This window comes from Oncorhynchus gorbuscha, linkage group LG17, assembly GCF_021184085.1.
Source record: "Oncorhynchus gorbuscha isolate QuinsamMale2020 ecotype Even-year linkage group LG17, OgorEven_v1.0, whole genome shotgun sequence".
In the NCBI taxonomy this organism is placed as follows: domain Eukaryota; kingdom Metazoa; phylum Chordata; class Actinopteri; order Salmoniformes; family Salmonidae; genus Oncorhynchus; species Oncorhynchus gorbuscha.
In genome coordinates, this window is record NC_060189.1 from 13,931,654 (window position 1) to 13,998,375 (window position 66,722).

Here is a 66,722-nt window from a genome sequence, read left to right on the forward strand (position 1 = left end):
GACCTAGAAGCACCAAAACATCACATTCATCAGTAGTAAGGTCCTCAGTCAGCTGTCTGAATTGACCTAGAAGCACCATAACATCACATTCATCAGTAGTAAGGTCCTCAGTCAGCTGTCTGAATTGACCACATAGAAGCCCATTGAACATCACATTCATCAGTAGTAATCCTCAGTCAGCTGTCTGAATTGACCTAGAAGCACCATAACCAATTGTAGTGAACAGCTTCTGAAATCACATTCATCAGTAGTAAGGTAATTATGCATCACAATAGTTGTTATATTTATTTCTCATGGTGAAGGGCCTTCACATTCATCAGTAGTCCTCAGTCAGCTGTCTGACCTAGAAGCCAAAACATCACATTCATCAGTCCTCAGTCAGCTTTTTCCTCAGCAACACAAAACATCACATTCATTGTACTGTCAGCCTGAATTGACCTAGAAGCACCAAAACATGGTCACATTCATCAGTAGTAAGGTCCTCAGTCAGCTGTCTGAATTGACCTAGAAGCACCAAAACATCACATTTAACATTTAAGAACATTTTGGAGATTGTTCCACAAATAAGGTGCAGGAAAACTCAAAACTGATTTACCTAACTCCGTAGAGAAATGTTCCCTGAGACCGGGTGTGGTAACCCGTATGTCTTTTAGGTACAATGGGACTTTTTGTAAAAAAGGCTTAATACATGAAAACATATGGCAATTTAGCAACCTAGTAACATGAAAGAGGGCCAACTAACTTTCTGCTAGAGAACGCAGTGATGAGTTTTAGAATCAAAAGAAGGGCATCGCCCTCTTACATGCCGCTGCCCACTTTATATTCTGCTGTGTTTTGTATATTTGTTCATTTTCCCAGTTTTTGTTTTTGGAATGGCACGTTTACTGTGGCAAATTCAGCTGTCTTAATGCAAACGTATATAGGCCCATTTTGAATCTGTAGAATGACTGCTACCATAACCAATTGACTGAACCTTCCAAATTACCATGGTAATTATGCATCACAATAGTTGTTATATTTATTTCTATGGTGAAATCAATCATTTTTGCATAACTGTGCCTGGTCACACACAGACTTGTATGGTCACACAAAGTGCAACAGGTGTATTCAAAATGAGTAGCCTAAATATTATTTACATTTTGCATTTGCAAACAAATATTTTTACTGTGCCTGGTCGCACAAAGACTTGTATGGTCACACAAAGTGCAACAGGTGTATTCAAAATGAGTAGCCTAATTATTATTTCATGGTCCCAGTTGCATTTGCAAAAAAAATGTTTCTGTATGAAATCAATAATAAGCCTATAGTGTGACAGTGAGCAAAATAACCATAGATAACCATAGATAACCATAGATAACCATAGATAACCATAGATAACCATAGATAACCATAGTTGGCAATGGCTTTTACTAGGCAAAAATACATTGTATTTCTATGGTTGCAGTCCTCAAAGATGGTATTGCATTGAATCAAATTAATCAGATCCAATGATTTACCGCCCATAGTAGGCCTAAGTTATATTCTTCAAGAATAAATGAGTACATATTATTAATTTATAAATCCCAAAAGTTCAGCGATGTAGCAACTAATGATTCTAGTTTATGCAAAGCACATACAAATTAGAATTGCTGGCAATCATGTTGCTTGTCTTATATTTGACATTTTTGTTATTTAACAGTCAGTCTTATCCAGAGCAAGTTACAGGAGATAAGAGCCTTGCTCAAGGCAGGTGTTTCGGCCTAGCTCAGTGCTTTCTGTGGTTGTGGGGCAAGACAGCAGAAAATAGGAGCATTGTACCGTGATTATGCAGTGTTCTGTCACTCATGGGGACACTACGTCATCGCCTTGTTTAAGTCCTTAGTAAGGGTAGACATCCAAAATTTCAGCCGTTTGGGTCCTGCATAGAGTTATACTACAAGTGCCCTTCCAAGAAGTCTCAAGGTCATTGGCCACAGATCAAATGACTCAAATCCCATTATGTGCAAAGTAGCATTGAAAGGACTGATCAGTCATCATCATGAATCAAGTGAACAATATACTGGGAAATCATTTTTAATCCTTGTCATGTGAAGAGAAATAATGAAGAGAAATGATCGATAAACCCTATTGGTGCACATCGGCCATTGGTCATAAACATTACACAACAAGTTGGAAATCGCAAATTCAACAATGAGTGGTTTGGATAGAATCGGTGACAGTGGCTAACTGCAAGCATTGCAACTGGGAAATCGGGAATAAATGAGCTCAAAATACATTTTGAACGGTCATCCAACTTGGAATTGTAAATCCTTTCTCTTTCTTTGATGACAAAATTTTCCCACGAAGGACTGCTGCGCCAACTTCCTGTTCAAGTGAGCACATCACAAAAAGGTGAGCCCAAAAATGTCTTATATGCTGCTACATAAACTATGCAATATGACAGGGAGACATGTATACAGTAGCTAAGAAAGTCATACTAAGTGTATGTTGTATGTAGTAAGCAGTTAGTAGCCCATGTGCCTCACCCTAATAATTTGGTCTATTTTCACCTTGTAATTTAGCCTAATGTTACTGTTCTGACTTGGTGGTGCACATGGAGTCAATAACCTGTTTTTGAGAAATGTCATAATCTAATATTGTAAGAGCTTTCATTGTCTGCTTATATGCCTCCTTTATTTATCTAACGGTTCTGACTTGGTGTACAGGGAAATACTTTTAGAGCAGCCCATGTTCTACATTCTGTCGCTGTACATTTAGTTATATTGACGACGTCTGTTTTAGCTCGCTCATTAATGTTGTAATTGAATTTACAGAATGCCTCTTATCCGCTCATCATTCCCTTATGCCATAGGTTGTACATCTCAATTGTCAGTAGAAACCACATATGTATAAGAAAGTCAGCCATATCAGCTATGTGTTTTTAAAAGGCAGTAATCGAGGCTGAATTAACTGTTTCGCTGCCAGACATGGCTCCGCTGATAGCCAGGTGTAGCAGTGATATAGTGCATTTTATGTATTGTTTAGTGTTGTGTTGTGTTGTGGCTTTGCTGGCATGCATCCCACTTTCTTTCTTTTTTTGCCCCACCAAGGTTTACATGCTAAAATCACCACTGTCTAGAACTACACAATTACTAAACATTTACTTACTTTGAAATATAATAAACCATTTAAAAACTTTTTGTTTTGTTTGCCCCACCAATATTTACATACAAAAGTCGCCACTGTCCCATGTCACTGTCATCCTCATTGGCTCATGCTCTGGCTCCTAACCAAGCCCACAGGTAGACCAACACAAAGTACCAACACATGTTATTGACTATTGGGCTCCGCCCCTTACCTCGTTGTAGCCTAATCCAATCACATGCCCTGTCACAGGTAAAACCGGCCACATATTCTCACTCTACACTCCAAAAGCGAGAAAAGCCGACAAAACCCGTTCGTTCAGAGACACCTTTGCCGTGGCCCTCATCGTGCTTGAGTTTTTCTGGTGAAAGTAGACCGATCGGATTTACAGTACCAACTAGAAAGTCCAGTTCCACCAACCGAGATGTCACAGGATCATGACAAGTAAGTGTTTTTAGTCACCACTGCAAGTCCAGCAGAACCAACGTGTTGAGCTCTAACAGTTTATTGAACTTTGGTGCAAAATGACCAATGGATATTTTTTTAGGTGGTTTACCCGCGCAGGTGGATTCTAACGGAGTTACCTGGACTGTGGGAAAGTTAACTTTTTTCCTGCCAGGCAAAACGAGTATGATTCAATCTCCTTATTTATTGTGTTTAGTGATTCAATCTCTATTTATCGTGTTTAGGATCCGTGTGAGCGCCGTTTGGGGTTCATAGCTACAAGCGCTGTTTCTCTGGTCGGGTTCCAGCCTGCACAGCACAGGTGTATATCTCGCCACCTGTCGTGCTAGTTCAGGCGCCTGTTCCGAGTAACGTTCTGCCAACCCGTGTGTTATTGATGGGCGGTTCATTATTTGATTTGGCTCACAGTTATGTGGTTAGACTTTATTTTGTTTGTCGAAGATATTCGCCTTAACCCCCCACCCATATTATTTTCCTAGTTGAGGTTTGAAATGTGTTATCTGATGCCCTAATCCATGGTTGTAATGGCATATCTACTCGAACATGGTACTTGAATCGAAAGAATATCATACATTTTTTCATCATTTTTTGTAGGATTTTTATCTTTGCTCCAGAGTGATAATGTGTGAATGTATTTTGTCCGTTTTTGAGGGCAATGACAAGGAGACTGTTGACTCCAGTGAAATCGTACACCTTTTAGGCGTTGGCCCCTTTAGTCAGAGGAACAATGTAAGCAAGATTTTCTCCGTTGTATTGTAGACACAGTCACTGGACGAATAATTCATGTTGACATAATTATTTAATTGATTGAGATAGTCAATACGAAAATGTTGTATTAAGAAAATGGATTATAATATTCACAAATAGGCCCTTGTTAAAGAAAAATTATACAATGATAAAGACGGGCCTTTTCGTTTTCTTTTCTTAATCTCCTCATTTTAAAACGTTTAATGTAGGCCTTACTGCATAGGCCAGCCTGTTTCACGTGATATCAAAATACGGTGTGAGGCACATGGGGTTCTCTCGCTTCAACCTTTCAGGAAAAACTATTTAGGCTGTTTTTGTTCAGTATCCAATTTAATGATTTTTTCCACATTGAAAACTTTTAGCTATCCTCTTTTGTTTTACAGTGGATTACATATCATCCAATTTTTCTTGGGGGGTGGGGGAATGCGGTGAATAACGGATCTATCGGGTTGCAAATCCCTAACGCCCCAATTCGACATTTTGTGAATGAAACAATTAGATATTGGATTACTAATAATACGTTTGCCTTGACCATACCGAAAAAAATAATCTGCTGTAGCAACTATAGCTTGGAAACCATCCTTACATTCTGTTTGTGCCACTCTGGAGACGCTTTTGTGTGAATTGAGGACAGAAAATGTATGTCTCTTATCACACACTAGCCTCTATAGCATTTTGTTTGTTCATTTAAGAGAGTAGATTTAAGGAATTAAACAAATAAGGCGTGTCTTTATGTCTAAAATGTCATCATTGTTCGCACTTTAAATATTGTGCTAAAAATTAAACCTCAAAGGTTCTGTTTGTGATTCAGTTAAAAACAAAGGCAAACTATTTATTAAAACAATATTTGTGTGATCATCATACACATATATATAACATAGGATTACACCATGCATGTTAGCCTACATTCAAATCACTGAAATAATACAATCTAATTGTTCAATAATGTAGGGATTGTGGGCTATGTAACACCCTCTCACATTCTATGCAATAAATCTTGGTAAAAAATGAATTATAGGTACCAAAACTGTTGTTATTGTAATAATGGACCCTTTCTCTAATACGTAGAATCACCAATCCTGTATGCTCACTTGTACGTAATCGACCATGACTGACTGACTGACTGATACAGTACAGAGAGGATGACTGATTCTCTTCGGCATTGAGTAAGTTAAGGGCCTATGATTATGATGATGACGATGATTGTTTCAAACAGGTTCTTTAAAAATAAAACAACAACCCAGTCATATAAACTCAACCCAGTCATATAAACTCTAACCCTAACCCTCCCTGGAGACAACAGACAGGTAACCAATAGGAAACACTTAACAGTAGACAGGTAACCAATAGGAAACGCTTAACAGCAGACAGGTAACCACTTAACAGCAGACAGGTAACCAATAGGAAACACTTAACTGAAGACATGTAACCAATAGGAAACACTTAACAGTAGACAAGTAACCACTTAACAGCAGACAGGTAACCAATAGGAAACACTTAACAGCAGACAGGTAACCAATAGGAAACACTTAACAGCAGACAGGTAAACACTTAACAGCAGACAGGTAACCAACAGGTAGGAAACACTTAACAGCAGACAGGTAACCAATAGGAAACACTTAACAGCAGACAGGTAACCAATAGGAAACACTTAACAGCAGACAGGTAACCAATAGGAAACACTTAACAGCAGACAGGTAACCAATAGGAAACACTTAACAGCAGACAGGTAACCAATAGGAAACACTTAACAGCAGACAGGTAACCAATAGGAAACACTTAACAGCAGACAGGTAACCAGGACAGGTAACCACACTTAACAGCAGACAGGTAACCAAGGAAACACTAACAGCAGGAAACACTTAACAGCAGACAGGTAACAGAAACACTTAACAGCAGACAGGTAACCAATAGGAAACACTTAACAGCAGACAGGTAACCAATAGGAAACACTTAACAGCAGACAGGTAACCAATAGGAAACACTTAACAGCAGACAGAACAATAGGTAACAACAGCAGACAGGTAACCAAGGAAACACTAACAGCAGAAAACCACACTTAACAGCAACAGGTAACCAATAGGAAACAGACAGGTAACCAATAGGAAACACTTAACAGCAGACAGGTAACCAATAGGAAACACTTAACAGCAGACAGGTAACCATTAGGAAACACTTAACAGCAGACAGGTAACCAATAAAACAGCAGACAGGTAACAGCAGAGACAGGTAACCAATAGGAAACACTTAACAGCAGACAGGTAACCAATAGGAAACACTTAACAGTAGACAAGTAACCACTTAACAGCAGACAGGTAACCAATAGGAAACACTTAACAGTAGACAAGTAACCACTTAACAGCAGACAGGTAACCAATAGGAAACACTTAACAGTAGACAAGTAACCACTTAACAGCAGACAGGTAACCAATAGGAAACACTTAACAGTAGACAAGTAACCACTTAACAGCAGACAGGTAACCAATAGGAAACACTTAACAGCAGACAGGTAACCAATAGGAAACACTTAACAGCAGACAGGTAACCAATAGGAAACACTTAACAGTAACCAATAGACAAACAGCAGACAGGTAACCACACTTAACAGCAGACAGGTAACCAATAGGAAACACTTAACAGCAGACAGGTAACCAATAGGAAACACTTAACAGCAGACAGGTAACCAATAGGAAACACTTAACAGCAGACAGGTAACCAATAGGAAACACTTAACAGCAGACAGGTAACCAATAGGAAACACTTAACAGCAGACAGGTAGAGCAGTAGAGCATCTTTTCTCTCACAGGTAGCTGAGATTTGTTGCACAATCGACTTTCTTGTACAACAGGTCAGGAAGATAAAGAGTGACGTTGTTGATATCTCCAACCTGTTCGTCGGTTGTGAACAATGCAGTGATTGTTGTTCTGACTGTCTGTTGATTTACTTGCTGTCAGTCTGGCCTATCCATCTGATGTGAGTGACTCCCTGTCTGAATCTGAAGTGAACCAGTTAGAGAAACAGGACCATATTAACTAAATATTTATAACTCAGTTCGTCTTTTGTGTGTAGCTTATAATTATGCAACTCCTGGTTTTGACATACACTTTATCTAGCTAGCACATGTTACTTTCCTTCAAGAAATGTGTCACTGCACTCCTGCTAACATCTCTCTCTCTTTCTCTCTCTCTTTCTCTCTCTCTCTCTCTTTTTTCTCCCTTCTCTTTCTCCCCCTCCCCAGTAAGAGGCCGGTCCTGTTGTTGCAGAATGAGCCCAGCTACGGTCAGCGTCGGCCCTACACCAACGAAGACGAGGCGTGGAAGTCGTTCCTGGAGAACCCCCTGACGGCCGCCACAAAGGCAATGATGAGCATCAACGGGGACGAGGACAGCGCCGCTGCCCTGGGCGTGCTCTACGACTACTATAAGGTAACACAGGACCCAGGCTGGTCGACTACAGGCTGGTATGCCTGCTACAAGGTAACACAGGACCCAGGCTGGTCGACTACATGCTGGTATGCCTGCTACAAGGTAACACAGGACCCAGGCTGGTCGACAACAGGCTGGTATGCCTGCTACAAGGTAACACAGGACGCAGGCTGTTCGACTACAGGCTGGTATGCCTGTTACAAGGTAACACAGGACCCAGGTTGGTCGACTACAGGCTGGTATGCCTGCTACAAGGTAACACAGGACCCAGGCTGGTCGACTACAGGCTGGTATGCCTGCTACAAGGTAACACAGGACCCAGGATGGTCGACTACATGCTGGTATGCCTGCTACAACGTAACACAAGACCCAGGCTGGTCGACTACAGGCTTGTATGACTACTACAAAGTAACACAGGACCCAGACTGCTCGACTACAGGCTGGTATGCCAACTAAAAAGTAACACAGGACCCAGGCTGGTCGACTACAGGCTGGTACGTGTACAGGACCCAGGCTGGTTGAATACAGGCTGGTATGACTATTACAAGGTGGCCTAAAAAAACAATAATCAGATGAGTTATTACTGATAGAGGAGCCATGTTCACCCACAGTTATTACTGATAGAGGAGCCATGTTCACCCACAGTTATTACTGATACAGGAGCCATGTTCACCCACAGTTATTACTGATACAGGAGCCATGTTCACCCACAGTTATTACTGATAGAGGAGCCATGTTCACCCACAGTTATTACTGATAGAGGAGCCATGTTCACCCACAGTTATTACTGATAGAGGAGCCATGTTCACCCACAGTTATTACTGATAGAGGAGCCATGTTCACCCACAGTTATTACTGATAGATGTTCACCCACAGTTATTACTGATAGAGGAGCCATGTTCACCCACAGTTATTACTGATAGAGGAACCATGTTCACCCACAGTTATTACTGATAGAGGAGCCATGTTCACCCACAGTTATTACTGATACAGGAGCCATGTTCACCCACAGTTATTACTGATACAGGAGCCATGTTCACCCACAGTTATTACTGATACAGGAGCCATGTTCACCCACAGTTATTACTGATACAGGAGCCATGTTCACCCACAGTTATTACTGATACAGGAGCCATGTTCACCCACAGTTATTACTGATACAGGAGCCATGTTCACCCACAGTTATTACTGATACAGGAGCCATGTTCACCCACAGTTATTACTGATACAGGAGCCATGTGCACTCACAGGTGTTGCGACACTGTTCCACAACAATCCGAGCCATATAGATCGACAGCGTTGGAGAAACTAATTGAATGAAGTAGCTTTACTTCTTGCATCTGTGAAACAGCAAAAACTAGTAGTGTTGCCTATGTAGACATGCTTCTATTGGATGTGGTCAGACTCACAGCGGCTGTGTTTACCTTCCCATGCAGGTGCCCAGAGAGAAGAGAACAATATCCCAGACCAAGACAGAGTCAATGGGCTCTGATGTGGATCCCAACAAAAGGTCCATGTAGGTAGAACATCCCTTTACAAACCACTGGGGAGGGCAAATTTGCTGTGTGCGCATGTGTGTAATTATAGGAACTACTAGGAATTTAGAAGTGAGAGGAATACAGGTCCGCTATGCACCTCACCACACCTCGCTACACCTTACCTTACCTCACCTCACCTTGCCACACCACATCTCACCTCACTACACCTTACCTCACCTTGCCACATCTCACCACACCTCACTACACCTTACCTCACCTTACCACACCTCACCACACCTTACCTTACCACACCTCACCACACCTCACTACACCTTACCTTACCTCACCTTGCCACACCACATCTCACCTCACCACACCTCACTACACCTCATCTCACCTCACTACACCTTACCTCACCTTGCCACACCTCACCACACCTCACTACACCTCACCTTGCCACACCACACCTCACCTCACCTCACCACACCTCACTACACCTTACCTTACCACACCTCACTACACCTCACCTTGCCACACCACACCTCACCTTGCCACACCACACCTCACTACATCTCACCTTGCCACACCACACCACCACACCTCACCACACCTCACCACAACTCACTACACCTCACCTTACCTCACATTGCCACACCACATCTCACCTCACTACACCTCACCACACCTCACCACACCTCACCACACCTCACCACACCTCACTACACCTCACTACACCTTACCTTGCCACACCACACCTCACCTCACCTCACCACACCTCACTACACCTTACCTCACCTCACCACATCTCACCACACCTCACCACACCTCACTACACCTCACTACACCTCACCTCCTCACCTCACCACACCTCACCTCACCTCACCTCACTGTTGGTTTGGTCCTTGTGAAATTTCATCATAAACTGACATTTTACCTGCCGTGTTTTTTGTTTTTCTTCAGGCACTTGATGGCCCCCCTGCAGGAAGCTTCCGTGGCGTCAGTGGAGAGCAGGATCCAGTTCCTGAAGGGCCCCATCAACATCCTGCTGCCCAACCAGCTAACTGGCCAGGACAACAAGAGAGGGGTCCTTTTCCCCTCCCCGGACACCACTGTCACAGTCTCCATCGCCCCCAACTACCCCAACGTCAAGATGGAGGTGCCCTCCCACAGCTTCCACTGTGCCGAGTCCGACAGCCACACGGCAGAGTTCGCCAGGCAGCTCACACACAGCCAGTTCAGCCCTAGCACCCAGCCCCGTACCCCCGACTCCACCTTCCCAGAGACCTACAAGGATGGTTCCCAAGAGGTGTGGACACAACAACAGGAATCCAATAGCCTCTTCTCTAGTCTAAAACCCTCACCACCCTCCTCCACACCCCCGCTCTCAGATCTCTCTCTCCCGTCAGACAATAACCCTTTCACCTGAGCCTCTGGAGCTTACAACAGTGGGTCTCAGCCCTCCCTGTTTTTATTTGAACATTCCAAAATAGCAGACCAGTGTGTTATTATGCCATTGTCTGGCCCACACAATAAAGTGCTGTACTATTTCCCCCCTTCAATAGCCCAGGCCTTTATCTCTCCTCTCTCTCCATTTAACCTGGAGGGGGATTACCTTGGAAAGGGATAACCCAACACAACCCCCTTCACACAGGGAGAAGAGGAAGGAGTGAGGGAAGGAGAGAGGGAAGGAGAGAGGGAGGGTAGGATGGGACGTGGTTTGTTTCCACTTCAGTGAGAGAGAGCAAGAGATGGGAACAGAGAAAATAATGGTTTGATTCCACAGTGTAAGTGAGAGAGAGCAAGAGAGAGAGAGAGTGTGTAACAGAGAAAAATAATGGTAGAGATGCAGCGAGACAGTGTAAGAAAGAAAGAAACACTAAGAGAGAGAGAGAGAGTGAGAGAGAGAGAGCTCCCTATACTCCCTGTAACCCCTGAGAGCGCTAGCTACAACCCTTGTCATGGATGCTTGTCTAAATCCAGACCCTCTCTCCCCATTTCTCTGTCCTCTTTGTGTGCCACAGGTGTTCTCCTTCCCAGGGGATCTCCAGTTACGCATGGCCTCCATCTCGACAGAGGAATACAGCGTGTTTGACACCGTGCCGGGGTAAGCCCTCCAGCCCGGCGCCTGCCCGCTGTCGCTAGCACCCCGCCATTCAGCCCCTGATAGGAGAATAACCTCATTCAGTCAGCAGATTCCCTCAGTTTAAAAGCTACAATGCCAAACATAATGTCATCAGGGACTCAGTGACACTATGAGGATTCGGGGTCACAATCTAACCAATGGGAAGGGACTGATGAGGGTGGTCTTATTCAAGGGGTGACATTTGCAATGTATTTCAGATGTGGAAAATATAGATAATCAATATTTGCATACGGTATTTTCATAAATACTGAAAACACATCTAGATTGTTTAGAATAAAGATAGATACCAGATAAACATCAGCTGAATACTAGATACATCACTTTTTCCATCTCTAGGCCTTCTCTTTCTCTAGCCTGAAATCCAGTCCTGTTTTGTGCCAAACATATGACACGGAGTACAAGGAGTGGAATGTCAGCACAAAGCAGGTCTGGATTTCAGGCTACTCTTTCCCTAAAGTAAAATACAAATGTAGCCTACTGTAGTTTTGTCACTAATATTTATTTCCTGATTAGGAATCATTTTGAGTACACCCTGGATGCTTCCAAGTCGCTGCGTCAGAAGACAGGTGACGGTACCATGACGTACCTGAACAAGGGCCAGTTCTACCCCATCAGCCTCAGGGAGATCGACAACAGCAAGCTGCGGCACCCCATCAGCAAAGTCAGGGTACGACCACACCACCAAGCTAGTTAGTTGTTCTACAGTAGTTCATGGTCAATAACAGAAAACTTTTAGATTGGTCCTTGTCTGTAACTAAATATGTGCAGATAATTTGGCTAGGTCTCTCATGTTAAAGATACATTTTTTGACAGAATAAAGAGAGAAATCTTAGGCTAGTTGGTAGCTATTATGCTAATAGTAGCTAATGTACTAACAAGTAGCAACTTGTTAAGTGGAATGTGTCAGTTAAGCTAGCATGATTGATGGCCCTGGGGTTGTGTGCACCATTTCAGAGTGTGGTGATGGTGGTGTTCGGAGAGGAGAAGTGCAGAGACGACCAGCTGAAGCACTGGAAGTACTGGCACTCCAGACAGCACACAGCCAAACAGAGGTGTCTTGATATTGGTAAGAGCCAATGCTACTGAAACCTACACGGAACACTAGTCCTCAGAAACGCTTGAAGAAGATGCTACACCAAGACATGAAGCCTAGTTTACGGTGCAAAGCACAAGTTAGTACAAGTTTTCCACTGTTATTATCTAAAGCGAGGAAAGACTAAAAACTGGCTAAAACATGAGTTGATTTACCCTTAAAGATTCTTCATGAAGCTTAAATGTTTTATTACCTGCAAACGTCACATTACAAACACTTATTAAATCAGGCCATAGTTTTTATGTCACATAAAGTCACCAGAAGTTCTGCCTGAATGGTTCCGAATACATTTCATCATATTTACCTGACACTCTTCTTACCATACCATCCTGCGCTGTCACGAGTCACTGTTGGTCCCTGAGTTGTTGTGCAACAGCCACCCTCCATCTCCTCCCCCGTGTCACATGCTGTCTCTATCTCAGCTCAACTCGCATGACCTAGAAGGAGAAGCAGCCAGCTAGCCAAGGAGCCAGGCAGACAGACCCACCCAATGAGCCAAAACCTCTATGGCACCTTAAATAAATAACGTAGTAGGAGATCTAGGATGATCAAGTCCCTCTTGTCCATATACTCTTATTCTAAAAGGGAAAAATTATCCTGGATCTGATTGGTTGAACCTTAACAAACCTCTTTAGAACAATACACACGATAGGATAATTTGAGTGGATATTAGACAAGGCCAGTTGTCCTCCTATTTACATTTACTTCACAGTCATAAATGAATGAATGTACTTTTTACTCCAGACATTTTCCCTGACACCCAAAAGTACTCGTTACATTTGGAATGCTTAGCACACAGAACAATTGTCAAATTCACGCACTTATCAAGAAAACATCCCTAGTCATCCCTACTGCCTCTGATCTGGCAGACTCTCTAAACACAAATGCTTAGTTTGTAAATGATGTGTGAGTGTTGGAGTGTGCCCCTGACTATCCTTAAAATGTGCTGTCTGGTTTGTTTAGTATAAAGAATTTGAAATGATTTATACTTTTACTTTTGATATTTAAGTATATTTTAGCAATTACATTTACATTTGAAACTTAATTATTTTTAAAACCAAATACTTTTAGACTTTTACTAAAGTAGTATTTTACTGGGTGACTTTTGCTTGAATCATTTTCTATTAAGGTATCTATACTTTCACTTAAGTATGACAATTGGGTACTTTTTCCACCACTGCCTATTTGTTAATGATACCTGTGTCAACTGAGCTCTATGGTGGCTCCCTGTCGGGACAATACAGCAGCCTAATTCTCTGGAGGTAGACTGATCAATCTTACTCTGCACGCACATACTGTGAAAGGAGAACTTAGTTCTGCTTGACAGAGGAAAGTGTATTGTCTCACTTGAAGTCTGACTTTGATGGAAGGACTGTGGGCGAAAGGTGACCATTGAGACAACCTGCTTGCTTTCCATTAAAGTAGTCAGTCAGCAACGTAGAGGTGCCCTACTAAAACAGTGTGGTTTCTGGCATATGGGTATAGGCCTAATAAAGGACTTTGATGGGATTGGTCAGAACCTAAAGTTTGGAGGCAAGTGCCTCAATTTCCGAAAAATGGCATAGTGAAAACGTTTTCTGAAGGATTAGACTCATAGTACAACAATGCAAGACTACGAGACCAATACCACGGAGCAAGCTTTTTAAGCCGCACCTTTTGAGGACAAAAAGCTTGTTTGTTTATCAAACATCTAAGATGTGGGATGAGACCTCACCAGGGTGGGAGCACATTCTCAATGGTTGTATCTGATACACACTACTGACCTTCACGTCATTCTTATGCAAGGCTTCTAAAACCTTTAATTCAGCCCAGTCCTAATAATGATAATAATAATACTAATAAAAAAGCCTTCCACCTCTCCATACTTAGTATCATAACGTAGCCCCCGCCGCCCTTATCTTTAGCACCCTCTCTTCATTGAATGTCTTATGTCAGTGCAAACTGTACTAACAGTCCATTATGTGTTCCATGGTTTCCAGCTGACTACAAAGAGAGCTTCAACACAATCAGCAACATTGAGGAGATCTCCTACAACGCCATCTCCTTCACCTGGGACATCAATGAGGAGGCCAAGGTGAGGTATAGGAAACGTACCTTTTGGTATGAGGAATCAGAGAGAAAAGGTGAAGGGAGATGGAAAGATAGTTGTAAGCCTAGTTGTTTATCCCTAGAACACGTGATGATGCCAAGTGTTTCTGGAGGATTCGGGTCATCTGATCACAACTTCCTCATCAACATTCTGTGTAAATGTGGCTGAAGATTCTTCCAAAAATAGACTGCCTTCCCTTGCTCTGAAGGTTATAATGTATTTTGGCCATCACAGAAAAGGTGTCAGGTGACGCAAACCAATTTGTCAGCAAGCGATCGTCACACGCTTTGTCCTTTGTTTTCTTCTAAATGCCTATTATGGAAAGTGGTCCTTCGAGTTTTGATCGAAAAATAAAGACATTTATTGGCCCTTGGGGAGTAAGGGGAGTTTTCCCAGTGTTTTGGGTCATTTGGTTGCTTAGAGACCATAGTGAATAGGTACATGTGTGGGTGTTTGTCTGCCGTCCAGGCCCCATTCTAAACTCGTTCTACGTCACACCAATTTCTGAGTTAAAGTGATGCATGTACAAGGGAGGCCTAAGCATCTAGGACTTGCCTACTGCCTAACAATGGGAGTTGGAATGAGGAAACGCGGCAGGGGGGCAGAACTGGATTTGACAGCTAGCGATGGAATCCCGTCCGACCGGGTACGAGGTGACAGACATAATCTACCGTCCCTGACCAGTTTGTTGGGTTGTGAGGGATGGCGTCAACAGACAATCTCACATACGCCTTAGCTTGTGCTTTATGTTCATGGGGTGCTATGACACTGCTACTGTTGACTGTTGTACTGTTAGCCTGGGATGCACAAACAGACTAACAGCTAGACAGTTCATCTATCCCGTCCATCTCCTTGCTCTTTGGTTTTCACTGAGGGACACACACACACACGCACACGCGCACGCACACACACACACACATATAACCAGAGTGTGGATCTTCTCATCTCATGACCTGAGGCCTGTGTCCATAGGACCGAGGACTTCCATCCTTGTGTTTGTACTGTGTATAATCAGTTAGAACCACAGATGAGTCGGGTGTGTGTGTGTGTGTGTGTGTGTGTGTGTGTGTGTGTGTGTGTGTGTGTGTGTGTGTGTGTGTGTGTGTGTGTGTGTGTGTGTGTGTGTGTGTGTGTGTGTGTGTGTGTGTGTGTGTGTGTGTGTGTGTGTGTGTGTGTGTGTGTGTGTGTGTGTGTGTGTGTGCGCATGTATGCAAGATGCTTTACCTTCCCTCGCTGTGTCCCCTGATGATTTAATAACTTAGGCACGCACAGTTTACTCAGAAGGAGGAAATGAAGCAAGGAAATGAAACAAGGCAGAGTAGGAGCAGCCTTTCTCAAATGTTGACACGCTTTGGGCTTCTTGACAAAACACTCTGCAATGATCATGAGAATAGAGCATTATACGATGAGATCATCTTTACGGAAGATGAGCAATTGCAAAAACGTTGAAATGCAACAGACTTACATACGTAGCTCGTGAAACTATGTTGCACCATACATGACTTTACATGAAGTTAGCAACATAGTTTCTTGCAGCAGGCTATTTGATTAAACCAAGGCTATTTGATTAAACCAAGTTTCTTGCAGAAGGCTATTTGATTAAACCAAGGATCTAATTTAGAAAATTGTTACATTCTGCATAAAATGAACTGCAAAAACTAGTTACTAAATAGTTACTTGGTGGCTATTCCAAAAAATTAACAGTTCAGTCTAACTACATAAAATCTGTGCAACTTGCAGTAAAGGTTTTTCAGTATAGTGGTTATATGTTAAGTAAGCATATTGAAATAGTTATTTCTCTAGAAAGCGATCTATTGAAATAGCTTTCCGCTATCTTGTTTTAATGGTTGGCAGTAGAACTGAGTCAACATGTAATTACCACTCTCTGCCAAAAGAGGGAGACACACACCAGTTCAGTGAAGACAGCATGTACATAACAAGGAACCAGACAGAGATCCTTTGCGCCTGAGAATTCAGTGGGAATGCTCTTGAATAACTATTATCTAATTTACTGTGTATGGAACATCAGTTAATGACAAAGAATGGAATTAACATTTTACCCATTTGCATTATTATTATTATTTTATTTAAAAAATATTTTAAAATCTAACCTTCATTTAACTAGGCAAGTCAGTTAAGAACAAATTATTATTTACAACGACGACCTACCCCGGCCAAACCCGGACGATGCTGGGCCAATTGTGCGCCGCCCTATGGGACTCCCAATCACGGCCGGACGTGATACAGCCTGGATACGAACCAGGGACTATAGTGACGCCTCTTACATTGAGATGCAGTGCCTATATTCTGTATCCAAAATATATAAACACGGTATATGCCTTAAGTGTAAGATAATATATAATAATAATAATATAATAATATATGCCATTTAGCAGACGCTTTTATCCAAAGCGACTTACAGTCATGTGTGCATACATTCTACGTATGGGTGGTCCCGGGGATCGAACCCACTACCCTGGCGTTACAAGCGCCATGCTCTACCAACTGAGCTACAGAAGGACCGTAAACTGTGCACAATCACTGTAATGTTTAACATAGAGGCAATGGAACACATCTCTTTTGTTAATGTATCAAACTCCCCCTCCTCCTCCTCCCTTCTGTCCGCCCCATCCTCCTATGAGCCAGTCAGGAACCACCTCCTATGTAATTCAATGTAATTCCAATTTGCATGTTATGTGTTGCTATGCACAGTTTTAATGTACCTGAATTACTCCACAAACAAAATTTGAAAAACAAAGTCATAAATCTTGCTCCTCCTCTTCCGCCTTCATCATCCTCTTCCTCCTCTTCCTCATTTTCCTTCTCCTCTTCCTCCTCCTCAGATCTTCATCTCGGTCAACTGTCTGAGCACAGACTTCTCTTCCCAGAAGGGTGTGAAAGGCCTGCCCCTGAACCTGCAGATAGACACCTACAGCTACAACAACCGCAGCAACAAGCCCATCCACCGGGCCTTCTGCCAGATCAAGGTGTTCTGTGACAAGGGAGCTGAGAGGAAGATCAGAGACGAGGAGAAGAAGCAGTCCCGTAGGAAGGGCAAGAGCACCGACAGCAACACCAGTCTGGGATCATGTGAGTACACACACACACACACACACACACACACACACACACACACACACACACACACACACACACACACACACACACACACACACACACACACACACACACACACACACACACACACACACACACACACACACACACACACACACACACACACACACACACACACACAGTCAAAGCATGTGTATACGCGGACATTTGGTGCTATATTTTTTGTGATCACACACACACGTCTATCTTGCAATGATGCAAATCAACTAATCTGATTATTTGTCATTTTTGCGCCTCCATAGATGTGGACGTTAAAGTCCCTTTCCTTCAGAAGCGTAATGATGTCACAACCTTTAAGATGATGTCTGACTTTGAGACCCAGCCGGTTCTCTTTATCCCTGACATCCACTTCTCCATCTTCCAGCGCCATGTGAGTACCTAGCCCCTAAACACTGACATGTGGTCAGTTTTTATTTGACCCTCTAAAGGTTATGGTTAGGACTTGGGGAGGGTAAGCTGATCCTAGATCTGTGTCTAAGGGTCAGCATTCTGGGCCAGGTCACGGAAGACAGGGTTATGCAGAGTATAGCTACCACATAAATCATGTTAATCAACGGTACCTGTGACATTCAAACTGATATAAAAACACAGTTTGGTTTTCCTAGTATAGTGTAGTTGTGGTGATAAGGCTGTTATCAGATTCATTGGAACAAAATGATAAACCCCAACCCTTTTTTGAATGCATTCCGCAAAAACATTTTAAAAAAAATAGAAAATTCATTGTTTTTATCTATGTACGCTACCTTTCAAAAGTTTGGGGTCACTTAGAAATGTCCTTGTTTTTGAAAGAAAAGCACATTGTCCATTAAAATAACATAAAATTGATCAGAAATACAGTGTAGACATTGTTAATGTCGTAGCTGGAAATGGCAAATTTTTTATGGAATATCTACATAGGCGTACAGAGACCCATTATCAGCAACCATCACTCCTGTGTTCCAATGACACATTGTGTTAGCTAATATCATTTTAAAAGGCTAACTGATCATTAGAAAACCCTTCCGCAATTATGTTAGCACAGCTGAAAACTGTTGTCTGATTAAAGAAGCAACAAAACTGGCCTTCTTTAGACTATTTGAGTATCTGGAGTATCAGCATTTGTGGGTTCGATTACAGGCTCAGAATGGCCAGAAACAAAGAACTTTTTTTTGAAACTTGTCAGTCTATTCTTGTTCTGAGGAATGAAGGCTATTCCATGCAAGAAACTGAAGATCTCGTACAACGCTGTGTACTACTCCCTTCGCAGAACAGCACAATCTGCCATTGGAACACAGGAGTGATGGTTGCTGATAATGGGCCCCTGTACGCCTATGTAGATATTCTATAAAAAATAAAAAATAAAATCTGCCGTTGCCAGCTACAATAGTCATTTACAACATCAACAATGTCTACACTGTATTTCTGATCAATGTGATGCTATTTTAATGGACAACATTTTTTTTAAATATTTTTAAACAAGGACATTTCTATGTGACCCCAAACTTTTGAACAGTAGTGTATATTTGCACTAGTGGTTAACAACAGCCATACATTTAGATTACATAGTAGTTATATCTATTAAGATAATATACCATACTTGGTGCTGATTCAATCATAAAATCCTTATCAAAGGGCATTTGAATGCAACTTCAACCAGCCTCTGACTACCAAAGTGTCCAGTCCACCCTCTCCGTGTCTCTTTCAGACTTCTAAAGAGCCACTCATTCTGGCAGTCCTTCACTAAATACCAGGAGTTCTTTAGATAGTGGATATCCCTTAAGGCAATCTTACTTTAGGGTGTAGGGGATTTTGCCCATTGTTAATAGATGAATTAGAGACCAAACCCTAGTGTTTGAAGTCTAAGCCCTGAACACCATTGATGTCCAGTGTGTTATGAGGGATCAGAGTTAAGACATTTCAGAAATGTTCCCAAAAATTCCAGAAATCCTTGTTGAATTGACAGAATAGTTTATTTTGGAACTCTACATTTTTTACCTTTATTTAACTAGGCAAGTCAGTTAAGAACAAATTCTTATTTTCAAAGACAGCCTAGGAACAGTGGGTTAACTGCCTGTTCAGGGGCAGAACAACAGATTGGTACCTTGTCAACTCGAGGATTTGAACTTGCAACCTTTCAGTTACTAGTCCAACGCTCTAGCCACTAGGCTACCCTGCCGCCCAAGAGGGATGTGCTATGTCTATGCCATGTTATGACGTTGTATAGCCCGTCCAGCACTCCTCATGACAGTCATTCCTCTCCAGCTGGTTGGGCCAGGTGACTGGTCTTTCCTCTCCAGCTGGTTGGGCCAGGTGACTGGTCATTCCTCTCCAGCTGGTTGGGCCAGGTGACTGGTCATTCCTCTCCAGCTGGTTGGGCCAGGTGACTGGTCATTCCTCTCCAGCTGGTTGGGCCAGGTGAAGGGGTCATTCCTCTCCAGCTGGTTGGGCCAGGTGACGGGTCATTCCTCTAAAGCTGGTTGGGCCAGGTGACGGGTCATTCATCTCCAGCTGGTTGGGCCAGGTGACGGGTCATTCCTCTCCAGCTGGTTGGGCCAGGTGACTGGTCATTCCTCTCCAGCTGGTTGGGCCAGGTGCCGGGTCATTCCTCTAAATTAAAGCTGGTTGGGCCAGGAGACGGGTCATTCATCTCCAGCTGGTTGGGCCAGGTGACGGGTCATTCCTCTCCAGCTGGTTGGGCCAGGTGAAGGGTCATTCCTCTCCAGCTGGTTGGGCCAGGTGACTGCTCATTCCTCTCCAGCTGGTTGGGCCAGGTAGGGGTCATTCCTCTAAAGCTGGTTGGGCCAGGTGACGGGTCATTCATCTCCAGCTGGTTGGGCCAGGTGACGGGTCATTCCTCTCCAGCTGGTTGGGCCAGGTGACGGGTCATTCCTCTCCAGCTGGTTGGGCCAGGTGACTGGTCCCAGACCCCCACACTCTGTCAGTCGCCGCCTGCAGAGTGGTGTTCTCTGGGATGTATATATGATCACCATGGACAAGCAGCTCTTTCTGTTTTCAAGACCTATTAGAAAGAACGGACTAGTCGACTGGTGCCTGGCCAATATCAGTGTAACTTTGTCACTATGAGATCAGAGGGTTTGTCCCAAATGGCACCCTATTTACTATGTAGTGCAGTACACTACTGTTGACCATAGCCCTATGGGCCTCAGTCAAAAGTAGTGCACCTATTTCATATATAGTGCACTACTTTTGACAAGGGCCAAAAAGTAGTGCACTATATAGGGAGCCATTTCAGACACAACCATATAATTTGTTTTTACCTTTATTTAACTAGGCAAGTCAGTTAAGAACAAATTCTTATTTTCAACGACAGCCTAGGAACAGTGGGTTAACTGCCTGTTCAGGGGCAGAACAACAGATTTTTACCATGTCAGCTCTGGGTTTTGATCTTGCAACCTTTCGGTTCCTTGTCCAACACTCTAACCACCAGGCTGCCTTGGTCACACCTTATATGGTTCCTGGCTGGTAAACAGTTTCAACTCCTACTCAGGACAAGGTGCAGGTCAGGGTGACTAAAACATACAGTGTAGACCTGCCAATTGGCCAGGATACTGTAATCATGTAATATCATGGGATTGGGTGTTGGTTATATAACCTGGGAGGTTCCAGTGCCATCTGATAGGTGGAGATGGCCTTGGGATAGATCCAAAGGTTTCTAGGTGTGTGAGTAAAATGATCTTACACAGTGCTTCAACGAATCCAAACATGTTTGGAATCACTCTCATATGCGTGAATATCTCATCATTTCAATATCATTGATTATGGAAGCCCAGTGGTTTCTTAATACGGCACCTAATGCAGTATGTCTAGAGTAGATTGCACCTGTTGCACTTGTGACTTGGCTTGATGCGAAGGGGACAGGAGACAGAGGGGAGTGTAGCACACGTCTGTCTACGTGTGGTATGTCAGGTCTCTCTCCATTCCCCAACAACACACCTCTTCCTGGCACTGGCAGTGCTCCTAGCCACGCCTGGACTCTGAACCCTCCTTGGCTTAGCAGTGTGATATCACATGGCCCTCAGGGTGGTTGCTGGAAGCCTAGAGTGAAACATTTTCCCTAGACCTGGAAGATGGGCAGTTGTTTTAATTCATCCCTGTGGCTCTGTAGAAAGTGAACTTTGACTGCTCCCTGTTGGCCACAGTGGCACCAGGGTCCGTTCATGAGGTTTGCGTATTTGAAAATATTATTGCTACTGAAAACGAACATGAGTGTTTCACATTGGACAAGTCCAGGTAGTCCCTCCCTGTTTCAGTCCATTTGGTGCATAATGAACATGACCCAGCTGAGCTGACTGAGTTCTCTGGTTTCTGGGCCACATGGCGTTGCTGACATGCAGGGTGGTCTGAGCTGAAAATAAACCTTTACTGTTTACCATTCTGATCCAGCCTGGAAGGAAAACGTTTATTTTGACACACGATTGGCATAAAATGGCAACCCAGTAAATCTCTAGCCCTCCTATCAGTTAGTGATTAGCAGGGGGACTTGGCTTCCTCTGAGAATAGACTATTGATTTGGCCTGGTTCAGGTGTTGAGTACATGCTCCTTAACTACACAGTGGAGTAGTACACACTAACAACCTGGACCAGAACTAATATTGATTATACATTTCACAATTCCTCCTAAAATATGGACACTGCTTAGTTACAACACACGACTGCACTCTGTTACCTGTGAATGTGTTTAGTATTGATAAGACAATCAATGAAGGTATGGAAACCAGGTTGGAAGGCAAGTGGGCCAATTAAATGTATCCTTCTAACCAGGTCAGAGGGCGAGTGGGCCAATTAAATGTATCCTTCTAACCAGGTCAGAGGGCGAGTGGGCCAATTAAATGTATCCTTCTAACCAGGTCAGAGGGCGAGTGGGCCAATTAAATGTATCCTTCTAACCAGGTTGCACTTATCTTGTGCTGCAAGAATGGCCTTTAGGATTTATGAATCGAAAGTGTTACTCAAAATAATCTGAACTGCTTATTAAAGTAATAAATTAAAGCATGCTCTCATGTTGAGGGGAAAATATTTAAATCATATCCAAAACAATGTCATCAGTTTTGATTTAAGAGGTCCCTTAGGATTGTTGACACAGCCCACAAAGTTCAATAGACCTGTTCCATATTAGATCAAATGACCTATTTCATATGTATGACTGTTTTTTCACCCTTGACCCATATCATTCCCTCCCCTCATTCTCTGTTTTCTTTCTCCCTCTTCACCCTTATTCTCCCTCTTCTCTCTCGTTCTCCCTCCATTCTCTCTCTTTCTCTATGCAGCCCTTCTCACAAGAAGATGGAGAGGAAAGGTGAGTTCCTGGAAACATTGACTTCACGCTAATTAGTTTTATTGGACAAGTAGATGGAAAAGGGCTGGAGTAAATAAAGTATGGCCACTCATATGGTAGCTGTTCGACCGAGACAACCTTTAGCTCTTCCAGTTTCCACCTTCAACTCTCCCAGTGTCAACCTTTAGCTCTTCCAGTGTCAACCTTTAGCTCTTCCAGTGTCAACCTTTAGCTCTTCCAGTTTCCACCTTTAGCTCTCCCAGTTTCCACCTTTAGCTCTCCCAGTTTCCACCTTTAGCTCTCCCTGTTTCAATCTTTAGCTCTTCCAGTTTCAATCTTTAGCTCTTCCAGTTTCCACCTTTAGCTCTTCCAGTTTCCACCTTTAGCTCTTCCAGTTTCCACCTTTAGCTCTTCCAGTTTCCACCTTTAGCTCTTCCAGTTTCCACCTTTAGCACATCCAGTTTCCACCTTTAGCTCTCCCAGTTTCCACCTTTAGCTCTTCCAGTTTCCACCTTTAGCGCTTCCAGTTTCCACCTTTAGCTCTTCCAGTTTCCACCGTTAGCTCTTCCAGTTTCCACCTTTAGCTCTTCCAGTTTCAATCTTTAGCTCTTCTAGTTTCCACCTTTATCTCTCCAAGTTTCAATCTTTAGCTCTTCCAGTTTCCACCTTTAGCTCTCCCAGTTTCAATCTTTAGCTCGCCCAGTTTCCACCTTTAGCTCTCCCAGTTTCAATCTTTAGCTCGCCCAGTTTCCACCTTTAGTTCTTCCAGTTTCCACCTTTAGCTCTTCCAGTTTCCACCTTTAGCTCTTCCAGTTTCAATCTTTAGCTCTTCTAGTTTCCACCTTTATCTCTCCAAGTTTCAATCTTTAGCTCTTCCAGTTTCCACCTTTAGCTCTCCCAGTTTCAATCTTTAGCTCTCCCAGTTTCCACCTTTAGCTCTCCCAGTTTCCACCTTTAGCTCTCCCAGTTTCCACCTTTAGTTCTTCCAGTTTCCACCTTTAGCTCTTCCAGTTTCAATCTTTAGCTCTTCCAGTTTCAATCTTTAGCTCTTCCAGTTTCAATCTTTAGCTCTTCCAGTTTCCACCTTTAGCTCTTCCAGTTTCCACCTTTAGCTCTTCCAGTTTCCACCTTTAGCTCTTTCAGTTTCCACCTTTAGCTCTCCCAGTTTCCACCTTTAGCTCATCCAGTTTCCACCTTTATCTCTTCCAGTTTCAACATTTAGCTCTTCCAGTTTCAATCTTTAGCTCTTCCAGTTTCCACCTTTAGCTCTTCCAGTTTCCACCTTTAGTTCTTCCAGTTTCCACCTTTAGTTCTTCCAGTTTCCACCTTTAGCTCTTCCAGTTTCCACCTTTAGCTCTTCCAGTTTCCACCTTTAGCTCTTCCAGTTTCAATCTTTAGCTCTTCCAGTTTCAATCTTTAGCTCTTCCAGTTTCCACCTTTCGCTCTTCCAGTTTCCACCTTTAGTTCTTCCAGTTTCCACCTTTAGCTCTTCCAGTTTCCACCTTTAGTTCTTCCAGTTTCCACCTTTAGTTCTTCCAGTTTCCACCTTTAGCTCTTCCAGTTTCAATCTTTAGCTCTTCCAGTTTCAATCTTTAGCTCTTCCAGTTTCCACCTTTAGCTCTTCCAGTTTCAACATTTAGCTCTTCCAGTTTCCACCTTTAGCTCTTCCAGTTTCCACCTTTAGCTCTTCCAGTTTCCACCTTTAGCTCTTCCAGTTTCCACCTTTAGCTCTTCCAGTTTCCACCTTATCTTCCAGTTTCCACCTTTAGCTCTTCCAGTTTCCACCTTTAGTTCTTCCAGTTTCCACCTTTAGCTCTTCCAGTTTCAATCTTTAGCTCTTCCAGTTTCAATCTTTAGCTCTTCCAGTTTCAATCTTTAGCTCTTCCAGTTTCAATCTTTAGCTCTTCCAGTTTCCACCTTTAGCTCATCCAGTTTCCACCTTTAGCTCTTCCAGTTTCCACCTTTAGCTCTTCCAGTTTCCACCTTTAGCTCTTCCAGTTTCCACCTTTAGCTCTTCCAGTTTCCACCTTTAGCTCTTCCAGTTTCCACCTTTAGCTCTTCCAGTTTCCACCTTTAGCTCTTCCAGTTTCAATCTTTAGCTCTTCCAGTTTCAATCTTTAGCTCTTCCAGTTTCAATCTTTAGCTCTTCCAGTTTCAAGCTCTTTAGCTCTTCCAGTTTCCACCTTTAGCTCTTCCAGTTTCCACCTTTAGCTCTTCCAGTTTCCACCTTTAGCTCTTCCAGTTTCAATCTTTTAGCTCTTCCAGTTTCAACCTTTAGCTCTTCCAGTTTCCACCTTTAGCTCTTCCAGTTTCCACCTTTAGCTCTTCCAGTTTCCACCTTTAGCTCGTCCAGTTTCCACCTTTAGCTACACCAGTTACTTCTAAGAAAGACCCTGAGGGCTGTTTGTGTCATGGTCTATTACGTAGTTGTTAGGGTTGTTAGGGTGGTTGTTAGGGTGGTTGTTAGAGTGGTTGTTAGGGTTGTTAGGTTGGTTATTAGGGTTGTTAGGGCCTTCCTGCTATTTCTCTGGGAGAGGGCCTCACAGGCTTAACTTTAGCTCTTCCAGTGTGTGTGTGTTCCAGTTTGTGTGTGTGTTTCCACCTTTAGCTGTGTGTGTGTGTGTGTGTGTGTGTGTGTGTGTGTGTGTGTGTGTGTGTGTGTGTGTGTGTGTGTGTGTGTGTGTGTGTGTGTGTGTGTGTGTGTGTGTGTGTGTGTGTGTGTGTGTGTGTGTGTGTGCGTGCATACGTGAGTGTCTGTGTGAGTGCATAAGCGCTCTAAACCAACCTGTCGTGTGTGTCCATTGCAGTTCGGGCATGAAGAGATCGCTCTACGCCGAGGATGAGTTTGGTTCACCTTCCAATAAGCTGGCCAGAATGGACAAGCCCAAGAAAGGTATGACGTGTGTGCGTGTGCCCGCCCTGCCCATGCGCTGTGTATACACTACTGATAAGGTCACTGTCCAACACAAAACCAGAGAGAGGGCTAGGTATGGAGAGGGAGGAGTGTGTGTGTTATGGCTTGCCTTGAAGGCCACCAACACCCCATCACACACAAATCAAATCAAATGTATTTATATAGCCCTTCGTACATCAGCTGATATCTCAAAGTGCTGTACAGAAACCCAGCCTAAAACCCCAAACAGCAAGCAATGCTGGTGTAGAAGCTAGGAAAAACTCCCTAGAAAGGCCAAAACCTAGGAAGAAACCTAGAGAGGAACCAGGCTATGAGGGGTGGCCAGTCCTCTTCTGGCTGTGCCAGGTGGAGATTATAACAGAACATGGCCAAGATGTTCAAATGTTCATAAATGACCAGCATGGTCAAATAATAGGTCTGGGACAGGTAGCATGTCCGGTGAACAGGTCAGGATTCCATAGCCGCAGGCAGAACAGTTGAAACTGGAGTAGCAGTACGGCCAGGTGGACTGGGGACAGCAAGGAGTCATCATGCCAGGTAGTCATGAGGCATGGTCCTAGGGCTCAGGTCCTCCGAGAGAGAGAGAGAAAGAATGAGAGAAAGAGAGAATTAGAGAGAGCATACTTAAATTCACACAGGACACCTGATAAGACAGGAGAAGTACTCCAGATATAACAAACTGACCCTAGCCCCCCGACACATAAAATACTGCAGCATAAATACTGGAGACTGAGACAGGAGGGATCAGGAGACACTGTGGCCCCATCCGATAATACCCCCGGACAGGCCCAAACAGGAAGGATATAACCCCACCCACTTTGCCAATGCACATCCCCCACACCACTAGAGGGATATCTCCAACTTACCATCCTGAGACAAGGCCGAGTATAGCCCACAAAGATCTCTGCCACGGCACCACCCAAGGGGGGGGGCGCCAACCCAGACAGGAAGATCACATCAGTGACTCAACCCACTCAAATGACGCACCCCTCCTAGGGACGGCATGAAAGAGCACCAGTAAGCCAGTGACTCAGCCCCCTGTAATAGAGAATCCCAGTGGAGAGAGTGGAACTGGCCAGGCAGAGACAGCAAGGGTGGTTCGATACTCCACACACCCCAGGGGGTGAAAAATCTGACTATGTACCTTTGAGCAAGGCACTAAACCCTAATTGCTCCTGTAAGTTGCTCTGGATAAGAGCGTCTGCTAAAATTGTTGAATTTTGCGTTTATATTGCAGCAGTGTGCATGTGTGTGTCACTATGCTGTGTGAGGTATTGACCACATGAGACTGGAACATAGTGAGATGCTCAGATGTCCAAACCCACATCAAGGGCTTCACCACTGTTAGTTTCAGCAGAAAATATATCTGACATTGCCAAGTGTGTGTGTGTGTGTGTGTGTGTGTGTGTGTGTGTGTGTGTGTGTGTGTGTGTGTGTGTGTGTGTGTGTGTGTGTGTGTGTGTGTGTGTGTGTGTGTGTGTGTGTGTGTGTGTGTGTGTGTGTGTGTGTGTGTGATCAATATGTCTCACTGCATGCCTGCTCTCTCCTGTGTAGTTCTGCTGTATGTGCGTAGGGAGACAGAGGAGGTGTTTGATGCGGTCATGCTGAAGAACCCAACAATGAACGGGCTGGTGGAAGCAGTAAGTTCTTACTCAATATGAACAGGAAATGAACACTGCCAGACATATGGTGTCCGTTATGGGAGGCTGGTCCCTTTGCATCCCTCCAGTGACACGGCCCACTCTGCCACACAGACTCCTCTATTCTGCAATTACCCATGTCCACTATCTTTCTCTCTCAGCTTGATGCTAAATCAACTCAGCATGAGAGAGAGGGAGAGCTATGACCTCAACTCTTTCCTCTAAATGAAGTAGAGGGACAGACTGAGAGAGTGAAAGAGAATGAGAAAGGAGGATGCTCAAGGAGGACAGAGGGTCTCTGCTTCTCCGTATAGTCATTCAGCCTTCCCCTCACGTGGGGGTGCTGTGGTTCTGATCAGGGGGGTCTGTCTGTCTGGCTTAGTGCATTAAGACAAAGGGGACAGAGGACATCCCTCAGCAGGGGACAACAGGGGCTGTGGGGAAACTAGACATGGGTCTCCAACCGCCTCCGCAACAGGCAAAATGAGTCATGACAGGACTGGACCTGGCCTCTCAACAGGCCAAATGAGTCGTGACAGGACCTGGCCTCTCAACAGGCCAAATGAGTCGTGACAGGACCTGGCCTCTCAACAGGCCAAATGAGTCGTGACTGGACCTGGCCTCTCAACAGGCCAAATGAGTCGTGACAGGACCTGGCCTCTTAACAGGCCAAATGAGTCGTGACAGGACTGGACCTGGCCTCTCAACAGGCCAAATGATTCGTGACAGGACTGGACCTGGCCTCTCAACAGGCCAAATGATTCGTGACAGGACTGGACCTGGCCTCTCAACAGGCCAAATGAGTCGTGACAGGACTGGACCTGGCCTCTCAACAGGCCAAATGAGTCGTGACAGGACTGGACCTGGCCTCTCAACAGGCCAAATGATTCGTGACAGGACTGGACCTGGCCTCTCAACAGGCCAAATGAGTCGTGACAGGACTGGACCTGGCCTCTTAGTTTCTCTGGGAGGGAAGTGTGAACAGCTGGGGAGAAAATGTGGGCAAAGATACCGCACATCTCTCTTTTCTTTCCTGGTTGAATTCAGATTGTGTTTAATGTCTGCCATTCGACCTGAGTAATTGTTAGAGTGGCGTATTGTATATTTCATTTCCATTCTCTTCTTTCAAAAGAGAGACTACTGTATTTACAAGCCTTTGTTGCTCCGCTTCTTCTAGATATCTGAGAAATACAACGTGCCGCTCCAGAAAGTGGGGAAAGTCTACAAGAAATGCAAGAAAGGGTAAGTTGTTCTTATCAACGGTAAATCTATTTACCATGATTTAAGAATTCTACAACAAGTAAAAGTTATATTTGTGAAGAATCAGGCCTTTTATGTATTTTACACAACATAAGACTCTGACCATAGAAATGTAATGATTTTATTTTATTACTGTGATACTGACATTTCTATCTGTCCCTCTGTTAGGATTCTAGTCAACATGGATGACAACATCATCAAACACTATTCCAACGAAGACACCTTCCAGATCTCTATGGAGGAGCTAGGGGGCATTTATAAACTCACCCTGACTGAAATCTGATTGGCCCAAAGGGAGGGGTGGGGAGTGATTGACACTATCACCGCTCAGTCCGCAAAGAGTGTGGCGATAGGGCAGCTTGTAAAGTTGTTGTAAATGTAAAGACTCTTAGTTTACAGATACACATTGCATTGGCCCAGGCACCAAAAATGGACAGAATGTCTCAGACATTAGCCATATATACAGTCCACTAGCCTGGTCCCAGATCTGTTGTTAGGCTTGCCAATGATCATTGCTTTGTTTCGAGACAGCATAGACAGATCTGGGACCAGGTTTAAACTGCCCACCTGTCTGAGAGTCTGTGTTCTTCATTTTTTGTGATGTTACAAAGCCACTGCTCTTATGCCATGATGACATTGTGTTGATGGCTTGATGTAGACTTTTCCTACTTTTTTGATACTTTTGTATATAAGAATTGAGTCTGACAAGAAACCCTCTTAGCTATGTCTTATGCTGAGGCCATTTGAGAATCTTTGTTTATTTGTGTGGCGTGTCTCTCAGTATCTTTGTGTTGTATATGGTATAAGTGAAAGCATCAGTCTAATAGTGCATTGCTTTTGGCATTAGCGTCATAGTGATCTGGAGATGTATGCAATCGTTTAGCCTGGTCCTCGATCTGTTTGGTCTGTCTTGCCAATTCATGTAGGGATTGTCAAGCCAGACAAGGCATTCTATCTGCCCCCTTGGAAAGGGTTGTCACTAGTTACCACCGCCACAAAGTCCAAATTGGCTATATTGTAAAATTAATGAAAACTAAAATGCAGCTTTTTGGTCTTAATTTAAGGTAAGGGTTAGGAATAAGTTTAGCTGTGTGGTTAGGGTTAGGAATAAAGTTAGCAGTGTAGTTAGAGTTAAGGTTACGGTTCGGGTAAGGTTTAAAATCAGATTTTAAAGAAGAGAAATTGTAGAAATAGACCGGGTTTAGCCATAATTATGACTATGTGGCTGTGGTAACTAGTGACGAACCTCGGAATGCCATAGTACTAAAGACAGATCTTAATCTATTAAATTAGGATATCTATTAGGATATTTCGCACACAAGGTGAGTGCAAACGCGTATTGTAAATAGAGAGGATGGATTGGCCTGGTTGGCTTACTCACTGTATTGATACTACACATCCTGGCAGTATTTAGTATGTATGTAATGTACACACTACCACAGTCTGGCAGTTAGTATGATATAATCTGTGTTTGTTGCTACTGTATGTGTGTTTTGAGAATAAGCATGTAATGTATGTGTGTGTCATATGGATTCTGGATAGAATGGAGAGCAGACATTTTCCCTCATACTGCTTTAGCATATGGCCTCTTCATAAGTATTACATGTCAAAAAATGATAATAAGATAAAAATGTATCAACCCTTCTGTCCCTCAGCTATGGTGTGAATAGGATTCAGACCACAGGAGGCTGCTGATGGGAGGACGGCTCATAATAATGGCCAGAACAGAGCAAATGGAATGACATCGAACACCTGGAAACCACGTTTAATGTATTTGATACCATTCCACTGATTCCACTCCAGTCAATACCATGAGCTTGTTCTCCCCAGTTAAGGTGCCACCAACCTCCTGTGATTGACTATTAGTCTATTAGTACAAGGGAAGTGCAATAAGGCAGTGATTGAAGCTCAAACACATTCAGATGGACAGATTTTCCCTTTCTTTTCATACACATATCAGACACAGTAATAGTGTGATAACATGACATTTGTGTCCATTTGAAAAATGTGGGGGACATTGTTTTCCTTGTGTACCTTCACAGCTCCTCTTTGCACCAGAGAAACAAAGTGATGCTCCAGCACTTATTTATAATTTCAGCCAGTAGTTTTAAAAGTAGTGCTCACCAGCCAAAACCTGTTCCCGGATATTGTCCACTAACATAGACATTCGCATGATAAGTTACGCCCTGCAACAATAACAAAATGCTTTAAAATGTTTTATTCGTATGATATGTTAAGTGGTTAATATCCCGGATTGTATCTTTAATGTCTATATATTTATTATGAGAGTGGGAAAAAGGGGTATTTTTTACCATATACACTGAACAAAAATATAGATGCAACATGCGTGTTGGTATTCATGAGCTGAAATAAAAGATCCCAGATATTTTCCACATGCACAAAAAGCTTATTCCTCTAAAATGTTTTGCACAAATTTGTTTACATCCCTGTGAGTGAGCATTTCTCTTTTGCCAAGATAATCCATCCACCTGACAGGTGTGGCATATCAAGGAGCTGATTAAACAGCATGATCATTACACAGGTGCATCTTGTGCTGGGGACAATTAAAGACCACTCTAAAATGTGCAGTTTTATCACACAATAAAATGCCACAGATGTCTCAAGTTTTGAGGGAGCGTGCAATTGGCATGCTGACTGCAAGAATGTCCACCAGAGCTGTCGCCAGATAATTGAATGTTAATTTCTCTACCATAAGCCGCCTCCAACGTATTTCTAGATAATTTGGCAGGACACCAAACAGGCCTCACAATCGCAGACCACGTGTATGGCTTCGTGTGGGCGAGCAGTTTGCTAATGTCAACGTTGTGAACAGAGTGCCCCATGGTCAGGTTATGGTATTATGGCATAAGCTATGGATAACAAACGCATATGCATTTTATCAATGGCAATTTGAATGCACCGAGATCCTGAGGCCCGTTGTCGTACCATTCATCCGCCGTCATGACATCATTTTTCAGCATGATAATGTACAGCCCCATGTCACAAGGATCAGTACACAATTCCTGGAACTGAAAATGTCCCAGTTATTCCATGACCTGCATACTTACCAGACATGTCACCCATTGAGCATGTTTGGGATGCTCAGGATCGTCATGTACGACAGCGTGTTCCAGTTCCCGCCAATATCCAGCAACTTAGCCCAGCCACTCCACTGGCTACAATCAACAGCCTGATCAACTCTGTGTGAAGGAGATGTGTCGCGCTGCATGAGACAAATGGTGGTCACACCAGATACTGACTGGTTTTCTGATCCACACCCCTACCTTTTTTTAATGTATCTGTGACCAACAGATGCATATCTGTATTCCCAGTCATGTGAAATACATAGGTTAGGAAGTAATGCAGTTTCCAATTGAGTGATTTCCTTATATGAACTGTAACTCAGTAAAATATTTTAAATTGTTGCCTGTTGCATTTATATTTTTGTTCAGTATATATACTGTATACATTGAGTGTACAAAACATTATGAACACCTGCTCGTTCCATGACAGACTAACCAGGTGAATCCAGGTGAAAGCTATGATCCACTTTAATCAGTGTAGATGAAGGGGAATAGACAGGTTAAAGAAGGATTTTTAAGCCTTGAGACAATTGAGACATGGGTTGTGTGTGTGCCATTCAGAGGGTTAAATGGGCAAGGCAAAAGATTAGTGCCTTTGAACGGGGCATGGTAATAGTTGCCAGGCGCACCGATTTGTGCCAAGAAGTGCAACCGTTTCCTGTGTGTATCAAGAATGGTCCACCACCCAAAGAACATCCAGCCAACTTCACACAACCGTCGGAAGCATTGAAGTCAACATGGGCCAACATGCCTGAGAAACGCCTTTGACACCTTGTAGAGTCCATGCCTAAGGGAGGGGGGGCATAACGCAATATCAGGAAGGTGTTCTTAATATTTTGTACCCTCAGCATGTGTGTATGTGTGTGTGTGTGCGTATGTATGTATATATATATATACACATATGGAATCATGTAGTAACCAAAAAAAGTGTTAAAGATGTCAAAATATATGTAATATTTTAGATTCTTCAAAGTAGCCACCCTTTGCCTTGATGACAGCTTGGCACACTCTTGGCATCCTCTCAACCAGATTCATGTGGTTGTCACCTGGAATGTTTTCCAACAGTCTTGAAGGAGTTCCCACATATGCTGACCAATTGTTGGCTGCTTTTCCTTCCCTTTGTGGTCCAACTCATCCCAAATCGGGTGATTGTGGAGGCCAGGTCATCTGGTGCAGCACTCCATCACTCTCCTTCTTGGTCAAATAGCCCTTACATAGCCTGGATGTGTGTTTTGGGTCATTTTCCTGTTGAAAAACAAATGATAGTCCCACTAAGCACAAACCAGATGGGATGGTGTATCACTGCAGAATGTTGAGGTAGCCATGCTAGTTAAGTGTGCCCTCAATTCAAAATAAATCACAGATGGTGTGGGAGTGCTTTGCTGGTGACACTATCACACCTTCTCCATGCTTCACGGTGGGAACCACACATGCGGAGATCGTACTTTTAACTACTCTGCTTCTCACAAAGACACAGCGGTTGGAACCAAAAATCTCAAATTTGGAATCATCAGACCAAAGGACAGATTTCCACCGGTCTAATGTCCATTACTTGTGTTTCTTGGCCCAAGCAAGTCTCTTCATATTATTGGTGTCCTTTAGAAGTAGTTTCTTTGCAGCAATTCTACCATGAAGGCCTGATTCATGCAGTCTACTCTGAACAGTTGATGTTGAGATGTGTCTATTACTTAAACTCTGTGAAGCATTTATTTGGGCTGCACTCTGAGGTGCAGTTAACTCTAATCAACTTATCCTCTGAAGCAGAGGTAAATCTGGGTCTTCCTTTCCAGTGGCGATCCTCATAAGAGCCAGTTTCATCATAACGCTTGATGGTTTTTGCTACTGCACTTGGAGAAACTTTCAAAGTTCTTGAAATGTTCCGTATTGACTGACCTTCGTGTCTTAAATTAATGATGGACTTTTATTTCTCTTGCTTATTTCAGCTGTTCTTGCCATAATATGGACTTGGCCTTTTACCAAATAGGGATATCTTCTGTATACCAAGCCTACCTTGTCACAATGCAACTGATTGGCTAAAATGCATTAAGAAGGGAAGAAATTCCACAAATGTACTTTCTAAAAGGCACACCTGTTAATTGAAATGAATTCCAGGTGCCTATCTCATGAAGCTGGCTGAGAGAATCCGAAGCGTGTGCAACGCTGTCGTCAAGGCAAAGGGTGGCTACTTTGAAGAATCTCAAATATAAAATATATTTTGATTTGTTTAACACTTTTTGGTTACTACATGATTCCATATGTGTTATTTCGTAGTTTTGATGTCTTCACTATAATTCTACAATGTAGAAAATAGTCAAATAAAGAAAAACCCTTGAATGAGTAGGTGTGTCCAAACCTTTGACTGGTAGTGTACCTATATAGTGCCTTCGGAGAGTATTAAGACCCCTTGATTTTTTCCACCTTTTGTTATGTTACAGCCCTATTCTTAGAAGGATCATATAAAATTTAAAAAATCTTCATCAATCTACATACAATACCACATAATGACAACGTAAAAACAGGTTTTTAGAAATTCTTGCAAAAAAACTGAAATAACTTATTTGCATAAGTATTCAGATTCTTTGCTATAAGACTTGAAATTGAGCTCAGGTGCATCCTGTTTACAATGATCATCCTCGAGATGTTTCTACAACTGAATTGGAGTCCACCTGTGGTCAATTCAATTGATTGGACATGATTTGGAAAGGTACACATCTGTCTTTATAACGTCCCACAGTTGACAGCGCATGTCAGAGCAAAAACCAAGCCTTGAGACAGATTGTGTTGAGGCACAGGTCTGGGGAATAGTACCAAAACATTTCTGCATTATTGAAGGTCCCCAAGAACAAAATGGCTTCCATCATTCTTAAATGGAAGAAGTTTGGAACCACCAAGACTCTTCCTAGAGGTGGCCGCCCGGCCAAACTCCGAAAACACACTGATGCCCTCAAATGGACTCGCCATCCTAGCCTCTCTCTCTGCCTGTCCACACAAAATATATAGTGGTAAGGTATTGTTTGATATAGTGCGTCCAGACCAACCAGACTGGTTTATATTTGGTACTATTTTCAGACATGATAGGCTAGAGAAAGTGCAGCAGAGAAATAGGCACACAAAGGCAACTATCACTGTCACATTAGCATTACTGTAGATATTATTCAGTACAGGGGTTCCCCTTAAATGAGCAGGCCAATGTCGGTTGGTATTGTTGAGTGGTGACAGTGATAGTTGCCTTTGTGTACAACGTGACTCAGACCAGAACATACCAGACCTATTTTTCTCTCCATATCCCCGGATTTCAACCGCAAGCTCTGGACATTTATACCTGGATCTCGCAGCTAGCTAGCTGCTATCCGTGTGACTATTGGCTTACGTCAATCCCGGAGCAAACATCAATTATTCCAGAGCTAGCCAGCTGAAGAGTTCCATCAGCCACTCCTGGGATACAATCACCTATCCGGACCCGTTTTACTGCCGATGCGGTGACCCACCGGGCCTTCACGATTGGACTACCGACGTTATCTGCCCGAGGGAGTTATCCAACTGGCCCCTCCATCGTGACGTTACCTGAACGCCCATCTGCGGCCCACTAATCGTCAGCTGTCTTATCGGCTGCTATCTGAATAGGTCTATCGGACAATTTTTCTTGGGTCACTATAACTATATCTATTTTGCCAATTGGATTGATCCCCTCTACCACACGGAACCCAACTAATCTACCGACGGAAACGCACGAGGTGGCTAAAAACAGACCTCCATCTTATGCTAGCTTGCTACCGATGGCCTGGCTAGCTGTCTGAATCGCCGTGACCCCAACCTCACTACTTACTGGACCCATATGATCACTAGACTAAGCATGCCTCTCCTTAATGTCAATATGCCTTGTCCATTGCTATTCTGGTTAGTGTTTATTGGCTTATTTCACTGTAGAGCCTCTAGCCCTGCTCATTATACCTTATCCAACCTTTCAGTTCCACCACCCACACATGCGATGACATCACCTGGTTTCAATTATGTTTCTAGAGACAATATCTCTCTCATCATCACTCAATACCTAGGTTTACCTCCACTGTATTCACATCCTACCATACCTTTGTCTGTACATTATACCTTGAAGCTATTTTATCGCCCCAGAAACCTCCTTTTACTCTCTGTTCCGGATGTTCTAGACGACCAATTCTCATAGCTTTTAGCCGTACCCTTGTTCTACTCCTTCTCTGTTCCTCTGGTGATGTAGAAGTGAATCCAGGCCCTGCAGTGCCTAGCTCCACTCCCATTCCCCAGGCGCTCTCATTTGATGGCTTCTGTAACCGTAATAGCCTTGGTTTCATGCATGTTAACATTAGAAGCCTCCTCCCTAAGTTTGTTTTATTCACTAGCACACTCTGCCAACCCAGATGTTCTAGCCGTGTCGGAATCCTAGCTTAGGAAGAACACCAAAAATTCTGAAATCTTCATCCCTAACTACAACATTTTTAGACAAGATAGAACGGCCAAAGGGGGCGGTGTTGCAATCTACTGCAAAGATAGCCTGCAGAGTTCTGTCCTACTATCCAGGTCTGTACACAAACAATTTGAACTTCTAATTTTAAAAATCCACCTCTCTAAAAACAAGTCTCTCACTGTTGCCGCCTGCTATTGACCACCCTCTGCCCCCAGCTGTGCTCTGGACACCATATGCTAACTGATTGCCCCCCATCTATCTTCAGAGCTCGTGCTGCTAGGCGACCTAAACTGGAACATGCTTAACACCCCAGCCATCCTACAATCTAAGCTTGATGCCCTCAATCTCACACAAATGATCAATGAACCTACCAGGTACCACCCCAAAACCGTAAACACGGGCACGCTCATAGATATCATCCTAACCAACTTGCCCCCTAAATACACCTCTGCTGTTTTCAACCAAGATCTCAGCGATCACTGCCTCATTGCATGCATCCGCAAAGGGTCAGCGGTCAAACAACCTCCACTCATCACTGTCAACGCTCCCTGAAACACTTCAGCGAGCATGCCTTTCTAATCGACCTGGCCGGGGTATCCTGGAAGGATATTGATCTCATCCCGTCAGTAGAAGATGCCTGGTTATTTAAAGAACTGCAAAACATGCCTTCCTCACATCTTAAATAAGCATGCCCCATTCAAGAAATTTAGAAACAGTAACAGATATAGTCCTTGGTTCTCTCCAGACCCGACTGCCCTTAACCAACACAAAAACATCCTGTGGTGTTCTGCATTAGCACCGAACATCCCCCGTGATATGCAACTTTTCAGGGAAGCTAGAAACCAATATACACAGGCAGTTAGGAAAGCCAAGGCTAGCTTTTTCAAGCAGAAATTTGCTTCCTGCAAGACAAACTCAAAAATGTTCTGGGACACTGTAAAGTCCACGGAGAATAAGAACACCTCCTCCCAGCTGCCCACTGCACCGAGGACAGGAAACACTGTCACCACTGATAAATCCACAATCATTGAGAATTTCAATAAGCATTTTTCTACGGCTGGCCATGCTTTCAACCTGGCTTTCCACCTGGCTAAGTTCAACAGCGCTGCACCCCCCACAGCAACTCGCCCAAGCCTTCCCCATTTCTCCTTCTCCCAAATCCAGTCAGCGGATGTTCTGAAAGAGCTGCAAAATCTGGACCCCTACAAATCAGCCAGGCTAGACAATCTGGACCCTTTCTTTCTAAAATTATCTGCCGAAAATGTTGCAACCCCTATTACTAGCCTGTTCAACCTCTCTTTCGTGTCGTCTGAGATTCCCAAAGATTGGAAAGCAGCTACGGTCATCCCCCTCTTCAAAGGGGGAGACACTCTTGACCCAAACTGCTACAGACCTATATCTATCCTACCCTGCCTTTCTAAGGTCTTCGAAAGCCAAGTCAACAAACAGATTACCGACCATTTCGAATCCCACCATACCTTCTCCGCTATGCAATCTGGTTTCAGAGCTGGTCATGGGTGCACCTCAGCCACGCTCAAGGTACTAAAAGATATCTTAAGCGCCATCTGTGCAGCCGTATTCATTGACCTGACCAAGGCTTTCGACACTGTCAATCACCACATCCTCATCGGCAGACTCGATTTGCCTTGGTTTCTCAAATGATTGCCTCGCCTGGTTCACCAACTACTTCTCTGATAGAGTTCAGTGTGTCAAATCAGGGGGCCTGTTGTCCGGGCCCCTACAAATCAGCCTACAAATCAACTTCAATTACTTTGTAAACACCAATATTGGAATATAAAAGGTTATTTGTTGTGAGACAAAGACAGATATTCACACAAGGAAGGAAGGCTAATCATGTTGCGAAGACTTCTCACAATGACAAACGTAAACTTCAGTGTCATTGGAGAGACAATCACATGATCTCATACCATCCCTAATAATATATTTGATCCCCTGGCAGTCTCTATGAAGGTGCCACAGGGTTCAATTCTTGGACCAACTCTCTTCTCTGTATACATCAATGATGTCGCTCTTGCTGCTGGTGAGTCTCTGATCCACCTCTACGCAGATGACACCATTCTGTATACTTCTGGCCCTTCTTTGGACACTGTGTTAACAACCCTCCAGACAAGCTTCAATGCCATACAACTCTCCTTCCGTGGCCTCCAACTGCTCTTAAATACAAGTAAAACTAAATGCATGCTCTTCAACCGATCGCTGCCTGCACCTGCCTGCCTGTCTAACATCACTACTCTGGACGGTTCTGACTTAGAATATGTGGACAACTACAAATACCTAGGTGTCTGGTTAGACTGTAAACTCTCCTTCCAGACTCACATCAAACATCTCCAATCCAAAGTTAAATCTAGAATTGGCTTCCTATTTCGCCACAAAGCATCCTTCACTCATGCTGCCAAACATACCCTTGTAAAACTGACCATCTTACCTATCATCGACTTCGGCAATGTCATTTACAAAATAGCCTCCAATACCCTACTCAATAAATTGGATGCAGTCTATCACAGTGCCATCCGTTTTGTCACCAAAGCCCCATATACTACCCACCACTGTGACCTGTACGCTCTCGTTGGCTGGCCCTCGCTTCATACTCGTCGCCAAACCCACTGACTCCAGGTCATCTACAAGACCCTGCTAGTTAAAGTCCCCTTATCTCAGCTCGCTGGTCACCATAACAGCACCCACCTGTAGCACACGCTCCAGCAGGTATATCTCTCTGGTCACCCCCAAAACCAATTCTTCCTTTGGCTGCCTCTACTTCCAGTTTTCTGCTGCCAATGACTGGAACAAACTACAAAAATCTCTGAAACTGGAAACACTTTTCTCCCTCACTAGCTTTAAGCACCAGCTGTCAGAGCAACTCACAGATTACTGCACCTGTACATAGCCCATCTATAATTTAGCCCAAACAACTACCTCTCCCCCTACTGTATTTATTTATTTTGCTCCTTTGCACCCCATTATTTCTATCTCTACCTTGTACATTCTTCCACTGCAAATCTACCATTCCAGTGTTTTACTTGCTATATTGTATTTACTTCACCACCATGGCCTTTTTTTGCCTTTACCTCCCTTCTCACCTAATTTGCTCACATTGTATATAGACTTGTTTATACTGTATTATTGACTGTATGTTTGTTTTACTCCATGTGTAACTCTGTGTTGTTGTATGTGTCGAACTGCTTTGCTTTATCTTGGCCAGGTCGCAATTGTAAATGAGAACTTGTTCTCAACTTGCCTACCTGGTTAAATAAAGGTGAAAATGTAACAGGTGTAATGCTCCTAAACTGATATGTGTATTAGAAGTAAAGCGAGAGGCTTTTTCCAGCTCAACGCAATGTAGAATCCTCACAGACTTTAGCAGACTGGATACTGTACTTCCATGTCACCTATTGCATAATCACAAACAGCACCTGGCCCTATGAAGTGGCTCATTATATCCTAGACAACAAGACAGACTGACAGAGAGACTTATATGGCTGTGGATGTGAATGGGCCTGGCCTGATGTAACCAAAGCAGGATACTGTGAAATAAATCTAAATCTGGGGCTGAGTGGGTGGGTGGGTGGACAGGGCAGAGGTATACAACCATGACTGAGCCACTAACTGAGATTTCTGGGTATGAAGATAAGAGGCGTGAGGCGAGGCGGACAGATTTATTTAAACTTTATACACCCAGCGGAGCCTAGAGTGCTACCCATGAGCACTAGGCCATCTGCTCTCTTCCACTCATCCTCCCTTTTTCTTGTCTGGCACAGGACTGGGTAGAGGAGGAACGCCCGATAAGAGAGGCAACGTAAAGTCGATCTTGGCTGGGGTCCATAGACTGCCCTTAGAGAGTGAAAAACAGACTTGAATAGCTTGAGGGAAGTAGTGCCAGAGACTGACTGGGCCTGCTGCTGTAGACTGGTGGGGTGGGGAAGACATGGTTGCTCAGCAACTCGGTTGCATTTTTTTCAGAATGTCCTGAGACTCTTTTGTCTCACCTGTTGCGCTCACAGGTTTGTTTTGAGCCACTATTTCCATGGCAAGTCATTATTTGCTAAAAAAACACATTCAGGTTCAGTTTGAACAATACCGTATGTACAGTATTTTAGTTATTAATGATTACATCCTGTGTAACCCTGTCAGTCATTTTATTAATATATTGAGTTTGTGTTTTAATTTCAGCTCATTGGAACATATCTCAAAGAGCCAATGACGTTGAGCAATGTCTTTTCAAGAACATGTGTTTGTTTTGCTACCAGGGGTTTGTAACCCTGGACCGCTCTACTGTGGGAATACCAAGTGAAAGCATGACTGTCTGATGTTTCTTTGTTTGGTCAAGACAGTGAGAACTCAAATGCAGGCCAAGACCTCTATTTTCATCAGTGATGGTTCTGTTTTAGTCTGCGTGTTTGTGCAGAATTGATCGGGATATTTATAGGGAGTCCATTGAAGTAAACATCCCGTATCAGTTATATATTGCTGTTCAGTCTATCCTAATGTGTTGACTCATATTGAGGACTATTGACTCTGTGACAGGTCTTCATTAATGATTGGATGGTTCATAGGCGTTTGTTCAGAGCTCTCAAAATAGCATCATAGTAGGAGAACATTCCCGATCACAAGTCATGATTAACAACACTCGTGGAAATACTTCTGGGTCACTAATAAAGTAATCTGGAAAGAATGGTATTATTGCTAGAGATATATAGACTATACAGTATACAATTAAGCAATAAGATCTGAGGGGATGAGGTATGAGGCCAATATACCACGGCTAAGGTTGTTCTTACGCACGACGCAACACGGAATGCCGGGATACAGCCCTTAGCCGTGGTATATTGGCAATCTTCCATAAACCCCGGAGGAGCCTTATTGTTATTATAACTGGTTAGCAATGTAATTAGAGCAGTACAAATACATGTAAATCTTGCTGTGGCAAAAATAAAAAGTTTTATGCTTGCCAGCAAAGCCACCACAGAACACAACACTAAACAACACATTAATTGCACTATAACGGTGACAGACGGTGCCCACAAACTGTTAAGACCTACATAAAGATGTCCCAACAGTAGAGTCCCAACAGCAGAATCCCAACACTTTACCACTGTTACACCTGGCTATCAGCAGAACCTTGTCTGGCAGCGAAACAGTTCATTCAGCCTCATTTGCTGCCTCTAAAAAACATTTGCTGATATTGCTTACTTTCTTAAACAAATGTGGTTTCTACTGACAATTGAGATGTAAAAACTATGGCATAAGGGGATGACAAGCGGATAAGAGGCCATCCGTAATTGCTATTAAGAAATTAATGAGCGAGCTAGGACGGACGTAGTCAATATAACTATTTGTTCAGCACTTTTGAAATGTGCAGCGACAGAATTCAGAACATGGGCCATTCTTACAATGTTCTCCCTGTACCTCAAGTCAGAACTGTAGGATAAATGCAGGGGGCATATAAGCAGACAATGAAAGCTCTTGCAATATTTGATGATTACATTTCTCTAAAACAGGCTACAAACAACATGTGAACCACCAAGTCAGAACAGTAGGCTAAATTAAGAGGGGCATAATATACCTTTTTTTTGTACATTGGTTGCAAACTCTGCCCCACCTTCCCTGAATGACGGGTCACCACTGACTGTACCCATACTTCGAGATATAGATCAGCCCCCCGCATTTCAACAAGTTCTTATGATTCAGCATGGTCTTGATAGATTGCATGAGTGAGTACCTCACCCCACTTATGAGGCCAACTCACCCTCCCCTTGAGTACCATGAAATGTTTCCCACAGATGTATAATGATTCTTTTGATGCTGGTCATTTGACCTACACAAAAAAACATTTACACAGAATCGTCAAACGAACCTCATTTGAGATACATTCCAAACCTGTTTGTCATGGGAAAGCCCCAGCTTTCCCCACTCACTGTTTGCATGTTTCCTTGAGGGTATTTTGGTATTTTTCATTAGTCGATTGTTGATACAGTTCCAAAATGTTTTGCAGTTCAGCAGTTCCGTTTGGAAGTTTTGGGACTTACAAGAAGCAAAGTCTCACCGGCCACATCATCATGTGATTCATTTTGCGTCATCACGATGATGTGTCCAGTGACACTTTGCTTCTTGAGGCTGTCTGAACCTCTGAGGCTTACTTGGCCCTCCACCTGACCCATATTCCCAAGAATCTCTGAGCCTATCACAAAGACCTATATGTGTCCATACACAACACAGTGAGGGCAGTGCTTCATTTGTAAACCAGGAGGTGCCGTGAGAAAAGCTGAGTGTGAGAATTTAGCCTTTTATAAATGCATTTCATGCAATTCTACGTCATTTTACATGACTGGAGACTTTGGCAGAATCTTTTATAATTTGTGAACAAGTCTTATAAATTGATATATTCTTTCTACATCTTATTAGCATACACCTAATATGTTCCCCCTGTTGATGATGCTCATTATACATTGAGGTTGAACCAAAAGATTACAGGTAACAAATATGAAATGAAATACGACACAATTATGTGAAATTGAATTAAACAATAATGTGTATAATGTATAATATTCAATTATGTTTCTATATGATAACAATAGCATAATATATTTCATATGCCATAAACTATTGTTTTCTTTAACAAATTAATTTGAATTAACTTAATCATTATGACAAACCCCTCACTATTGTCATTGGTTGCACTAATTGCACTGTTTGTCTACATAACCTGGTTAAAGTATTCATGACTTTACCCTGAGGAAGGCACAGTGATGTTGGTAAATACCCATTAAATTGCTGGCAGTTTATATTTGGAGTGTGCGACTTTCTTTATTTTGATCATTTATAGTTTATTCGTCGTAAGTCAGCAGCTCCACGCAAACTATTTTTTCTGGGTGTGCGCCAGCTCATGTTTTTTAATCTAGAATCTTTTATAATACCACACAAATTATCGAAATGACAGGATCATTTGACATTGACAAACTGAGAATCTGAAATCAATAAAATGACCTTATCTTCAATCCATCAATAGGCTAGGTGTATGGAGACACATATTGTAGTCTACAATAAGAAGAGGAAATTCTAGTCCTAAAAATGCTTTCCAGTTTCACTGACTCACCCAATGATGTGCAGCGCACTCTCTGATGATGGCCGATATGCTCGTGCTAGTGCGCTTTCATTTTGTAAAACAATATTTGGGAAGTTGATCAAATATTTTGGTAGCCTGCAACAGACAATCTTCTCTCTTCAGCAGGAGCCATTTGCTTTCCAACCTGTGTTTCCCAAGATTGCATTTGAAATACTGTTTTGTCTGCATGCTGTTTGTTGACTGACAGATGTACCACATGTTCCCGAAGGTAGGCTAGGCCTTGTAATTGGACTAAACTCCACAGTCAGGATATGTTTTAAAAAAAGCTATTGATCCTCTCTGGCTAAATTACAGGCTTTCTCAGGGTGTAGTAGGCTATTATGAATTATTTAATTTCTTTCTGAACAGATAGAACAGCCTCCTGTGCCTCTATTGATTATTAGAGTGCACAATTAGATTCACTTTGCTGCATAGCACCCATCTTTTCCAGTTGTTATTGAGATTGTAGGACCAAGTAGAGTGCAGTTCATTCAGAAAGTATTCAGACCCCTTGACTTTTTCCACATTTTGTTATGTTACAGCCTTATTCTAAAATGGATTAAAAGGATTAAAAATAATCAACTGAAATATCACATTTACATTCAGTATTCAGACCCTTTACTCAGTACTTTGTTGAGGCACCGTTGGCAGCGATTACAGGCTCGAGACTTCTTGGGTATGATGCTACAAGCTTGGCACACCTGTATTTGGGGAGTTTCTCCCATTCTTCTCTGCAGATCCTCTCAAGCTCTTTCAGATTGGATGGGGAGGGTCACAGCTATTTTCAAGTCTCTCCAGAGATATTCGATCGGGTTGAAGTCCAGGCTCTGGCTGGGTCACTTAAGGACATTCAGAGACATTTCTCCTGAAGCCACACCTGTGTTGTCTTGGCTGTATATATGGGGATATATATATATATATCCAGGCTCTGGCTGGGTCATATTCAGAGACATTTCTCCTGAAGCCACACCTGTGTTGTCTTGGCTGTATATATATATATATATATATATATATATATATATATATATATATATATATATATATATATATATATTTTATACGTTTTAATAAATTCAAAAAATCTGTTTTCGCTTCATCATTATGGGTTATTGTGTGTAGATTGATGAGGGAAATGCTTTATTTAATCAATTTTAGAATAAGGCTGAAATATAACAAAATGTGGGAAAAGTCAAGGGGTCTGAATACTTCTGAAGGCACCGTAGATATCAACATCTCTTCAACCTTCCACTAACGGTTCAGTTACTTTTTTGCAACTGCAGATAAAGCTTAAGTGTTTATAGGGAGACAAAAGCAGCACAGATGGATGGTAGACACTACTATCTTGTTGTATTGATCCTGGTGCCAGAATCCCCTATTTTCAAAGGCCACAAACAATAAAACAGGCACTGATCCCAATACCTTGTACAAACACAAATTACTCCAATTCTCTCGAATTTCAGAGGTACAATACATGCCCAGACCGTCTCAATGGAGCTCCACTAGCGAACCGCCAAGCCTTCAAACCTGCCTCGCTACTCGCAGTTACCTAGACAACAGCTGGCAAATTCAGCAGCTAATGTGTTCATGTGTCATAGTAACAGATCGGTTTTGGCATCCAATACGCACCAATCCTGAGTGAGTCCTGTTAGGAATTGCACTGCTATGTCTTTGGGGGGTGTGTCCTGTTCTCAGATGATTGATAGACATTTACTCCCACAAAAGGAAAATGGCCAACTTGAACAGATAGCCAAGTATGGAATATGGTTCACCTGAAAACAGAGATTGCTGCTTAACCAGCATTTCACATTTAAATCTGATGAGAACTGCTTATTAGCATTTGTTTGCATATTTATTTGCTGTCAATTGTGCTTATTTTGATGAGTCTTGATCTTATATTAATCAATCAATGTACAATATATAGTTAATTTAGAGGGACAAAGAAGCTTGGAGTCAAATCAGTCAGTATTGATAAGGGTAACACTTAACAACAACAATACACACACACAAAGAGACAACCTGTTCTTCTGTGAGCACCATGGAAAATGGCATAGCATAAGCCAAAACCTTTTTCGAAAATAGATAGGCTAACGCACTGATTGACATCAAAATAGAGCATAGGCTAACAACTTGTCAGCAATGTAAAAGGAAGTAGTACAACTAACCCCCTACCTATGCCAGGCATGGCATGGCATGGCACAGTGGCTGTACCCCACAGGGCAGGTTGAATTCTGCATGCCAACAGGCACAGTGACAGGTCATAGGACCATTGGGACATGTGCCACTTGGTGACACGGTAGGTAGACGGTCTCACTTGCTGTTGTCCTTTCACCCAGATGCCAATCCCCTTGTGGCTTCGATGACTGTCATGACCGACTGTCAGCGTGAAATGTCATCTCTCCGAGGTATTTTAGGCAGGCCCTCCTCGGAACCTCATGGTCCCATGCCCAGTGAAGCTTCCACTAGGGGATGGGTTCAGCATTCCTCAGACACACAAACAAACACACACTAGGGCATGGGTTCAATGTTTCTCGTGGCTGCCTGTCTGAATTGATAGAGCAGAAGACAGGTGTGTATGTAGACCACAGGAGGTTGGTGGAACCTTAATTGGGGAGGACAGGCTCATGGTAATGCCTGGAGCGGAATAGGTGGAATGATATCAAATACATCAAACACATGGTCATTATGGCCATCATTATGAGTCGCCCTCCCCTCCACTGATGTAGATTCAGGTGCTGCTGCTGTATGTTTCATACCCAGAGTTCTCACCATTAAACTAGATGTTGATAACATCTGAACAGGACATCATTTTAGAGGAACACACATTTAGTTTACTATGAAAAAGTATTTCCTTTTTTATAGTACACAGCAATTAGTCATAATAAGGACTTTGCATTTATGGTCACAATTTATTTGGATAGTCCCATATAGATCATCTCCAGATGGTCATACCATCAAAAAACTATTATTTATTAACCAACCTTAGGGTATTGGTTCAAATTAGAACTCAATGCAATACATGTCATTTGTGCCTGTGGGATCAAATTTGCCCAATGGTAATTTGTTATAATGCTGTCATGCACAATGTTGATACCCTGATCAATCGTTTTGAGGCCCCTTGTCTATTTGGTCAGTTGAGGCATTTAATCATTATCCTCATGTTACTGCCAAAACAAAATTCCTGTCCATTGTGCCATCACACCAGCTGATTATATCAAACCCTCTCTTGACAAATCCAAACAGGTTTGATATCATTAATAAACTATTTGGTGTATAGTCAGCACAAGTTTGCAATAATGCATGGCAGCAACCTGGTCCCAGAGCATTTGGTATTATTCTGTATGTAAATCTGGGAAACTCCTTTAGTATGATATGTATGGTATGTATTAATTTGTAGATGTTACAGTATGTTACAATATTTTGCAAAACATATGATATGTTACAAATTCCAATTTGTTGTGGCTAACGTTAGCTAGCTGGCTAATACTAATGTTAGCTAGAAGGCTAACATTAGGGCTAGGGGTTAAGTTTAGAAGTTAGGTTAAAGGGTTAAGGTTAGGGGAAGGGTTAGCTAAAAGGGTTAGGCTTAGAGGAAGGGTTAGCTAACATGCTAAGTAGTCGCAAAGTAGCGAAAAAGTAGTAAGTATTTGAAAAGTTGCTAATTAGCTAAAATGCTAAACTTGTCTGCGATGAGATTAGAATACCCAACCATTGGGTTGCTACACCCTGACTAACCACCTCCTTTTGTTTTGGCCTTAAATAACATTCTGTCTTATGTAACCATGCCAAACGTAACATATCATATGAATTTGAGTGTCCTGGATTTTCATGTACTATGTTACGTCTAGTCTATGAGACCAGGCTGATGTCTGAGAGGTGCACTTCTGTGAGAATTACTATTTCTCTACTTGACTCTGCTCCCCTATCCGAAGTGTCCGCATTTCAGGGCTTGGGGGTTTGAGTGAGTTATAGCCTCTGGGGTGGTATATCTAACTCTCACAGGGCGATAGCCCTCAACTCCCCCTTTCTGTGTCCCCTTATGGAAGTTCCTGAGAGGAGGAGTTATCAGGCGAGGGGAGGTGTGAGCCTAGATTTGACCAGCGTTAACCTTTCCTCCAGTTTTCTTGTTGGCCAAGTTCATACGGTTCTACCCCACTTATATCACAAACAGTTTCTGTTGCTGCTGCAGCCTCTATCTCTAGCCCTACTCCTCCCTCTGCACCTCTCACTTCTTATGCTGTGCTGCTGGCACTGGGTTGCATTGTACAACCAAGCCCTACTCAGCCCTGCTGCCTGAGGTCATTCTTATGTGACTCGAAGTGGAGCATGGCCTCCCTGGTCGCTCCCTGGTCGCTCCTGACATACCGGGGAGTTTGGGTGGGAAAACTGGTTGATTGAACTACAGAGAGAATGAAGATGACCGGTTTCATTTTAATATTTTCAGAGGTTCAGAGAATGGGGAATGTAGAAAACGTTTAAACAGTTTTTTTTTTTTTTTTTTAAGTGTGTGTCAGATATCTTAGATTGTAATCTAATTACATAGGCTACTGCAGTTGCAGAGTTTTTGACATACACTATAGTTTCTTCCATCATGTAAACAATTTTGATGATGCAACGTTTCGGAGATGTAGGTCAGCACTCATTTGAATTTGTGACATGGAATTCTGAGAAACCATACATATAGAGGCACAGGAGGCTGCTGAGGGGAGGATGGCTCATAATAATGGTTAGAATGGAGTGAATGAAATGGTATCAAATACATGGAAACCGGGTGTTCGATACCTTTCTATTTATTCCATTCCAGCTATAAAGCCCGTCCTTCCCATTTAAGGTGCCACCAGCCGCCTGTAATGTAGATGTAGATGTAATGTACAATAACTGCAAAAACTAAATTATATTTGGATATTTAATACCGTTTCGATATTACATTAAATGTGTTGCCCATGGTTAAAACACAGCTATGTTCTTGGTGCGATGAAATGTTGAGTCCAGGGCTACAGGAAGCCTTCTCTGAAGCCATATGATGCATTGTCTTTGTTATAAGTTCATGACATATTTCATTATGTATTAGGCCTACACAACATCCTGTGATTTTGACATGATATATCCTACATACCGGTACTCTGTTTTTCCGTACCATAACAATGGGGCACGGAGCAAAATGTTGGGCTCTATGGACAAAAACAGAGAAGCTTGGTTGTTCACAAGCTCCACCCTAGAATTCCTCTAAAGATGTTTTTTTATGAGCCCATATAAACCATACGGGGTTGAGAGGGGTTGGTCTAAAAACAATATATAACTCAAATACGACCCAAAATGTTTTTATTACTGGGTGGTGTTGAATTTTCATTGTGATTTTGGATTGACATTTTTATGCATTAGGCAACCTGAGGCCCCTGAAGTTCACAATGGTCTCATGCAGTATTTGAAAACAGAAGTGTCAAAATAAATCCAACATTAGCTACATAGTAATATATCTACTAGAAGTAGCAATAAGTAGAGAGTCGTTTTGTAACATATAATATGAACGTTACTAAGGTCTGATACAATGTTCATGTACGCCTGCTTTGTTAGGTAGATACGATGTGACAATGGTGTAGCTTGAAATGCACACCATTAAGGTGGTAAAATAGAGCATGACTTTTTACTGAATTTGAAAAGCATTGTGATTTTAATAGCTGACAAACTACTAACTGACAAAAAAACGAGAGTAGTCATTGGTAAACTCTAAAAGCTTTAGATATCCTGTAAAAAATAATAAACATAAAAGTATGTCAAAAACATATGGGAGAAACTCAGGAGTCCCCTCATTCGGCACTCGTTCCCCGTTCAAAACATCTTGGAACTCGGAAAATACGAGATTGAATCATGACGTCAGTGATCTTCATGTCGGAAAATTGGAGCTCTGGAAAGAGTCCCGAGTTGGAATTCTGACCGTTCAAATCGATTGTTCCCAGTCGATGCTAGTTTTTTCCGAGTTCCCAATTGTTTTAAACGCATTGAAGTCAGAGATTTCCGAGCTCCCAGTTGTAATGAACGCGGCATAAGACCTTTCACCTAGTTTTCAGACTTGCAGTTCATCGGGTTCTCTCTGACACCGATGACCCATTTGTACGCCCACCAACAGCCACGCACCCTATTTCCTCCAATCGTCCGGCCACCATGCACTGATCACGCGTCGTCTCACCTGCTATTGGCTAAGATCTCACACACATTTGTTTTTCATTGGTGGCATGTTGCCATCCGCCTGTGTGTTGTGAATTTTGTTTTCCTTTTTTTATCCTGATGTTTTACACAGCTGAGAGAGGACGTAGTGAAAACGAATTGAACAGCCAGTCTCTACTGATCGGGCGGAGTGACACCGCTTCTTTTGTTCCATATCCGGTTGATGCTAAACTTAATTAAAATATACCTAAACAATGCCCTTACAAAAATGTTCAGAAATTGAAGTCTCGTATGGGGTAAGAATATATTTTTATTTTCTTAATATTATTATTTCAAGTCAACATGCGTATTATTTCATGACAAACGTTTGAATAATGGGTCAATAGGATACTGTATTTGTTTGTCACTCCAGTTTGTTCATTTTACTTTGGACTTTTTACTTTCTAATATTATTCAGTTGGTAATTGAGTCATGTTAGTTCAAAATTATTGAGAAAAAAATCAAGATTAATTGAGACTTATTTACATTTATACCATCTAATCATATTATCCAATGACTTCGCAATGATTGACTGTTGGTCCGATATCTTTAATTCAACAGTGCCCAGTTGACAGAATTGTGCAATAGTGTAGCATTTGTTTTATTGACCTGTGTTAATGTTACCCAACGTCACCCTATGATAACCAGGTAGCCCAGTAGAGTGGTATTGTTTTTGCCTAGGCGGGCTACGCTTTCACTATGTGAAACTGGTCACATTATTTGATGTTGGGAGTGGCCATACGATCACCAATAGTGTCATTGCAGACAAAGCACTTCCTGATGCAGCGTTCACACTGGGTAACATACCCTGTGCATGCGGGTTTCGGTCTCACGTGGCAAGTTGTAGGGATACATTACTAGTTGGTCTATATTTGGCAATGGGAGGTTACTTGGCTCGTAGGTTTAGGGCAGATGGGATGTAATCTCAAAAGTCTGCTCCTTCAGCACTCTTAACGGCCACACTGTGACAACCTCGCAGCAACTGGCACTTGACATTAAGCTAATGACTGGTAAGAATAGAAACATTTCACATTTGAGGTCATTTGGATGCAAATGAATACATCTAGCTGTATGGTTTTGATTGGGTCTCATTTCCCAGTTATCGTTGTGATTAGTCCCTATTGTGACTCACAAGTCTTCTATTATACCATCATCAGAAAAACTTTCTTTCCTCCAGATGAATGGGATGGTGATGGATTATTGCGGCTCCTATCTGAAGAGGAAGAGGCACTACAGTGAGCAGTCCTCCCTAGGCTGCAGTCTAGAGTACACAGACCTGGAGGCTGCAGAGGCTCTGGTCTGCATGAGCTCTTGGGGCCAACACCGCCCCAACCCCTGCAAACCCAGACCCCTTACCCCCGCCTCGGACTCCTGCGACTCCCTTTTGCCTCTGGACCCACCGGAGACCCCCAAAGACTTTGTCTCGCTCTCCTCCCTGGTAAGAGTGTATTCTCTATGGACAACCATAAACACCACACATCCCAAAACAACCATCCTAGCTTTGACTTACTGTGTAAACCAGCTTTGAGACAGTGTCTTTGTCTCAGGTTGGTGTGTTTGCTAAAAACTTTGCATGGCTTATAGGGGTTGGAGGGGTTAGGGAGGTTGTTGCACAGGTGTCAGGAAAGAGATAAAGAGATGGTCAGTTTCAATTTCACCCAGTGCTCATCTCTCTCAGCTGCTGGTTGTAAAAATCACTGTTTTACAACCACCCATATCGAACTAGTCATTAGTGTAGTGTGCATACGTGCCTACTGTGGTCACGTATCTCTCCTAACAGCTACATTAAACCTCCAATTTGAAACAGAACACACCCAACCTAGGACTTCTGTACTAGAACACCACAGTGGCTGTACTAGAACACCACAGTGGCTGTACTAGAACACCACAGTGGCTGTACTAGAACACCACAGTGGCTGTACTAGAACACCACAGTGGCTGTACTAGAACACCACAGTGGCTGTACTAGAACACCACAGTGGCTGTACTAGAACACCAGTGTTTGTTTTGTTCTACAAAACAAGTTCTCATTAACAATTGTGACATGACCAAGATAAAGCAAAGCAGTGCAACAAAAACAACAACAGTGTTACACATGGGATAAATAAACATACAGTCAATAACACCATAGAAAATGTGTATACAGTGTGTGCAAATGAAGTAAGGAGGTAAGGCAATAAATAGGCCATAGTGGCAAAGTAATTACAATTTAGCAATGAACACTGGAGTGATAGATGTGCATATGAGGATGTGCAAGTAGAAACACTGGTGTGCAAAAGAGCATTAAAAAAAATTAATATGGAGATGAGGTAGGTAGGTAGTTGGTTGGATGGATGGGCTATTTACAGATGGGCTGTGTACAGTTGCAGCGATCGGTAAGCTGCTCTGACAGCCGATGCTTGAAGTTAGTGAGGGAGATATCACCAACTTCAGTGATTTTTTTTTTTTTTGTAATTTGTTCCAGTAATTTGTTCCAGTCATACAGTTGAATTCAGAAGTTTACATACACTTCGGTTGGAGTCATTAAAACTCGTTTTTCAACCAGTCCACTAATTTCTTGTTAACAAATATTGGTTTTGCCAAGTCAGTTAGGACATTTACTTTGTTCATGACACAATGTTTCCAACAACTGTTTACAGATAGATTATTTCACTTATAATTCACTGTATAACAATTCCAGTGGGTCAGAAGTTTACATATGCTAAATTGACTGCCTTTAAACAGCTTTGAAAATTCCAGAAAATTATGTTGTGGCTTTAGAAGCTTCTGTTAGGCTAATTGACATCATTTGAGTCGATTGGAGGTGTACCTGTGGATGTATTTCAAGGCCTACCTTCAAACTCGGTGCCTCTTTGCTTGACATCATGGGAAAATCAAAAGAAATTAGCCACAATTGTAGACCTCCACAAGTCTGGCTCATCCTTGGAAGCAATTTCCAAATGCCTGAAGGTTTGTTAACACTGTCCAAAGAAGGGCCAGAGGTATACAGAATGGTGTCGTCTGCGTAGAGGTGGATCAAAGAAAGAGCGACATCATTGATATATATATACATAGAAAAGAGTCGGCCCGAGAATTGAACCCTGTGGCACCCCCATAGAGACTGCCAGGGGTCCGGACAACAGGCCCTCCAATTTGACACACTGAACTCTGTCTGAGAAGTAGTTCGTGAACCAGGCAAGGCAGTCATTAGCGTACTTTGATTGACAGAGTCGAAAGCCTTGGCCAGGTCGATGAAGACTGCTGCACAGTACTGTTTTTTATTTATTTTATTGATTGGCATTATGATATCGTTTAGAACCTTGAGTGTGGCTGAGGTGCACCCGTGACCAGCTCGGAAACCAGATTGCATAGCGGAGAAGGTACTGTGGGTTTCCAGATGGTCGTGATCTGTTTGTTCACTTGGCTTTCAAAGACTTTAGAAAGGCAGGGCAGGATGGATATAGGTCTGTAACAGTTTGGGTCTTGAGTGTCTTCCCCCTTTGAAAAGGGGGATGACCGTGGCCGCTTTCCAAGCTTTAGGAATCTCAGACGATACGAAAGAGGTTGAACAGATTAGTAAGAGGGGTTGCGACAAGGGATAATTTTCGGAAGAGGGTCCAAATTGTCTAGCCCAGCTGATTTGTAAGGGTCCAGATTTTGCAGCTTTTTCAGGACATCAGCTGTCTGGATTTGGGTGAAGGAGAAGCTGGGGGGGCTTGGGTCAGTTGCTGCGAGGTTGCAGAGCTGTTGGTTGGGATTGGGGTAGCTAGGTGGAAAGCGTGGCCAGCCGTAGACAAATGCTTATTGAAATTCTAGATTATCGTAGATTCATCGGTGGTGACCTTGTTTCCTAGCCTCAGTGCAGTGGGCAGCTGGGAGGAGGTACTGTTATTCTCCATGGACTTACCAGTTTCCCAAAACGTTTTGGAATTAGTGCTGCAGGATGCAAATTTCTGTTTGAAAAAGCTTCCTAGTATGGTGCACACATACACTGATTCTGCCTTTTTCTCTCTGGTTTCCAGTGTATGACACCTCCTCACAGCCCCAGCTTTGCTGAAACCCCCACCAGCGCTGCCATCCACACAAGCACCTCTCCTCTGAGCCGGCCCAGTTCCAGCCTTTCTGTAAGGGTCTGTGGGGTCCCACGACCGCCCATGGCCTCTATTGCTGAGTCCCCAACCACTGGAAAGACCCCACCACCGGCACCCTGCCGAGCAATGGTAACCAGCGTCATCCGCCACACTGCAGACACACAGCCCTGCGAGCAAATTCCAGCACACCCCACCGAGCAACAGAGGATCTCAGAGCTGGTGGTCCATCAACAGCACACAGTAAAGACTGAAAAGAGCAGCAAACCTCCCTTCACACCCAACCTCGCCCTAATCTCTTCCTGTAGGGAACAGCCAGTCAAGACTGAGAAGGAAGAGCCAAAGGCTATCCACTGTAAGGAGAGCCCCTCCCCTCCTCCCGCTAACACCCAATCACAAAACAGCCTGCCCACACGCCTCTCCCCGCCCCCCACCTCCATTCCTCCAATCATCTGCCAGATGTTCCCGGTGACCAGCCAATCAGGGATGATCTCAGCGTTCATCCAGGGCCCGATGCAGACATCCAGGACCCCCACATCCATCCTGCCCCAGTCTGGCCCTCTAGGGGCCCTCCAGCAGCCCTTCCTCATGGGCCAAGCTATGCCCCAGGGCACGGTGATGCTGGTTCTACCCCAGTCCCACATGTCTCAGGCACCCCACTGCTCCCCACAGACTGTCATGACCCTGGGCCACACCAAGCTGCTACCTCTGGCCCCCGCCCCGGTCTACGTGCCCGCCGGACCCTGCAGCGCCACGAAGATGGACTTCTCCCGCCGGAGGAACTACGTGTGCAACTTCCCCGGCTGCAGGAAGACTTACTTCAAGAGCTCCCACCTCAAGGCACACCTTCGAACACACACAGGTAAGCGAGAGTTCACAGTGCTTCTCATGGATGAGTGGAAGTGAGAGAGAACTTGACATTTATGGGATAAGATGTTAGGATCTTCATTTGTGTATCACGATGTAAACTGAAGATTATAAGGTCATTTATTTGACTCAAAGCATGTTGGGGTTTGTTAGTGACTAAATGATAATGACTTGCTCACTTACACTCTCTTTCTAATTTTCTCTCTCAGGTGAGAAGCCCTTCAGTTGCAGTTGGGAGGGCTGCGACAAGAAGTTTGCGCGCTCTGACGAGCTCTCGCGTCATCGGCGGACCCACACGGGCGAGAAGAAGTTTGTGTGTCCCGTGTGCGAACGGCGCTTTATGCGTAGCGACCACCTGACCAAACATGCCCGCCGTCATATGACCAGCAAGAAGACCCCCTCCTGGCAGGCTGAGGTGCGCAGCCCCAACAAAATGTCCTCTCCCAAGCCTCTGCCGTCAAACCCTGCCTCACTCTCCCTCAGTATGCTGGTACCTGCCTTAAACTAGACTCTGCCCAACACTACCCACTAGTGACTTCTTACCCAAAACCCCCAAACCATGACATGGATAGGGGGGGCAGTCAAGCACACAAGGCTGCCATTTTACTCATGGAGAATGTCTGAAGACATGCACTGGACTCTGTATTTTTTTATATTTTACTGCTCATTTGTACATTTTTGTTTTGTTTACTTTTCAGATATTTTACACTGTATGTATGTATGTATGCACTCTTTTGCCAAAGCCTTTGTAATGAAGTTTGTCTTTTACATTTCACCTATCTTTGTATGTATATTTGTACATAATATCTATGTGATTGTGTTGTATTTCAAACTACATTTGTTAATTTGGGAAAATGACTTAATTGTGTAAAAAAATCTATGTGGATAGTAATCTATACTGTGATAATTACTTACTGACTTTTCATATTATTTAATACACATTTGTAATAAAGACATATTATTAACTGGTGTGTTTTTAGCAAATCTCCCTTTGACCTTAGATGGTCCCTTTTTCTGAAATCAGAACAGCCCTCTAGTTAGTCAGCATTCCTTTCCAGTCACTCCCCCAGCTATATGGTAGCGGAGTAGAGTGGTGTCTTGCCACATCCTATGTGAGTCAGTCAGCTGAAACACTTCCTGTTCAATATGCTGACTGATCACAGCTCTGGACTGGACCACATCCTGTTAGTTTAGTGGAACGTGCAGGCCAAAGGACTTTTTGTCCCATTCAGCAGCTCTAATCCAAACTATGCTATGAGGCAGCGGGATGTATAGGCACTCATATCCTTGCCTCTGTACTTATAAGCCTGGCCGACTGGTGTATGCCCTGTGATACAGGTAAGAAACCTCACAAGTATCCTTATGAAGTAGTGTTACATTATTTGTGTCAATTGATAACTCAGTCTCTGGATTGCTTTAATAATACAGATTATTATATAAGCCTAATAAAGGTGTAACCAGTAGTCATCCTTGTAGGTTAAACATTCAGTATTACATAAACACCCATCAAGTAACTATTTTGTCCCTCTTTGGCCACCACATAGCTTCTATAGCCACAAAGTCATAATAATGGCTAAATCCCGCCTATTTTCAGAATGTATATTCTTGGAATTGGAATTTGAAAACTTATTTTTAGTACAAATGTTGACTTTGTGACTGGTAACTAGTGGAAACCCTCTTGCCGCCACTGCGGTTCCATACCCGGTAACAACCGTCCTCCAATCAGATTGTGAGAACTGAACTGTCAGGAGATGTGACCAATAGACTGGGCCCTTGAATACCCGCCCCTTTGCCTTACGGATCGATTTACACAATACTGCCTCTATGGGTTGAATGGGTTCATACTATCTCACACTTTCTCTAACAGTGACACCTTGTGGACATAAAGAAACATTATCTGACTTCACAAGTGCCACCTTGTGGACAAAAGATGCACTGTAATTTATTTTCCCGGTTAGATGATGCTGATCTAAATCTCCTGTAGTAGTTTTTGTAGACTACAGTTTTTCCTGGGATTTCATGAAAACAGGAATATCTGAGGTTTGCGTCGGTAGCCTACAGCCTACTGCGCACGGGAATAGCTGGAAAGAGAGTGTATGGAGTTGTGTAGCCGAGTAAGCTAAATAATAAGCTAGATATTAGGATCCTCATTAACTAAATATTGGGGCTATAAATATATTCACCTGTCAAAGGGCAAGAAAAAAAAGTGTATATATGATGAAATGTCCGATCTGTGCGTTCCTCCAGAGTCGGTCACGCAAAGCTCCGCTATTGATTAGGCCTAGATTATAAGAAAATAACAATACTGCCTAGGCTACAACAACACAGTACAATGAGGAATGTAGTATTGTTCTGAAGTGAATATACAATTATTGGCTATAGCTGTAAACTGCAGGGATGTAGGCTAATTAGACATATATATTTTTTGGGATCCCCATTAGCTGGGGTGATTGCAGCAGCTAGTCTTCCTGTGGTACAAACAATACACGATAGGTACATGACATAATACGGAACATTAATAGACAAGAACAGCTTAAGGACATAACTAGATACATTTTAAACATCACTCATTTGGTGGGGTTAAGTGTGTGTGTCAGTGCTGTGTGTAAATTTACAATGTAAACAATTTGGAATTATTCAACACATTATGCTTCTTCCAAAAACAAGAAGTGATGCAGTCAGTCTCTCCTTTACTTTTAGCTAAAATAGACTGGCATGTCTTGTACAGATTGATAATAGCCCTTTGATAATAGTGAAGAAAGAGCAAGACCACTCAAACGTACCGTTTTGAATGCTTCATGTCGAAATAACTGCATAAAATCTAATTAAATTGAATTTGTCATATGCCCTGAATACAACTGGTTTATATTTTAACCTTGATTATGAGCCATTCCCAACGATGCAGTTTAAAAAATAATTACAATAAAATGGTAACATACACAAGAATGGAGCTATATACACAAGGAGTACCATACAGCCTGATTATGCAACCATTTCGATCACTTATGGCTATTCTTAACTGTTTGAATACAAGGTCCAGAAGGGTACATTATCAGGCTACTCATATGGGGGATTTTATGCGCGCTCTCTTCCCGTTTCGTTCATAATCAGCGAAATGTAAATAGGTTTTCCTTTGGTTTCTGCATTTTACATTCAGCAGGCAAGAGCAGACTGTAGTAGTAAATAAAAACATTGAAATAAGTGAACAATAAGCTATTGTAAGTCTTTTTTTTAATGGGACTCCACGAGCTAAAGAGGATTTATTAGGAATAATACAGGCCTACCCAATTAATTTACACAGTGAAATATTTGGTACATTTAAAAAAAAAGATTTATATGAAATGACAGTCAGCCTAAGATAAACATATTGCTCAAAAACAGAAAACAACTCCTATGCACACAGCTAGTCCAGCCATCCACATGGACTGTTGTCCTCCCTATTTGGTAGCAACGCCAAAGTCCGATTGAATTTTTATTTAACCTTTATTTAACTAGGCCAGTCAGTTAAGACCAAATTCTGATATACAATGACGGCCTACCCCAGCCAAACCATAACCCACATTTGTAAAGGTTTCTTCCTGGGAAGGAGAGGAGGACCAAAATGCAGCGTGGCTATTGTTAATCATCTCTAATAAAGACGAAAACACTATACAAATACAAAATAATAAAACGTGGCAAACCCGAAACAGTCCTAACTGGTGCAGAGAACACAGAGACAGGAAACAATCACCCACAAAATACCCAAAGAATATGGCTGCCTAAATATGGTTCCCAATCAGAGACAACGATAAACACCTGTCTCTGATTGAGAACGAATCCAGGCAACCATAGACTTACCTTGAACACTCAACTGAACACAACCCCATTAATCTACAAAACCCCTAGATAAGACAAAACACATAAATCACCCATGTCACATCCTGGCCTAACCAACATAATAAAGAAAACACAGAATACTAAGGCCAGGGCGTGACAAAATTAATCTTGATGGTTGTACAGTCGTCTCAAATAAAACTGTGAAGGACCTCGGTGTTACTCTGGACCCTGATCTCTCTTTTGATGAACATATCAAGACTGTTTCAAGGACAGATTTTTTCCATCTACGTAACATTGCAAAAATCAGAAACTTTCTGTCCAAAAATGATGCAGAAAAATTCATCCATGTTACTTCTAGGTTAGACTACTGCAATGCTCTACTTTCCTGCTACCTGGATAAAGCACTAAATAAACTTCAGTTAGTGCTAAATACGTCTGCTAGAATCCTGACTAGAACCAAAGAAATGTGATCATATTACTCCAGTGCTAGCCTCCCTACACTGGCTTCCTGTTAAGGCAAGGGCTGATTTCAAGGTTTTACTGCTAACCTACAAAGCATTACATGGGCTTGCTCCTACCTATCTTTCTGATTTGGTCCTGACGTATATACCTACATGTACGCTACAGTCACAAGACGCAGGCCTCCTAAGTGTCCCTAGAATTTCTAAGCAAACAGCTGAAGGCAGGGCTTTCTCCTATAGAGCTCCATTTTTATGGAATGGTCTGCTTACCCATGTGAGAGAAACAGACTCGGTCTCAACCTTTAAGTCTTTACTGAAGACTCATCTCTTCAGTGGGTCATATGATTGAGTGTAGTCTGGCCCAGGAGTGTGAAGGTGAACGGAAAGGCTCTGGAGCAACGAACCGCCCTTGCTGTCTATGCCTGGCCGGTTCCCCTCTCTCCACTGGGATTCTCTGCCTCTAACCCTATTACAGGGGCTGAGTCACTGGCTTACTGGTGCTCTTTCATGCCGTCCCTAGGAGGGTTGTGTCACTTGAGTGGGTTGGGTCACTGATGTGATCTTCCTGTCTGGGTTGGCACCCCCCCTTGGGTTGTGCCGTGACGGAGATCTTTGTGGGCTATACTCGGCCTTGTAAGAGTAAGTTGGTGGTTGAAGATATCCCTCTAGTGGTGTGGGGGCTGTGCTTTGGCAAAGTGGGTGGGGTTATATCCCTCCTGTTTGGCCCTTGTCAGGAGGTATCATCGGATGGGGCCACAGTGTCTCCTGACCCCTCCTGTCTCAGCCTCAGTATTTATGCTGCAGTAGTTTATGTGTCGGGGGGCTAGGGTCATTTTGTTATATCTGGAGTACTTCTCCTGTCTTATCCGGTGTCCTGTGTGAATTTAAGTATGCTCTCTCTAATTCTTTCTCTCGAAGGACCTGAGCCCTAGGACCATGCCTCAGGACTACCTGGCATGATGACTCCTTGCTGTTCCCAGTTCACCTGGCCGTACTGCTGCCCCAGTTTCAACTGTTCTGCCTGCGACTATGGAATCCTGACCTGTTCACCGGACGTGCTACCTGTCCCAGACCTGCTGTTTTCAACTCTCTAGAGACAGCAGGAGCGGTAGAGATACTCTTAATGATCGGCTATGAAAAGCCAATTGACATTTACTCCTGAGGTGCTGACTTGCTGCACCCTCGACAACTACTGTAATTATTATTATTTGACCATGCTGGTCATTTATGAACATTTGAACATCTTGGCCATGTTCTGTTATAATCTCCACCCGGAACAGCCAGAAGAGGACTGGCCACCCCTCATAGCCTGGTTCCTCTCTAGGTTTCTTCCTAGGTTTTGGCCTTGCTAGGGAGTTTTTCCTAGCCACTGTGCTTCTACACCTGCATTGCTTGCTGTTTGGGGTTTTAGGCTGGGTTTCTGTACAGCACTTTGAGATATCAGCTGATGTACGAAGGGCTATATAAATACATTTGATTTGATTTTGATTTGATTTGAACCCAGACGACCCTGGGCTAATTGTGCGCCGTGACTCCTAATCACAGCGGGTTGTGATACAGCCTGGAATCAAACCAGGGTCTGTAGTGACGCCTCTAGCACTAAGATGCAGTGCCTTTAGACCGCTGCGCCACTCGGGAGCTTTTCACTTTTTTCCGCATTGAGGAACCATCTCCAAAATTCCCTTGAACTTTTCTAGACAGAGACGGCAAAGAAACTTTTCAATGATTGTGGAGGTAACTTTGTTCACAAGCTGTGGTCTTTGTATAATTGTGCTGTGCCATGCTTGTTGATTATTTCTGTGCTTTCAAGACAACTGGGAACTATGGAAAAAAAATTGGTCAAATCAGGACATCGGTGATGTTCGTGTCGGAAAGTCGGAGCTCTAGAAAGATGCATTTATCCTGATCTGGTATTAATTTGTTATTAATTTGTTATTGGGATCGATAGAGATATGGTATTCTACCTACAAAAAATCTCCTGTTGATTATTTATTGGCGTAAAGCATAGATAGATCAGCAGACATCTCCCTTTTTAAAGATGTAAGAAGTGGAACCTTGTGTATTAACATTTACATTGATTATGCTGCTTGGTTGTACAAAAAATGACATGGTAAAATGATAAGCTAGTTATAAACTATGAGTTATGTTACTGGTTTCTTTCATTTGGATTCATCCAACATGGCCGACATAATTATACAAAGAACACTATAAGGTGAGGCAATGGTGGTGCATTCATAAATCATTTATGTCTATACATTTATTCAGTAACACAATATTATATCCATAAACTGTTTATCAAAATACTGTTTATCCAAAACTTATCAAAAACCCAAAACACACACACAAACACTCAGACACATGGACAGAATGGTCGGTTTTGGCAGCCCTGGGAATTCGTTTGGTATGAGGCATTACCCACTTTCGTATCACTCCACGTTATGAACACACACTCCACTTCACAAGTGGGTCAATATACAACGAGTAAATCTATCAGATAATCTACTCAAAACATCCACCTGTCCTGGGTGAGAGAAAGAATAGCCTACCTTGCTGTGTGTGTCGGCTTATCAAAGGCAATAGAACTACATGGAATTCGATACAGTCTAATAATGACCCATGTGTTTTTAACCACTTCATTGTAAAGTTAAAGTATAGTATTGGTTATCAATTGCCGTTTCAACTACTTCTAAGGGTGAAGATAATATAATAATAGACTACTTGATTTGACTACTTGTGGTTATGAACTATGAATCTGTGATGTGACATTGTGAATAAATACGTTAATCAGATGCAGTTTTACCAGCAGATGGCAGACACATACTGGCCAAGTGTGACCTGTGTGCTGCATTATCAGAATGGAAAATCAGTTGTGTTGGTTGATCAACAATGGGTTCATATGATAGAATCAGACTGGTCTGGAGCAAAAACCTGCATTGTTGGCCACACCTTGTTTAAACTGTTGACACTGTTGTGGCTATACATTTGCTAGTGATCTTGCATTGCGGTTTGTGTATTACTGAAATAGAATAGGTTGAATTGGTTTGTGTATTACTGAAATAGAATAGGTTGAACTGGTTTGTGTATTACTGAAACAGAATAGGTTGAACTGGTTTGTGTATTACTGAAATAGAATAGGTTGAACTGGTTTGTGTATTACTGAAACAGAATAGGTTGAACTGGTTTGTGTATTACTGAAACAGAATAGGTTGAACTGGTTTGTGTATTACTGAAATAGAATAGGTTGAACTGGTTTGTGTATTACTGAAACAGAATAGGTTGAACTGGTTTGTGTATTACTGAAACAGAATAGGTTGAACTGATTTGTGTATTACTGAAATAGAATAGGTTGAACTGATTTGTGTATTACTGAAATAGAATAGGTTGAACTGGTTTGTGTATTACTGAAATAGAATAGGTTGAACTGGTTTGTGTATTACTGAAACAGAATAGGTTGAACTGGTTTGTGTATTACTGAAATAGAATAGGTTGAACTGGTTTGTGTATTACTGAAACAGAATAGGTTGAACTGGTTTGTGTATTACTGAAACAGAATAGGTTGAACTGGTTTGTGTATTACTGAAACAGAATAGGTTGAACTGGTTTGTGTATTACTGAAACAGAATAGGTTGAACTGGTTTGTGTATTACTGAAACAGAATAGGTTGAACTGATTTGTGTATTACTGAAATAGAATAGGTTGAACTGATTTGTGTATTACTGAAATAGAATAGGTTGAACTGGTTTGTGTATTACTGAAATAGAATAGGTTGAACTGGTTTGTGTATTACTGAAACAGAATAGGTTGAACTGGTTTGTGTATTACTGAAATAGAATAGGTTGAACTGGTTTGTGTATTACTGAAACAGAATAGGTTGAACTGGTTTGTGTATTACTGAAACAGAATAGGTTGAACTGGTTTGTGTATTACTGAAACAGAATAGGTTGAACTGGTTTGTGTATTACTGAAATAGAATAGGTTGAACTGATTTGTGTATTACTGAAACAGAATAGGTTGAACTGGTTTGTGTATTACTGAAACAGAATAGGTTGAACTGATTTGTGTATTACTGAAACAGAATAGGTTGAACTGATTTGTGTATTACTGAAATAGAATAGGTTGAACTGCTGAACAGCTCTGAGATCTACATGGGATAAGCAGCTGTCTTACGGGCTCCTGACCAATTATGTTACTTTGTGTGGGTTTTTTTAACGCTGATCGTAACTTTTTTGTACAAATGTCTCCTGTACATAATGTCTACGTAGCCAATGCGAGTAAGACCTTTAAACAGGTTAACATTTTCAAGGCCACGGAGCGAGATGGAATACCAAAACGCGTACTCTGAGCATTTACTGACCAGCTGACAAGTGTCTTCACTGACTTCACCATAAGATCCTCAAAAGGTTATACAGCTGCACCATTGAGAGCATCTTGACTGGCGGCATCACCTGCTTGGGATGGCAACTGCAAGGCACCCGACCCCAAGGCGCTACAGAGGGGGGTGAGTACGGCCCAGTACATCACTGCCATTCAGGACCTTTATATCAGGTGGTGTCAGTGGAAGGCCCCAAAAAATTATAAAGGACTCCAGCCACCCAAGTCATAGACTGTTCTCTTTGCTATCGTATGACAAGCGGAACGAACGCACCAAGTCTAGAACCAACAGGACCCTGAACAGCCCCGTGCCATAAGACTGTTAAACAATACAGCGAAATAGCTAATCAAATGCTACCTGCTTCTATCTATCCTGTTGCCTTGTCACTTTACCCCTACCTATATGTAGATAGCTACCTCAATTACCTTGCACATCGACTCTGTACTGCTACTTCCTGTATATAGCCATGTTAATATTACTCTTTATTTTGATTTGTTATACACTGTATATTTATTTGTCGTGTCACTATTTCTATCTATCTATATATACAGTATCAGTCAAAAGTTTTAGAACACCTACTCATTCAATGTTTTTTCTTTATTTTTAATTTTCTACATTGTAGAATAATAGTGAAGACATCAAAACTATTAAATAACACACATGGAATTAAGTAGTAACCAAAAAAGTGTTAAACAAATCTAAATATATTTTATATTTGCGATTCTTCAAAGTATAGCTATAGCGCTTGATAGTTTTCTGACTGCCTTGATGACAGCTTTGAACACTCTTGGCATTCTCTCAACCAGCTTCAACTGGAATGCTTTTCCAACAGTCTTGAAGAGGTTCCCACATATGCTGAGCACTTGTTGGCTGCTTTTCCTTTACACTGCGGTCCAACTAATCCCAAACCATCTCAATTGGGTTGAGGTTGGGTGATTGTGGAGGCCAGGTCATCTGATGCAGCACTCCATCATTCTCCTTCAAATAGCCCTTACACAGCCTTGAGGTGTGTTGGGTCATTGTCCTGTTGAAAAACAATGATAGTCCCACTAAGCGCAAACGAAATGGGATGGCGTATCACTGCAGAATGCTGTGGTAGCCATGCTGGTTAAGTGTGCCTTGAATTTTCAATAAATCACAGACAGTGTAACCAGCAAAGCACCCCCACACCACCACACCTCCTCCGCCATGCTTCACGGAGGGAACAAGACATGTGGAGATCATCCGTTCGCCTACTCTAAGTCTCACAAAGAAATGGCGGTTGGAACCAAACATCTCAAATTTGGACTCATCAGACCAAAGGACACATTTCCACCATTCTAATGTACATTGCTCATATTTCTTGGCCAAAGCAAGTCTCTCCTTATTATTGGTTTCCTTTAGTAGTGGTTTCTTTGCAGCAATTCGAGCATTAAGGCCTGATTCATGCAGTCTACTCTGAACAGTTGATGTTGAGATGTGTCTGTTACTTGAACTCTGAAGCATTTATCTGGCCTGCAATCTGAGGTGCAGTTAACTTTAATGAACTTATCCTCTGCAGCAGAGGTAACTCTGGGTCTTCCTTTCCTGTGGCGATCCTCATGAGAGCCTGTTTCATCATAGCGCTTGAAATTTTCCGCATTGACTGACCTTCATGTCTTATAGTTTTGATGGACTGTCATTTCTCTTTGCTTATTTGAGCTGTTCTTGCCATAATATGGACTTGATCTTTTTCCAAATAGGGATATCTTCTGTATACCCCCCTACCTTGTCACAACACAACTGATTGGTTCAAACGCATTAAGAAGGAAAGAAATTTCACAAATTAACTTTTAACAAGGCACACCTGTTAATTGAAATGCATTCCAGACGACTACCCCATGAATCTGGTTGAGAGAATGCCAAGAGTGTCATCAAGGAAAAGGGTGGCTACACTTGTTTTGGTTACAACATGATTCCATATGTGTTATTTCATAGTTTTGATGTCTTTACTATTATTCTGTGATGTAGAAAATAGTACAAAAATTAAGAAAAAACCCTCGAATGAGTAGTTGTGTCCAAACTTTTGACTGGTACTGATGTACACTGCCGTTCAAAAGTTTGCAACTCCAGGAGGCTGGCCTTCTAGGCAGAGTTGCAAAGAAAAAGCCATATCTCAGACTGGCCAATAAAAGATTAAGATGGGCAAAATAACACAGACACTGGACAGAAGAACTCTGCCTAGAAGGCCAGCATCCCGGAGTTGCCTCTTCACTGTTGACGTTGAGACTGGTGTTTTGCGGGCACTATTTAATGAAGCTGCCAGTTGAGGACTTGTGCGTCTGTTTCTCAAACTAGACACTGTAATGTACTTGTCCTCTTGCTCAGTTGTCCACCCACTCCTCTTTCTATTCTGGTTAGAGCCAGTTTGCACTGTTCTGTGAAGAGAGTAGTACACAGCATTGTACGAGATCTTCAGTTTCTTGGCAATTTCTCGCATGGAATAGCCTTCATTTCTCAGAACTAGAATAGACTGACAAGTTTCAGAAGAAAGTTATTTGTTTCTGGCCATTTTGAGCCTGTAATCGAACCCACAAATGCTGATGCTCCAGGTACTCAACTAGTCTAAAGAAGGCCAGTTTCATTGCTTCTTTAATCAGACAACAGTTTTCAGCTGTGCTAACATAATTGCAAAAGGGTTTTCTAATAATCAATTAGCCTTTTAAAATGATAAACTTGTATTAGCTAACACAACGTGCCATTAGAACACAGAAGTGATGGTTACTGATAATGGGCCTCTGTACGCCTATGTAGATATTCCATAAAGAATCAGCAGTTTCCAGCTACAATAGTCATTTACAACATTAACAATGTCTACACTGTATTTCAAATCAATTTGATGTTATTTTAATGGACAAAATATGTGCTTTTCTTTCCAAAACAAGGACATTTCTAAGTGACCCCAAACTTTTGAACTGTAGTGTATATATACAGTATTTGTATCTTTAACATACATCTCTATTGTGGCAAGTAGAAAAATAAAACAATAAAAACTAACATAAACTCTCTCTGCATCTCTCTCTCTCTGTATCTCTCTCTCTGTGTATCTCTCTCTCTCTCTGTATCTCTTTCTGTGTATCTCTCTCTCTCTGTATCTCTCTCTCTCTGTATCTCTTTCTGTGTATCTCTCTCTCTCTGTATCTCTTTCTCTGTATCTCTTTCTCTGTGTATCTCTCTCTCTCTCTCTCTCTCTCTCTCTCTGTATCTCTCTCTCTCTGTATCTCTTTCTGTGTATCTCTCTCTCTCTGTATCTCTTTCTGTGTATCTCTCTCTCTCTGTATCTCTTTCTGTGTATCTCTCTCTCTCTGTATCTCTCTCTGTATCTCTTTCTGTGTATCTCTCTCTCTCTGTGTATCTCTTTCTGTGTATCTCTCTCTCTCTCTGTATCTCTTTCTGTGTATCTCTCTCTCTCTGTATCTCTCTCTCTCTGTATCTCTTTCTCTGTATCTCTCTCTCTGTGTATCTCTCTCTCTCTCTGTATCTCTCTCTGTATCTCTTTCTCTGTAT

At 42.6% G+C, this 66,722-nt stretch overlaps 2 protein-coding genes across 4 annotated transcripts; both read left to right on the top strand.

Moving 5' to 3' along the window:
* The first annotated feature begins 3,366 nt into the window (after nt 1-3,366).
* LOC124002141 (grainyhead-like protein 1 homolog) lies at nt 3,367-31,206 on the top strand. 2 transcript variants are annotated; one of them, XM_046309447.1, is made up of 15 exons: nt 3,367-3,546; nt 7,553-7,739; nt 9,176-9,255; nt 10,178-10,523; nt 11,239-11,321; nt 11,874-12,027; nt 12,315-12,426; nt 14,433-14,527; nt 17,386-17,632; nt 17,923-18,050; nt 22,948-22,976; nt 25,763-25,848; nt 27,424-27,509; nt 28,687-28,751; nt 28,938-31,206. In XM_046309447.1, exons 1-15 carry the CDS (start codon nt 3,527-3,529, stop codon nt 29,050-29,052), a joined length of 1,833 nt encoding a protein of 610 aa, XP_046165403.1. In that variant the 5' UTR covers nt 3,367-3,526; the 3' UTR covers nt 29,053-31,206. The 2 variants fall into 2 exon arrangements, with proteins under 2 accessions (XP_046165403.1, XP_046165404.1); XM_046309448.1 differs by lacking the exon at nt 3,367-3,546 and adding an exon at nt 3,579-3,730.
* An 18,476-nt stretch (nt 31,207-49,682) lies between these two features.
* LOC124002127 (Krueppel-like factor 11) lies at nt 49,683-55,513 on the top strand. Of its 2 annotated transcripts, none has more exons than XM_046309418.1 (4): nt 49,683-49,871; nt 50,792-51,052; nt 53,616-54,543; nt 54,758-55,513. In XM_046309418.1, exons 1-4 carry the CDS (start codon nt 49,830-49,832, stop codon nt 55,054-55,056), a joined length of 1,530 nt encoding a protein of 509 aa, XP_046165374.1. In that variant the 5' UTR covers nt 49,683-49,829; the 3' UTR covers nt 55,057-55,513. The 2 variants fall into 2 exon arrangements, with proteins under 2 accessions (XP_046165374.1, XP_046165375.1); XM_046309419.1 differs by lacking the exon at nt 49,683-49,871 and adding an exon at nt 49,930-50,624.
* Nucleotides 55,514-66,722: the final 11,209 nt, after the last annotated feature.

Excerpts from the sequence above, each read along its gene's own strand:
- LOC124002141 (XM_046309447.1), top strand. The coding sequence starts at position 3,527 with ATGTCACAGGATCATGACAA. Across the intron at positions 17,633-17,922 it reads CAACACCAGTCTGGGATCAT|ATGTGGACGTTAAAGTCCCT; the intron begins GTGAGTACACAC and ends GCGCCTCCATAG. Across the intron at positions 22,977-25,762 it reads CAAGAAGATGGAGAGGAAAG|TTCGGGCATGAAGAGATCGC; the intron begins GTGAGTTCCTGG and ends TGTCCATTGCAG.
- LOC124002127 (XM_046309418.1), top strand. The coding sequence starts at position 49,830 with ATGCCCTTACAAAAATGTTCAGAAATTGAAGTCTCGTATGGG. Across the intron at positions 51,053-53,615 it reads TTGTCTCGCTCTCCTCCCTG|TGTATGACACCTCCTCACAG; the intron begins GTAAGAGTGTAT and ends TCTGGTTTCCAG. Across the intron at positions 54,544-54,757 it reads ACACCTTCGAACACACACAG|GTGAGAAGCCCTTCAGTTGC; the intron begins GTAAGCGAGAGT and ends TTTCTCTCTCAG.